We start from the raw sequence: 72089 nt of genomic DNA, 5'->3' as shown, positions 1-72089 counted from the left end.
AACCGATTACACACAATTGGTAATCGATTACCAGAAGCTACTTAACATCCTGTCTCCATTTTTAAACCCTGTAATCGATTACCCACGAATGGTAATCGATTACCAGAGGCAAATTTGCAGATAACACCCAAAATAAATAGCTGGCCAGCCGCCACACAAGCCCCCTTGCTTCGTGGACTTTGTTCTTTTATTGGTTGACTGCCAGGAGCTCGCCTGTTTAGGTACGTCACAGGTTCTCACTGACTGACTATGCCTAGGTTGGGTCGGGATTAGCCAAGCTTGGTTTAGGGCAATAGCACCCCTCCCGATGTCCCCAAGGTCTCCTGATCCCCGCAACATATCTCCAGGTACCATTATGTGGTCAACAAACAAAAGTTGGAAGACTAACTCTTCCACACTTTCTCACATCAAGCTTATTGGATTATGGGGCACCCGTCATATGTGGTACTAGGTGGAGATCGGGCGATGGTGCAAATCAACTCTCCCATTTCCACAAGTCAGGCATAAGCACACCATCCCCAGTTGCCCACCTTTGAATTGAGCTTACGCACTCCTACGTAGCCCTTATCCTCGTTCCTTTCAGTACCGGGTCCCCATCAACCCCTCCAAGATTTCACAATATCCAAACAATTCAATTCCATTTGTCATGAAACTACCCTAAACCAAGAAAAATATAGTGGAGGCAGAAAACTCTGCACAAAACTCATTCAAATTCCACAGTTTTTCCTACTCACATACCTCAGTAACATTCTCTTCGTTCCGATTCGTTCGCCATTGGATCGCCTTGAAATTTTAACTGAGGGTTCCTAATACAGAAATCTAAGTTTTGACCGTTGTAATCTGCTAGAAAATATCTAGAACACAAGATGTACTACCATTCCCGTGACTAGCACTGCACAACCATTTTTCTGCATAATTGGCAAAATTTGCTGCACAATTTGACAGCTTTTTCTGCATAATTTGGCAGATTTCGAATTCTCGCTTGCTTATATCCAATTTCACTCAAATTGGATCCTACAAGTCCTAAACCATGTATAAATCATGTTCCAACCAAAAACAAACTTCAAACCAAGGTAAAGCAAAATATAGGTATCCAAAACCCACCAATTTAGTGCATTCTCAAGGTTTGAAAGGTGAAAATGAAAATTTGGTAATTTTGGGATAAACTCTCATCTTCATCAAGTCTATAACATTGATTTAGACTTGCTCAAACTGGTTTTAAGGTGAAATCTCCACCTATTCAAAATTTGACCTCTCAACACCCAATTTACCCTAGAAATGGCTCTTTTCTTTCACATTTGTCACTCATTTTTCTCATTTGCTCTGACCAAGCTTTCCTACAAGTCGTAATTGACATTCTAAACTAGAATCAACTCACTTTAGACTCCAATTTCCACTAACCCCAAATTTGGCTTTTCTAACCCTCAAAATCTCACACTTTTCCACCTACAACACTACCATTTTCACATTTAACTCTAAGTTAACTCTCCCCATCCTCTCTACCAGTTTTCTATCAGCATTTTAAGCATACATATATCACAAAGCATCATCATTAAACCCTAAATCAACATGGGTAGTTTTGCTCACAATAAACATGTCAAGTTTAGCATAATTTCAACAAATTCCTTCACAAATAACTACCCTAAGGCAATAACCTAGTAGAACTACCCATTATAGCTCCCAAAAACCCAACACCCACAGATTTCAAGTGAGAAGAAGTCCACCCTTACCTGAAATTTAAAGCCCCACGAAGTAGAGGTAGGCTCCAAGACTTTGAAAATAGCTTTTCCTTGCAATTTGGGGTAGAAATGAAGAGGAATTTGGAGCTTCAAGGGAGGCAACAATGGTGGAGAAGAAGAGGGAGGAAAAGCAACGTGGAGGGAGGAAAGAGAGCTGCTGAAATTTTTTGAAGAAAGAGAGAAGATTTGGGCTTTTTATAAAAAAAATGATTTTCTTTTCTTTTTTCATTTTCTTTTCTAAAAGCAATTGCCACATGTCCTATTTAAATTGGAGCCAAAGGGCCCACCTTTTTCCTGTGATTTGACCTCATACTCAGCCACAAAGCAGAAAAAAAATTGGACCTTTTTGGATGCTGAAATCCTGCCTCGATTTGCATGCTGTCTCTCTGGTTCCAGTTCCTCACGTTTCTCTGCACCCGTCGGGGCCCATTTTCGAAAGTAGACAATATATATATATATATATATATATATATATATATATATATATATATATATATATATATATATATATATATATATATATCAAAACGCTTAGAATGAGACCCTGACCGTGGTTCAGATATTGGTTTTGTTAAATTTTAAGTTGCACGCAAAACGATAATTTTTAGACTAAGTAATTGAGAATTAATCTATAATTGTCCAGTTATGGAGTACTCTTCGTTAATTAGTCTAACCCGCGTATTTCTCCCCCAATGTACATACTTTTACCAAGAATATTTATATATACAATGAATAATATATATATATATATATATATATATATATATATATATATATATATATATATAATTATTTAAATGTAACACTTACAAAATTCCGCGTAGAAATTCTAGGATGTCACAAGTTGCACACTTATTCTATGCATTTTTTTCTTCTCTCTCTCTTCTTCTATTCGTTGTTCTAAAAGTGAGAACACAATGTCGCTATTTATAGAGAAAAACAATTATAACCACCTGTAATCGATTAAATATTCAATGTAATCAATTATTTTGAAGTAGTAATTGATTATATTATCATATCAATCGACTAAAGTGTTATTCCCAATATCTGGAAAACTTTGAATAACAATGTAATCAATTAGATTCTTGATGTAATTGATTAAAGTGTTCTTGATCACTTATGGGAACACTTTTAAAAGTGAAGTAATCGATTATGAATAGTTGATAATTGATTAAAGTAGAGACTCATGAAAAACCAAACATGGTATCAACTAAACTGTGTAATCCATTATGGTTAACTAGCAATCGATTTAACCGAAACAAGAATCCTTCTGCAGGCTACAAACACTTGTGTAATCGATTATGATTTTCCTTGTAATCGATTAAAATGAAGAGTTTTATTCACTAATGAAGTTTCTAACTTTAGAAACAATCTTATTTCCTCTATATGATAATGCATGATGTACATATAAAAATATAGAGACTAAGATGCAACAATCAATACAAATGCCACTCAAAGAGTTGAGCATGTAAAAAGACAAAACATCTTCAAGCTCCAAAGCTTCTTCATATTGCTCCCCTTATCTCTAATAGCAGGATCTCCCATTTGCCCATGGGCTATCCTAAATTCTGCATTTACTTCTTCTTCTCCATCCTTGCAGCCCAAAGAAAACCAACCTTTGCAAAATCTCTCCTTTAGGAAAGCTCCGAAAAACTCATGTGTTTTTCCTGTTATCTAGCTTCCTAAGAGCTGATTGAAAGGAGATGCAATTTCCATAAAAATTTCAAAGGATGAATATCAACTATGATTACAAAGTTGTAAAAATAGCTTACATGGTTGTATCAGTTTATCCAAAGGATCTAACCCTATCAAAGCTGAAGAGTTATGCCAAAAGCTTGCAAAGTTGGGGAAGCCCCTTAGCTAGTGGAAGATGGTACGGTACCTTTGGGATGAGGTGATTTTGAGTTTATTTGTGCATCCTTTGAGGATGTTCACAATGTTTGGATGGTGGAAACATAGAGCTTGCATCGACTACATCACATGTAATCTTTAACAACATTTTTTGCCTTGCACTAATTAAAAATGTTGCTAAAATCGTTTGGCAAGATTTAAAAAATGTTTTCAAATAGAAATAAATGTTACTAATATGTTTTTCCAATATTTTATCAAGTGTTGTGTATAGCCCATGTTGCTAAATATTCACAAGGGTGCTAGCGACATGGGCTACACACATTATTTGATAAAATGTTGTGAAAATATTATATAAACATTTATTCATATTTGGAAACATGTTTTAAATGTTTCCAAAAGCTTTTAGCAACACTTTTAATAAATGTTAAGCAAAAAAATGTTGCTAAAGGTCACATGTGTAGTAGTGATCCTTGTATGCTCAAACTGTCCAAATGGAGTGTTGACTTCAATACTAATAGTGTAAAGTACACACACGCTCAATGTTGGATTCTTATTCGAAGGCTCACCCAAGAATACTGGAGACCAAGAATTCTTATTGAGATTGCTACAACAGTGAGTACCTTGATAGCTCTGGATGAGTCCACTAGGTCAAGGAACTTTGGCCATTTTGCTAGATTGTTGGTTGACATCGACCTCTCGGGTAATTTGCCAAATGAAATATTAGTTGAAAGATATTCTTACACCTTTTTGTGTTGGCATAGACTATGAGAAATTACCTTTATTATGTTATTTTTGCAACAATATTGGTCATGTAGTGACCAACTATACTCATTAGATGATAAGATAAAGAAAGATAAACAATCAGTAGGCAAAAAACCTTTTGTCTCTAAGTATGTTGTAAATAATTATGATAAGCAGAGATAAGAGGATCGATTAGGGATATATTGTGCACAATAGCTCATGATTTAGATTTTGTCATCTTATTGTGCAAACAAGTTGTTTGTCCAAATGCCTAATCAAAATGTCCTACAATCAGTGCTTGTTAGGCCTACAGTGCCCAAACAAAGAGTTTTATGCACTGAAGAAGTGCCAAGCATTGTTAGTTGTTGCTCCATTTTTGGAGGTTGGTCTTTCAATAGATGTTTCTTTACAAGACTAAGATAGATATAACTGACAGTGAATAAAAAATGATATATCAAACTCAAATAAAACAAAGGAAGAGAGTGGCAATTCCAAACATTCCCCTTTAGTTGCCTCCAAGTCCTAAAAATAGAAACTTGAAAAAACAAGGAAGAGGGATGCCAGTGAATCGTACTTTCCAAAAGTTGTTCAAAAGGATATTTAGATCCTTGAAAACTTTTAGGGGCAAATGGAGAATGATGAAAGAAATATGACAACAAACATGAACAGCTCGACAACCATGCACAACAAACAACTTTTAAGTGCTTATTTTCCTTTGCATAAGATATTCTTTATTTGCAACAATTTATAGAATAATGACCAATAACTTGAATTCGGTGGCATTAGCGTACAACTTCATATCACCGATAAAAATACAATCCAATTTGAGGCCTAGGATTTTGGCAAGACTCACCCTATTAAACCTTAAAACCAAAATGATTACCATATTTATCTCTTTTATGTGGAAATAAGACTTTAGAAATGTCACCATATTTGGCGAAAACATTTCGCATATCCTTTGCTCTAAGTTCATTAGGAAAATGAGTGAAAAAAAGGAAGTTTATCCATCTCCCATGTATATGGCATAAGAACTCTCTTTCCAACCACATATACCTTTTTCTCACCATTGTGACTAACCCTAGAACCCCGACTCCTTGCCCTTTATTTGACTTCTCTCTCCTCCTCTCCCATACTTCCTCTATTCCACACTTATCATACTTAATTACTCCACTATATATAAAGGTATAATTAAAAGAAAATGCACAATTACATATTGGAGTTCCAAAACAAAGAAGGTTTCATAACAAAAATAACATGCTAAACAACTAAAGATTTAGGAATGGAGGACTAACAAAAGAATACAAGGAAATTTAGGCTTTGTTTACTTGTTATTTTTAAAAACAATTTTTTGTTTTCTAGTATTTGTTTGTACTCCAAGTACATTTGAAAGTGATTATCTTATGAGTAATGAGCAAATTTCTAAAAAAAATAGTTTCCTATAAAAACTTGGTAAATAGAGCACTTGAAAAAAAAGATGAGAAAAACATTTTTCAACTATTTTTTCATTATCTTATTATAGAATCAATTTTCATAGCTTTAATATTTTTTTGATCCGTAAAGCTTAATAAAATTTAGTTTTGATGAGAAATTGATTATTGAGTAATGTAAAATTATTTCCTTAAACAATCTATATAAAACAAGTCATGTCCCATTTTTTTAACTATTTATAGAATCTATCACCACCTCCAAACTACCATAAACATAAAAACTAGGGTTACCTTTTGTGAGTAGAGAGGTGTGTCTATTGTATAAAACAATTTAATTCAAACAGTTCAAAGTTATTATCAGAGTCAACCAAAGAAAATTTTCTATGACTCTTATCTAAACTATCATCAAATACAAGAAAAGATGTTTTACGTTATGACATTTTTCATAATTAAAAGATTAAAAGTTGTCACCACATATATATAGTGACAAACTTTGGATTGATCACTTATCATCACTAATATGCAAGTCACTGTTGTATTAGTGATGATATTTTTAGATGTCATAAAAATATATATTGTGATGGAAATGTTGTCACTCATATTTCTATATAATAATGACAAAATCATGTAATCACAAATATTCAAGACAATTGTGATAATTTAATCGTCACAATTTAGAGTTTATAACAACAATGGTTATCGATATTATTGTAAAAAAAATTAGTCATAATTTATTACTATTTTTAATTACTAATATTTTTATCAGTGGATTACTTTTTAATTGGCATAATAATGCACACATAATCTTTTCTAAATGTTAAAATGAACACCAATTAAATAAATACATGTTAATTCAAATATTAAAATATAAAATTAAAATATAAATAATTCATTACATGTTCAATAACAAACTTAAACACAATAATAATATCCAACAATGCTCTAAATCCAAAACATTATACATTAAATCAAGCTATAAAGCTTCTAGCATTTCATAATTCTTAAATTAAACGAAAACTATCCTAAAGTGATGGTAAAATCAATAGCTACCTCTCTTGAAATCCTGCAAATAAATACAAGAAAAATATTAATAAAAATAAAGTAATTAATCTTTCGTGGTATTGTAATCATATAATAAATCATAATAAAAACATTAAGAAACAAGACTTTAAATAATAATAAAAAGAAGCTTACATTATTATCCAGGACTAGACTTATATGTTTCAAACTTTTCAAATTTTGCTTCCTACACAATTGCTCATATTCATCATGAGATTGAGGGGAAAAAATAGGGAATTGAAATACTATGATGATGATTTGCTTTCTTTGATTTATCCACAACAATAATCTCACACAGTGTTTCCAATTGATAACTAGCATATGCTCTAAATGTATCACAAGATATCATCAATATCTGGTAGATTTAAAAGAAAAAAGCACAGAAGACAACCATGAAATTTTATATCATAACACATGAAGCAAAAATATGTTACAAAAGGTTATGTGATACAACTATAGAAATAAATCTCAAATGCTAAAGACTGCAACCATAGATATATTAAAGGTAACTTTTGTAGCACTTTAGCTTATTCATTTACTCCAAAGATAATAAATTTATCGTAAAACACAAAGGGAGAAAAAAACATATGTTGTCTCAATTATTTATTTTACTACTGACTTCAACATTCACTACTAAAAAGAATGGTTTTTACGAGTGCAATCGAGGTCGGTTCTATGAAACCCGTTGTAGTAAGGTAACCAGTGGCATTTTTGTAAATATATGCCATTTTAACGGGGCATGTGCACGGCACGTGACGTCTACAATGACGTTTTTTGGCAGCACCATCTTTGTTGGTTATGCCAAACCTTATCAAAGACGGTGTATTTATAAACATTGTTGTAGAGGATCTTGACTGTCAAAGATGGGTTTAGAAATACACTGTCGTTAACATGGTTTCATATATATATGTCCCCCTTGTGCGCTAATTGAACACTCATCATCCTCAGTGTCTAAAAATTATTGTGCTATTAGTCGGCGTCTCCTGTTGAGGTCAATCTCCGCCACACCACCGTCAGCTCCGCAAAAGGAAGGGTACATTGTCATGGCCCCATTAACTTCGCGTTGAGTGTTGTTCACGGCACCACCGCAACCTAGGGTACATTGTCGCGGCACCACCGCAACCTTGGGTCATCGTGCCCTTTTGACTGTTGACGCCCCGTGCAATGTACTATTCTTCAAGGTAAGCTTGCATGTCCATGTTTTTGTTTTGTTGTTTCGTTTTCAAGAAGTTAGTATTAAGGGTTTAATGTTCTTGGAATGTTATAATTTTTTGTGGAAATGTATGTTGAGTTGCCCTCAGAAAGTCATGTTTGACTGTAAGCATAAAGTAATTGAAGAAAAATAACTTTAAATCATAAGGGTTTGGAGTTTGATTGTTAGCATTTTAATTGCCTGTGCTTCTATATATATTTGTGCTAAACTTGGATTGAACATGAAAATGTATATATAATACCATTAGGTTGTTAGTAGCTACTCTCGATAATGAAGTTTGGTAATGAAGTTTGAAGTCCCTATTCAAGTAGCACAGTTAGGGTTCCTGTTGCGAATGGTTTCTCGTTTAATGTCGATCACTTATAATGAAACATGTATATATAATAGCATTAGCTTGGTAGCATGTACTCTGTAGTTATGTTGGGAAGAGATTTTTTTATGACAAAATACACTAAAAGTTCTTGTATTCATCTAAACTGTGTTTGGCTTAAATGTCGCACTATCAGTGTTGGCATTACAAGGTTGCCTCCATGTCTTAGATTTATCTCTAGATTGATAATTTTAAACTTTGAGATTGACTTTGAAAATGTAAAGTATGTTTCTCTATTTTTTTTAGCATGAGGGATCTAACATCCAATGTTTTCTTCCTTTGCCTCCTTGTGTCTTGTTGGTCATGGGTAATTTGAAGAAAAAATATTAAATAAGTATTATGTTAGTCTTTTATGTGTTTTTAAATCTGGTATAATTGAATTAAAATAATTGAATGTAATTTGGGATGGGTGTTAAATTAATGTCAATCACAAAGGTTACGTTGGTGTAAGTGGTGCCTGCTCAAAGGTTACGTACATTGGTATAAGTGGTGCCATCATTGCACAACTCTACCATGCCTTCTACGTTGATGATAACCCTCAAGCTCTTATTTTACTCATTATGTGGCTTGCTGCTGCTGTTTCCTTTCTTTTCCTTTGAACAATAACTTGTATTATTTAACACAGTTCACCACCCAAATGAGAACAAAGTTTTCTACCACCTTCTATATATCTCACTAGTCCTTGTCGGGTTTCTCATGGTTCTTATCATCATGCAAAACAACCTCAGGTTTACAAGGTCTGAATACATAGCCGATGAGGTTGTGGTTTTCTTCTTTCTCCTTCTCCCACTTGTTGTGGTGTTTAGAGAAGAAATAAACCAATTGAAAGCCAATATGCAAGGTCATTCAAAGACACACATAAATTTACTTATGTTTGTTGTTTGACCATATGTAGAGAAGAAACTTCGCTCCCAACAAGGAAGAAAAAGACAGTCAGTCCAAGAAATATTTTACATGAATTTAACTCTTCCAAAATTGTCAAGTTCTTCTTTGGATAGCCTCGTTTTCAGTATTTATTTATTTTGAGCTTGTTGTGGGTATTAAATATAGCTTATCACTTATCAGGAAGCAAAAATATAGCTTACAAGACCTGTTGTATGTGTTATTAAATTATGGAGTAAGATGTTTTAGAATAAATTGAAAAAAGCCATCTCAAAAGTGTTTGTTTAAACTTCAAAGATCACTTAGAAAATAGGTATAAGTAATTACAGTAGCTCATTTTGCACTAGGCTTGTATTTACTACCAGTTAATATATTTCCTTTTTCTTTGTTGCCCTTAAGTCGGAGATTTTGACATATCCAATTTTCATATACTGTTCCAGAAGCTTATATTAAATACACATTATAATAGAACCTCTCATTATACATAAGTGTAGGTTAGTTAATTGTCATAAGCTTGGAAAACATTGAATCATATAAAAGTGATGTAGTTTTAAGCCTCTTCCATTACTTCCATTGGTATTTGATGACATAAAGAAGGCATTGCTGAACATTGAGTTGGTATTTTTGGTATTTCAGACCCAATGAATGCAGGGTATATAGTAATTAACCTAGTGAAAGCCAATGTCACAAATGAAAGGGACACCAAGCTTTGCCATATAAGCTTTGATCCTATCATCCAACCCAATGAATGAGGGTATACCTCTGAAGGCACTTATCCTGCATTCTGTCCAATGCCACAACCAAAGGGTAACTAATTGTAAACCCTAGCTCCAGCCATTGCAACATTTTACTAGCTCAACCAATCAATACACGAATAGAGGGCAATTTCACACATTAATACAAAAGAGTATATATATATCACCAAGAAGGATATGGATGTGAGTGATTATTGTGTCTTGTTTGTTAAGGAATAATATTTATGGTGATGGCTCCACCCAAGCTTCTTTTAAATTAGTATAGGAGCACTTCAAAGTCATAGCCCACTTGCACTCCATGCTTTTAGTAATTCAATCATAGAGCACCAATTTTTAAGCTGTTGGGTGAAGAAGGAAAAGACATTGCTTCCTCCTATTTTGTTTTGTTTTCATTTTTTTCCCCATGTCTTTTTCCCCCTCTTTTATTCCATTCTATTTACTATTCAATGAATTTTTTTTCACTTGCAATATGCAGCCTTTTCAATTGTAAAGCTTGTTCTGCTTCCTAAGATTCAATCAATAACACCAATAATATAGCAACAGGTATGTTCTCTTCTTGCTTCACTCCTAGAAACATTTCCAAATCCTTTCTTAATTTGGTTTTTCATGTAGTTTTTTATTCTGTTAGTGTAGAGTATGTAGAGTATAGAGAGAAAATATATATGCGATGGGTATAAGTTATTAAGTTAAAGCATTAGGTTTTGACTTATCACTCCTTAACCAATAAAAAGCTTAAAGTTGCTTTTTCATTTTGTTTAAAAGATGATCAATACTTTTGCCATAATGTAATAAGAATTTATGAAAAAGGAACATACTATAGGTTCTGCTTAAAAACTTCCAAAAGAAAAAGGAGAAAAATAAATGATAAAAACCTTATTGTGGGGGTGACAGAGGGTAACTGGCAGAGAATTTATCAATTCCAGAAGAATAGAATGTCCATGTAATTGGCTAAACACCTAATTGAATGCCATCAAAGATTATAAAAATATATTACATTGATTCAGAATAAAGTTAGCTGATATTAACCATACACTTTTCTGAATTTTAGTGTTCATGGAATTGGGATATGTGAGAATTGCCTATATGAAAAAGGTGCCTTGGCTAGGCTTCGAATGCAATCTTATTTGGAAGAAAAACATGAATGGTTTATCATTCCTCTGTCTAGCTGAAAGCAATAAGTGCCATGCCATGTTACAAAAACTGGTCTTTTACTTTTTGCTTTATCACCATTTGGCTGAAATCGCTTGCTCTGTCTTGTAACAATAAGTTCACAACAAGCCTGTAATATATAACAACTATCATATTGCCAGGTCTTACAAGTCAGACATGTGTGATTGATCTTTTAGTTTTTAGTTTTTAACTCTTCATTTTTTATATAGTTTCTATCAAAATTGTTGTATATATAGTATCAGTGTCAAGAGCTTATAATTCATACACAGACTCGCGTTCCACACGGCAAATTTTGTTGCGCATGATCAATTTCAACAATATGGGACCCATATATTTTTGTTTCTAAAGCCATTAACATCATCCATTTCTTACATTCCATACTTTTTATACTTTTCGTGTTAGAACTTCCGAAAAGCAGAGTATCTTCAAATCTATTGAGCAAAACAATTCATAAAAGTATGGGGTGGTTTTTGTTTCTTGTCCTGAGTTTCTTGCTTTCTCATTTTCCTTCCCAAACGTCTTTATTGATGGCATTTTGCAACCATGATGATGCCTCCGCCTTGCTTAGCTTCAAGAGCTCATTTAGTCTCAATATCTCTTCTCAATCTTCTCTTGGGTATGAGTCTCCTTATCCAAAGATAGAATCATGGGAAAATGGTAGGAATTGCTGCTTGTGGGAAGGGATGAGTTGTGACACCAAGTCAAGTCACGTAATTGGCATAGACCTTAGCTGCAGTTTCCTTCAAGGTGAATTTCATCCAAACACCACTCTCTTCAAACGCATTCATCTTCAAAAACTCAACCTTGCCTTCAATGATTTTTTCAATTCTCCAATGCCTAACGGTTTTGGTGATCATGTGGCTCTTACTCATCTAAATCTATCTACCTCTGAATTTAGTGGTGTTATTCCTTCTAAAATCTCTCACCTCTCAAAATTTGTCTCGCTTGATCTCTCATTTCTTGAAATGAGAATTGAAGCAGCAACCCTGGATAATGTCATTGTAAATGTAATTGATATATGGGAGCTCACTCTTGATGGCCTAGATATGTCCTCCATTAAACGAGCTCTCTATCTTTGTTAGTGAATTTTTCATCCTCTTTGGTCTCTCTTAGTCTTCCATGTACAGGATTGCAAGGGAAGTTAGCAAATAACATAATCTGTTTACCCAATCTTCAAAAGCTTGATCTGTCTCATAATTATTATCTTGAAGGTGAACTTCTAGAGTTCAATCAGAGCACTCCTCTTAGATACTTGGATCTCTCTGTCACTGGTTTTTCAGGAAAACTTCCCAATAACATTAACCATTTGGAGTCTCTTAACTATTTGGATTTTGAATTTTGTGACTTCGAAGGACCTATTTCTCTATTTTTATCTAATCTCACGCAAGTAAAACACTTGGACCTTGGTTTCAACAATTTCAGCAGTGAGATTCAATCATCACTTTCAAATCTTCAACATCTCACTTTCATTGATCTTTCTGATAATAGTTTCACTGGACCCATTGCTAAATGTTTTGGGAACATCACTCAACTAAATCACCTGAACCTTTGTTGGAACAATTTTAGTGGTGAGATTCCATCATCACTTTCAAATCTTCAATGTCTCACTTACATCAATCTTTTTGATAATAGTTTCACAGGACCCATTCCTCAATGTTTTGGAAACATCACACAAGTAAGTCATCTGACCCTCCATGGGAATAAATTTAGGGGTGAGATCATGCCATCATTTAACAAAGGAAAAGATACTTATCTTCTAAAAAAACTACCACTCGATGCACATCATCAGTTAATATATGTGTGTTGTATCTTCTAAAAAAATATCTATCTTAGACGCCTCATTATTCTGTTGTAACTACTTGCTACATGATGTGTTTGAATCCAATATTCACAATCCAATTTTTATACTATAAAAGTCTTTTAAATTCTCAATCCAATATATCCCTTTAAGATAGAGGCCAATTTTGATTTGTAAGGTGTAGGGAGGAATTGTAATTTTTTCAGGAAACTTTTTTTGGGGGCAAACAACACCTTGAACAACATATACTATTAGTACTTAAAAACTGCGTGTTATACCATGGATTGAACATTTGCAAGGAAGCTCCTACTATGTCTCATTTACCTTTGCAAATAATAGCTTTCTTTTCTTTAGAGCATAGGAAAGAGAAGCAAAAGCAATAATAAGAATTTTGGATGAGTATGATATAGTATATGTCCAAATACTAAATTTGCAGAAGTGACAATTGAAGTAACGTATAGTATAAATGTGGAGGTTAGTTTAAGAAGTTTGATTACGTCTACTCTTGGTGTGAGGGAAGGTATAGGAGGAGAGAAATACTAGGGATTTGGAAGAAAAGAAGTCTATCTTTAACTTGGGATGAATAATTTGGTCATAGTGGTCCACTACGAGTATGAGGATGGGAAATAATTGCAGGATAGTTTAATTATATCCAAAATTATAGCTACTACATGACTTCCCAAACTTGTTCAGGTGCATTCCCTTGTTCCCAAACTTCCATCTTAGAAAATTAATGTGAAGCTTTAAGAATGATAAGTTATGAAGGAAAGTTTTTGATTTAGGGATGACACTCCCATCCTCATACTCGTAGTGGATCACTATGACCAAATCTATTCCAATGTACTATTTGAGGATTTTTTAAATTCCACAATTTCTTGAGGATGATTTAGATAAAATGATGAATTTATAATTGTGGGATCAAACATGAGAGATGCAAAAGAGGTTCATTGTCTTTTTCTTTTTATTTCTTTTTTCTTTTTCACAATTTTCTATTTTTTTTTTCTTTTTCATTGTTTTTCTGGTTTCTCGCTACTCCTTCTCTCTCATTAAATTTAATGTCATCTTCAATGTCATGACGACCCGAAGATGCTGTCAACAAAAGCACCTCCACTGCTTCCAGCCATAGTACATTCTCGGTCCCTACCACCTTCCACAAACCATTGACAGCCACATGATCTTGAAAGGAGAGTAACAAATTAATTAAAAACTGATGTTCACAAAGCGGTTCAGCAGTTATTCCTCTTTCTTTTAATAGTATCTTAATCCTGAATATTTTGAAGTGAAACACCTTATCTGCGTATGTGCGGGTCAGCTGTAAACGACAAGTCATGTTGTCACCTGCAACACCTACTGAGGCGTTAAATCTTATTCCTCTTTCTTTTAATAGTATCTTATTCCTGTTTCTTTTTGTTTGTAGGTAGTAGCTTTTTTCTTGTCCCACCTACTGAGGCGTTGAATCTACACTGTTGTGTTTGCTTTCTCATTACTGTGATCCCAGTCGTACTTGTTATTTACCATATTTTTGAGGTATGTATGTCTTCGACTCACAACAATGATAATTTAATTCTTCTTTATATATGTCGTGATGTATTATATAACTAAATTATGAGCATTGTAAGTGAACCTTAGTTTACCGTTTGAGATTCTATACATCGATTAATACGGATAGTTTGTATTAATCGGTGTATTGAATCTTGAATTGTCCGTTTGGACAGTTTGGGAAGAATAATTTTTTATAGTAGATTATTACGTATATGTTAATTTTGTTTTCTTAAATTTGTCAACATTTCGGTATACTTCATTTCCCTTTGTTCTCCGAGTGCATACTTGAATGTGGTGGATAACAATACATCACTGCTTTCATCTCGTGTACTTGGAGACTTAGGAGAAATGCTGCCGAAATTTTGAAAAATTTAGAAAAGACAATTAACTTGTACTATTGTATCTACTATAAAAAAAATACTTCCTGAATGGGATAGGGCCACACCTTTACTTACAAAAGTGAGGTTTAGATGCATGTTACATAACTTCATAAAGTTGTGCAGCAAACAGAAAACATTGATTGAAGTTGGATGAGAGCATCATGCATCACTGATGAGTATGGGACTGGGGTGGAACAGTTTCTCCAATTTACCAAAATGCATGCCCCCTCCTTAGGCTGCAAATATTTTTGTCCATGTGTGAAATGTGCAAATGGTATACACCATTCGCTAAATGAAATAAGATCGCATCTAATATGTCATGGGATGATTCCAAATTACACAAAGTGGATATGACATAGGGAATTGCCAGACAATCCAACAATCTCTCACACTGAGGCAATCGATGCAGATACAGGTTTTCGTATAGAAGAAATGATTTGTGACCTAGGGCAGGATGGTTTTTGGCAAGCACATGGTCCTTTGTATGAAAAAATAGAGAATGATTCAAAGATTACTTTGTATTTTGGGTGCACAACATTCACAAGGTTGTCTACGGTGTTAGCTTTGGTCAACTTGAAGGCACAATTTGGGTGGAGCGACAACAGCTTTACTGAATTGCTAATGTTATTGAAAAAATTGCTTCCTGAAGACAACACGTTGCCAAAGAGTCAATACGAGGCGAAGAAGATCTTATGTCCAGTGGGAATGGAGTACCAGAAAATCCATGCATGTCCAAATGATTGTATACTATATAGAAATAAGTATGCAGAAATGCGCACATGCCCAACATGTGGTGTATCCCACTACAAGGTCAACAACCATAAAGACAGTTATGTTGCAACCACATAGAACAGTCGTCCAGCAAAGGTTTGTTGGTATCTTCCAATAATACCAAGGTTTAAGCGATTGTTTGCTAATGGACATGATGCAAAACAATTGATGTCGCATGTTGAAGGCAGAAAAATTGATGGATTGTTACGACATCCGGCTGATAGTCCACAATGGAAGGCATTTGATTCTTTGTATACTGATTTTGGGAATGAGGCCAGAAATCTAAGGCTTGGTGTTGCCTCGGATGGAATGAACCCTTTTTGGTAACTTAAGCAGCAGTCACAGTTCATAGCCAATTTTGTTGATGATTTACAACCTTCTTCCTTGGTTATGCATGAAGCAGAAGTAGAAAATGCTTTGCATGATGATTGCGAGACCAGGACAGCCTGGTAATGATATTGACGTGTATCAAAGTCCGTTGATTGAAGACCAGAGAACAATGTGGAAACATGGGGTAGATGTTTGGGATACGAATTTGCAGGAGACCTTTAGGTTGTGTGCAATGGTTTTTTGTACCATAAATGAGTTTCCAGCATATGGAAATTTAAGTGGTTACAGTGTGAAAGGCCATTGTCACAACCTACCCTTCGGCGGGAGGGCGACGCAAGGCTCACGGGTGGGTCTTCCATGGGAGGAAAATGCACGGAGTCGCCACTAACATTTATTCAAGGAAAACGTCAGAAAAATCAGAATGTGTGGTTAATGAACTTTAATCGTGAAAGGTTCGAGAGATGTTTTTACACACGGGGAAGGTATTAGCACCCCATGCGTCCGTTAGAAGGGACGACAACCTCTAATCAAGTGTGCAAGACATGACTTCAAAAATATGTATTTTCCCCCTTTTTTATATTTTTTAGCTTTTTATGGGCCTTTTTGTATTTTTTATCTTTTTGTGGTCAACAAGGGTGTTTTCCTCGCTCCTACGTATCCTCAATTGCGATGAGGAAATCAGACCTACGTAGTTCTTTCAGAATAAAAAGTTGGTTAAGTTGTTTTTATCTTTTTTCGCATGATAGATTTTAATTGAAAAAAGGTCATTTAAGGCGTTGGACCATTAAACGATCTTTTGATTTTGAAAGGAGAGAAACGTTAAAGCGTTGGACCATTCACAACTCTGGTTGTGCTCGCATAGTTGCCTTCCTCTAAGATCAGGGGAGTGTCCTAGGAATTGATAAAAGGAAACCACTGGCCCCTCACCCAGAAGCGCAATCCTCGGTTAAGCATTAAAGGTAGAGGACCTTGAGTTCGCTGAAGGCGAGGACATGTAGCCTTTTGAAGGCGAGGACGTACAACTCTCTAAAGGCGAGGACGTGTAGCCCTCTGAAGGTGAGGAGGTACAACCCTCTGAAGGTGAGGACATGAAGCCCTCGAAAGGAGAGGACGTGAAGCCCTCGAAAGGCGAGGACGTATAGCCGTCTGAAGGCGAGGATGTGAAGCCCTCTGAAGGCGAGGACATGAAGCCCTCTGAAGGTGAGGACGTACAACCCTCTGAAGGCGAGGACGTGTAGCCCTCTGAAAGCAAGGACCTATAGCCCTCTGAAGGTGAGGGCATGTAGCCCTTAGAAGGCGAGGACGTACAACCCTCTGACGGCGAGGACGAGTAGCCCTCTGAAGGCGAGGACGTGCAGCCCTCTGAAGGCGAGGACGTGCAGCCCTCCGAAGGCAAGGACGTGAATCCCTCTGAAGGCGAGTGCATGTAGCCCTCTGAAGGCGAGGACGGAAGCCCTCTGAAGGCGAGGGCGTGCAGTCCTCTGAAGGCGAGGGCGCGAAGCCCTCAAAAGGAGAAGTCAAGCATCCCTCTGAAGGGGAGGACGCACAACCCTCTGAAGGCGAGGGCGTGCAGCCCTTTGATGGCAAGGACGTGCAGCCCTCTGAAGGCGAGGATGTGCAGCCCTCTGAAGGGGTGGGAGTGCAGCCCTCTGAAGGCGAGGACGTGCAGCCCTCTGAAGGTGAGGACGTGCAACCCTCTGAAGGTGAGGGCATGTAGCCCTCTAAAGGCGAGGACGTGTAGCCCTCTAAAGGCGAGAACATGCAGCCCTCTGAAGGTGAGGACCTACGGCCCTCTAAAGACGAAGGCATGCAGCCCTTTAAAGGTGAGGAAGTGCAGCCCTCTGAAGGTGAGGGTGTGAATCCCTCTGAAGGCGAGGGCATGTAGCCCTCTAAAGATGAGGACGCACAACCCTCTGAAGGCGAGGGCTTATAGCCCTCTTTAGGCATGGACATGCAGCCCTCTTAAGGCGAGGACTTGTAGCCCTCTAAAGGCGAGGACCTACAGTCCTCTGAAGGCGAGGACGTATAGCCCTCTAAAGTCAAGGACGTGTAGTCCTCTAAAGGCAATAGGTACTAGTACCCAAGGGTCCAACCTTATGAGAAAGCAAGAGATTAACTCATCGAGAGGGCTGATCATCCCAAATTCAAAAGATTGGACATTAGATGTAGGAAATCTATGCAGTTAACATGATTTTTAGGGATGCAGATGCATGCAACCTTTGTCTTGAAATGCTGTAAATGCGGACTTCGTATGCAACAATGCAATGAAATAGAAAGTTGTACAATGTTCATGACATTTTTTCCCTATTTTGTGATTTTGATTTGATTTTTGCAAGAGGTGATAATTCATGCAACCTCATCCTATCTTTTGCAAATCTCTTCGAGAACTCCCTCAGAGTGTATGCCTTGTTTGATTTACTCACTTGACAATTTTGGAGTGATGGTGATGGAGTCATTTAATCATTCCATTGAAATCCCAGGGTTTGTCACTTTCTTTTTCTGTTTAAAAACATCAACGGGTGAAAAATTTTGACCTACCCCTAGGTTCGCATGAGGCTCATGCACGGTGCCCTTCATTGCCCTAGTGTAGGGCTTTGAGGTATCAATCGTTGTCTTTCATTATGACCTTGTAGCAGGGAACCTATTAGGTGAGAACTTCTGATCTGCCCCTAGGTTTGCATGAGGTTTATGCATGATTCCTTTCATTGCCCCAGTGTAGGGCTCTGAGGTATCCATCATTGTTTTGTTTTCACCACCTTGTAGCAAGGAATAATGAAAGAAGCGGTTGATTCATTCAAAAATAATTTTTCAAGGATGAGAAATAGTTGAAGGATTTTTCAGTTGACGGATTAAGCAAATGACTCCTATTCTTGATAACTTACTTCTCTCTCAAAGAGACAAACTTTCAGGAATGATAAAATGAGGTCACCTGAATGTCTATATTTTTAAATGAAAACACAATCAATCAAATGTTTTTTTCTTTTTCTTTTTGAACTTTTTTGCTTTACTCGTTGTTTACGACACCCTCACCAAATGTGTAGCACGAGTAATTTCTGATTAAACGGTCTTGGAAGTGCAAACTCAGGAGCGCAGGTCGCTTGAGCAAACAAACCAATGGCTTACACTCACATTCCAGTGGAAGCAAAGATGTAATTACCAGAGGATGAGGGACAAAGATGTCAAATTTATACATTTTATTAGAATTGTAACTATGGTTTACAATAATGGCATAAACTTGAAAATCCTAATGAGTCATTAGAGACATCTAACAACAGCTTTCAAAATTGCCCCATGTGTGGTGTCGCTTGTCAATGTTAGGATTCACAAGCGATTCTCCTCAAATTTCAACCAGCCTGAATCAATTAGACTTTGCACTTTACACTTCAAGGTCATACAATGCTTAATGGAATGTCCCAGAACTCCTCCATGTTGTGTTCGATTCGTATCCTCGGAAAAATGGAGGTTGAGGAACCTTGGCAGGGGTTATGGCTACCATTGCATTATCAAGTAGATATGGGAGCAAGTTAGCATATGACACCGGAATTTGGGGTGAATCCTGCAGGCTTTTTGCTGCAAAATTCCTTTTTGGTTTGCGCTATAGGTGGTGTTTGGGCATTGGTCGTGTGGTGAGAAGGCAGGCCTTGTGGCTGATTTGGGGATGGCTTTTGTGGATGATTGGGTGAGAGGGACTGTTATTGGCTGAGTAATGACATTGTTGGGCTGATGGGAAATTTGACCGTGTAGGAATGCCAGTCATAGCAAAGGTTTCTCCCTCATTCTCATCCTCTTCATTTGCCCCAGTTTTTGCATTCATCAAAGGGATGATTAAATTTGCCTCTTTCCAGACCCATTTTGATCCTTTCGCTGGCAAAGACCAATTCCACAAAGCTTGAAGGTTTGTAACCCACCATTTTTCCATAGAAGGGTTTTGCAGGGGTATACCACCAACTGCTTGCCCTTCAGTGGCATATCCGAGGCAAGGCTCAAAGTCGGCTAGATTGTGGTGGGTAAATTCATGTGTCTTCCCCATGGGTTGAGAGACATGTGCATAATCGGATTGAGGTTGTTGGCTCTCAATGAGTATGGGAGTGGAGTTATTGACATTCTCACTGGGAGTGTACGCCACATTGGGTGGTGTATAGTTGGAAGGCAAGCCATATCGCGGGAAGGCATGCTTGTTTTGAATTTGCACATAATGGGGGCTGCCCGTAGTTCCCTAATCTTTGCCTACCATATCTGAGGTTGGATGATTCATTTGGTTGAGGCCAGATGGGCGCGTCAGGTTCACCTTAGCAACAGCGCTGGTAGCGGCAACTACAACCGCATTGGCTTCCATTATCTTCTTCATGCTCATCATGGCCTCCATCATTGTGGCCATTTGCTCTTTCATGGCCTCTATGTCGGCCTTCATTTGCTCTTGCACCTCCTCTACTTCACCCATTACTCTAGCTCTAGCACGGGTTCAGTAAGGGCACCGTAAAGCGCATTCTTTCATTTGATTACAATGATCACAGTTCAGTTTTCAAGGAAAGAATGCAACGAGTAATGCAACCAATGAAAAGCATGGATGTATGCGAATGATGGACTATTGAAGTATTGTAAATTTTTACGCAGGACATGGGGTTGAATCAATTTAGATTTTAAACATGATGGACTATTGAGGAAATCAGACCTACGTAGTTCTTTCAGGACTAAAAGTTGGTTAAGTTGTTTTTATCTTTTTTCGCAAGATAGATTTCAATTGAACAAAGGTCATTTAAGGCGTTGGACCATTAAACGATCTTTTGATTTTGAAAGGAGAGAAATGTTAAGGCGTTGGAACATTAACGATCTCTTGTTTTTTTTTAAGGAGAGAAACGTTAAGGCATTGAACCATTAACGATGTCTTGGTTGTGAACGAAGAGAAATGTTAAGGCATTGGACCATTAACGATCTCTTGGTTTGTTTGAAAAGGGGTGGTCGGCAAAAGTGGGGCTTTTGCTCCTACGTATCCTCGATTTGTGGTGAGGAACTCAGACCTATGTAGTTCTTTCCATAAAGCAGCAAAGTTTTGTGTTGATTTAATGCTTTTGAACGGTCCATGTTAATCGATAAAATCAATCGAATGGTCCATGTTGATTTTAGTCAATTCATTCAAGGAAACTTTCAAAGAAAAACATTCAATTGATTTTTTTTATTATTTTATTCAAAGATATTTTGATTATTTTATTATATTTTTTCAAAGATATTTTGATTATTATATTTTATTTTTGCCTTTTTTGATTTAACTGAAGTTACAATGTGAACGATCGGTTGGATTTTATTTTAATAGTGATTAAACGAGATTACAACACAAATGATCGGTTGAAATTTTTATCAATTATTAGGGGAGATAATAGCTTAAATAAACAGTAAAAAACTCGTCAAAATTGGAAGAAAAGAAAATCGAAAGTGAACTAGATGAAGATGAAAGCAAACAAAACAAGAAATGAATTGAAAGTCTCAAATTCAAACACTTACTGGTTGAAGACCAAAGAACAAACGATGAACGAATGAAGAACGGTGAAGAACGGCAGAATATCTTCACGGATTTGCTCACGGAAACATCTCAGAAGCATTACGGAAGCACCTCATCTTGGATTTTCTTCACGAAAACACGTTTTTTCACCCAAAACAGCTGAAATGCATAGCATAGGGGTCATGGATCCTTGAAAATCAGCCTCTTCCCCCTATTTAATGGGGAGGTGCTTGCCGCCGAGAGGCTTCTTGAGGAAGATTTCTGAGCGCACCCCAATTATTAAGTTCACCCCCCTTTTTGTACTTTACAAAAAACTTATGGAAGCCTTACGAGAGCGTTTCGGAGGTCGCATGCCGACAAACAATGGTCCCCGGACGAAATTAGGGTATGACAGCCATCACACATGTCCTATATGTGAGAACAATACAAGTTTCGTCTAACTAAAACATGGAAAGAAAACAATATACACAAGGCATCGAAGATTTCTAAACCAGTTCCATCCATATCGGCGATTGAAGAAAGCTTTCAATGAATCTCATAAATATGAAACTTCGCCCAAACCATTACATGGCAAAGAAGTTTATCATCGTGTGAAGGACATCATAACTATCTTTGGGAAGACGCAAAAAAAAAAAAAAAAAAAAAAAAAAACCCCGTGAGAAAAACATCTGGAAGAAAAGGTCCATTTTCTTCGATCTTCCTTATTGGTCTGATCTTGATGTAAGACACTGTATAGACTTCATGCATGTGGAGAAAAACGTTTGTGATAGTTTAATTGGCACCCTTCTTAACATTAAAGGCAAGAAAATGGATGGTTTGACGTGTCGTCAAGACTTGGTTGGCATGGGTATACGAGACCAGTTGCATCCAATAGCAAAAGGGTCGCGAATGTATCTACCCCCGGCATGTCACACAATGTCAGCTAAGGAAAAGAGGAGTTTTTGTCATTGTCAGCAGAACATGAAAGTCCCACAAGGATACTGTCATACCCTAATTTCGTCCGGGGACCTTTGCTTGATGACATGCGACCTTTGTTTGGTCCTTGTAAGGTGCTTGACACCCATCATTAGGCAATTTGTGAAATTCCGGAACATGCCGAAAAACAAAAGAAAATATTGATGCACAATCCGTAAAGGTTCCGTGACACACCGGAAATCAAATGGAAGCATCGTTGCATAATTAGTGAGGTTCCGTAACATTCCGTAAGTCAAAAAGGGGGTGATTATGTAATCCGCAAGGTTCCGTAACATTACGGAAAGAAAACAAGTATCATTACGAAATTCGTAAGTTTCCGTAACTTTACGAAAAAAGAATCACCAAAAAAAAGGCAGAGGGGGTGTACTTAGTAAAAATGGGGGTGCAAATAGCAACCAGGCCCACTTGGGCCCTCCAGAAGATTCCTCCAGAAGGTTGTTGCTTCTGGAGGAAGCAACCCTGCTCGCCTGGGCGAGCTGGGCGGCAAACATCTCCCCTAGTTTGCTATAAATAGGGGAGGAAGTGAGAAGGAAAAGGGTTCATCCCCTTAGGCACTTCTCTCTCTTTCGAATTTGCTTGGAAAAATTGTTTCCGTGAAGAAAATCTAAGCCGAGGCGCTTTCGAAACGTTTCCGTAAGGAATTTCGCGAAGGTTTCGACCGTTCTTCGACGTTCTTCATTCGTTCTTCGATCTTCAACGGGTAAGTACCTCGAACCAAGCTTTTCGATTCATTCTATGTACCCGTGGTGGTCCACATTGTGTTTTGTGTATTTCTATTGTCGTTTCATTTACTTTTTATACCCCCTCTTGACGTGCTTAAGCCATTTTATTTAAGTCATTTCTCGCTTAACCTAAAAATAAAATAAATTTCCACCGATCGTTTGAATTGTATTATCCGTTAACTTCGGTTAAAATGAATTCCGACCGTTCGGTCGTGCCGTAACCACGTTGGAAATCAAAAAAGGGGAGGTAAAAAATAATATAATAATAAAAAAAACGTCTTTTAGTAAAATAAAGCGGAAAATCAATCGGACGTTTTCTCTTTAGGATTTCTCATTCTTAAATGAATTGACTAATAACTAAAGTGAAACTAAGGCTAAAATCAACTCGCCTAGTCAAGCTCGTCCATAAAAATAGGTTTTTGAAGTTTGTCATTTCAATTTCTTACTAAATAAAATGGATCATTCTCAAGCTCCAACGCCTTAAAATGATCACCTTTTAAGTAAAAAAGAATCACTTGATAAAAAAGAACTACGTAGGTCTGATTTCCTCATCGCAATTGAGGAATACGTAGGAGCAAAGGGAAACACCCTTGTCGACCACAAAAAAAGAAAAAATATGAAAAGGGCATAAAAGATATAAGAACATAAAAGGGAACGTAAAAATCAAAGTCATGTTTACACATTCGATTAAAGGCTGCCGTCCCTTGTGACGGACGTGTGGGGTGCTAATACCTTCCCCGCGCGTAAATGCAACTCCCGAGCCTTTCACTTAAAAGTTCATAGATCGCGTCTTTTCCGGTTTTTCCAACGTTTTCCTCAAATAAACGTTGGTGGCGACTCCGCGCGTATTCCTTTCGTGGAACACACATCCCGCGAGTCACGCGTCGCCCTCCCGCCGAAGGGTAGGTTGCGACAGTTGGCGACTCCACTGGGGACTGTTTTTAGAGAGTTAGGCCATTTAATCTTGTGCAATGTTTTACCGTGACTTACCCCTCTGTTGGTTTCCCTTCATTATGTTCTTGTGTATATAAACTCTTTATTGCTTTCAGTGTGTTTTAAAATGTGTGCATGAAGTAAATATTTATTCATTTGATGCACACAAACACCAACACTATTTGCACACACTGTGAGTGAAAAAGGGCCCTATACCCGGGTTCATGGGAACATAAGGAGTGGAGGCGAATCTGTGATCATGCTGGGTCTCCGACTTGCTTGATTACAGTGAACCCTCATCTAGAGCTTTTCTCTTTGAAAACTTATTGTTTCTAGTAGTCCCTACTGCTGCAATATGTTCTTCGAAGAGGATGATACCTCTAGAAACCATCAAGAGAGATATGACTATCTTGGGAGTTATTACTAAATGCCTAGTTAGTTCTCTCCCTTATAGGTCCCTTAAATAGGGGCACGGAGCAAATACGCTGCGTGCCATTTTTCACACTGCCATGCATAATACCTTCCCCGCGCGTAAATGCAACTCCCGAGCCTTTCACTTAAAAGTTCGTAGATCGGGTCTTTTTCGGTTTTTCCGACGTTTTTCTCAAATAAACGTTGGTGGCGACTCCGCGCGTATTCCTTTCGTGGAACACGCATCCGGCGAGTCACGCGTCGCCCTCCCGCCGAAGGGTAGGTTGCGACAGATACTCTTCAAATATCAAGAGCCTTGTATCCATTAATGATATGAAATTGGTTGGCTTGAAATCTCATGATTGTCATGTATTAATGCAACAACTACTGCCTGTAGCGATTCGAGGAATTTTGCCTGACAAAGTTTGGGATGCCATAACTCGTCTATGCTTTGTTTTTAATGCTATATGTAGCAAAGTCATTGACCCTAGAAGATTGGATGAATTAGAGAATGAGGCTGTCATTATCCTTTGTCAAATGGAGATGTACTTTCCTCCATCATTTTTTGACATAATGGTTCACTTAATTGTTCATCTAGTCAGGGAGATCCGATTGTGTGGTCTTGTATATTTACGGTGGATGTATCCAGTGGAGTGGTACATGAAGGTGTTAAAGGGGTATACAAAGAATCAACACCGACCAGAAGCTTCGATTGTTGAAAGGTATGTTGCTGAAGAATGTATCGAGTTTTGCTCGCAGTACATTGAAGCCGATAAATCTATCGGGGTTCCTGAAACTTGTAATGCGCGAACACCACCGGGGGCTAAGGGTACACGAGGATTCAATGTCGTGACAATGACTCGTGACGAGCTCGAACAAGCGCATCTAAATATATTGAATAATACGGCCGAAGTCATTCCATACATAGAAGCTGATGGAAGCTTGCTTGTGGGGCTTCTATGGAGGCTGAATCTTTGAGCTTCAATGAGGTCTTTTAATGGTGATTTTCCACCATGGAGATGCAGCGGAAGACAAAGGAGAAGAGGTGAGAGGAGGCGCCATCCACTAGGGAATAAGCCATGGAAGAAGGAGCTTCACCACCAAGATGAGCCTTGGATAAGAAGCTTGGAGAGGATGCTTCAATGGAGGAAAAGAAAGAGGGAGAGAAAGAGAGAGGGGGGAGCACGAAATTGAAGGAATAAAAGAGGTAGAGAAGTGGAACTTTGAAGTATGTCTCACAAGACTCTCATTCATCAAAGTTACAACAAGTGTTACACATGCTTCTATTTATAGACTAGGTAGCTTCCTTGAGAAGCTTTCTTGAGAAAACTTCCTTGAGAAGCTTCTTTGAGAAAACTTCCTTGAGAAGCTAGAGCTTAGTTACATACACCCCTCTAATAACTAAGCTCACCTCCTTGAGAAGCTTCCATGAGAAGATTCCTAAAGAAGCTAGAGCTTAGCTACACACACCCCCTATAATAGCTAAGCTCACCCCCATGACAAAATACATGAAAATATAAAAAAAGGTCCCTATTACAAAGACTACTCAAAATGCCCTGAAATACAAGGCTAAAATCCTATACTACTAGAATGACCAAAATACAAGGCCCAAAAGATGGGAAAACCAATTCTAACATTTACAAAGAAGAATGGATCCAACCTTGACCCATGGGCTCAAAAATCTACCCTAAGGTTCATGAGAACCCTAGGGCCTTCTTTAGTAGCTCTATCCCAAGCCTCTTGGAGTCTTCTATCCAATACCCTTGGGGGGTAGGATTGCATCAGAAGCTCACAAAAAAAAAACTCATCGCAATGAACCCAAAAATGAACATGATAAGGGTTTTGCAAGAGCATAATAGAACTTTCATTAAGTGGTTTAGAGAAACAATTCTTGTTGATGAGGGTGCTTCCAAAACATTACGATTATTAGCTATTGGGCCAAATCTAAATGTATCGACTTCGAAAGGGTATGACATCAACAATTATTCCTTCTACACCAATTCCCAAGATGACAAAAGCTTGATGCAAAACAGTGGTGTGATTGTTGATGCCAATTCATATCACTTTTGCAGTGCATCAGACAACAATCCCATTCGAGCATCCATGCATTACTTCGGTGTCATTCAACAAATCTGGGATGTTGATTATACTAAATTTAGAGTGCTTGTGTTTAAGTGTAAGTGGGTCAATGCCAATACCGGTGTCCGACAAGATGAAATGGGATTTACCTTAGTAGACCTTAACAAGGTGGGTTACATGGACAAACCTTTCATTATGGTACAACATGCAAGACAGGTCTTTTACGTTGAAGATCCTTGCGATTAAAGATATTTAGTGGTTTTACAGGGAAGACCAAGTGGTTTAAATGACGCGCATGATCCAACCATGCTTGACATTATGGAGACTGTTAGTGCTTAGCGCTACTGAGTTTTAAAAGATTGGCTAAGATTTTGTTAAAACATAAGCACTTAGACAATGAAGGAAAGCTGGAGTTGCTGCACATGATGTCCAACGCTATGTCAAGGAATAAGATCGGGCTGCACAATGCACAAGGCAAGATAAAATGTCAAATGAAGAATTGAAGCTGCAGGATCCACGATGTCGGATACAATGTCCTGGACATCCTGCCCGAAAACACTGGAGGTGCTGCACAATGCACAAGGCAAATTAAAAGTCAAATGAAGCTGCAGGATTCACGATGTCGGACACGATGTCCTGACATCTGGCCCGATAATACTGGACATATAAATCTGTTATATCTTTAACAGATTATTGTGCAGTTAGCAAGAGATAAGAAGATCTATCTCTTGGAACGAATTAAAAGATAATTAAAGTTCAAATTTCAAACTAGAAGAGTTCGTTCAGGGATTAAAGATCAAAGATAAAAACTAAAAGATCAAACTGTATCTTTTAGATCTTTAAGTGCAGATTTTCAGGAAAGTGATAGATCTCATCCAGCATCAAGTAGTTGCAGCCCAGAAACGCACATTGCTATATAAACACGAGGGCTGCACGAGTTCTGTACCAAGTCCGGGATTGAAGAGTTATTTTGTGAGTTTGCGACTTGAGTGTTTTGTGAGCCACCTTGATGCTACCCTAACATCAAGTGTTGGACCTGAGTGTGTAGAGTTGATCTCTAGTGTGTAGGGTTGATCCCTTTTGTGTAGAGTTGATCTCTAGTGTGTGGAGTTGATCTCTATTGTTCAGAGAGCAATCTCTGGTGTGTCTTTGATTTAATTGTAAACACGGGAGAGTGTTTGAGAGGGAGTGAGCGGGGTTTCTCATATCTAAGAGTGGCTCTTAGGTAGAGATCGCACGGGTAGTGGTTAGGTGAGAAGGTTGTAAACAGTGGCTGTTAGACCTTGAACTAACACTATTTTAGTGGATTTCCTCCCTGGCTTGGTAGCCCCCAGATGTAGGTGAGGTTGCACCGAACTGGGTTAACAATTCTCTTGTGTTATTTACTTGTTTAATCTGTTCATACAGTCAAACACAATCTGCAACGTGATGTCGTGACATCCTGTACGACATCTGTCCCCAGTATCAGAATTTCAATTGGTATCAGAGCGGGCACTCGAAATCACTGAGTGAGATCTAGGGAGATAAATTCTGATGAACATGGAGAAAGAAGGAGGACCAGTGAACAGACCACCAATCCTAGATGGAACCAACTATGAATACTGGAAAGCAAGGATGGTGGCCTTCCTCAAATCACTGGATAGCAGAACCTGGAAAGCTGTCATCAAAGGCTGGGAACATCCCAAGATGCTGGACACAGAAGGAAAGCCCACTGATGAATTGAAGCCAGAAGAAGACTGGACTAAAGAAGAAGACGAATTGGCACTTGGAAACTCCAAAGCTTTGAATGCTCTATTCAATGGAGTTGACAAGAATATCTTCAGACTGATCAACACATGCACAGTGGCCAAAGATGCATGGGAGATCCTGAAAACCACTCATGAAGGAACCTCCAAAGTGAAGATGTCCAGATTGCAACTATTGGCTACAAAATTCGAAAATCTGAAGATGAAGGAGGAAGAGTGTATTCATGACTTCCACATGAACATTCTTGAAATTGCCAATGCTTGCACTGCCTTGGGAGAAAGAATGACAGATGAAAAGCTGGTGAGAAAGATCCTCAGATCCTTGCCTAAGAGATTTGACATGAAAGTCACTGCAATAGAGGAGGCCCAAGACATTTGCAACATGAGAGTGGATGAACTCATTGGTTCCCTTCAAACCTTTGAGCTAGGACTCTCGGATAGGGCTGAAAAGAAGAGCAAGAACTTGGCGTTCGTGTCCAATGATGAAGGAGAAGAAGATGAGTATGACCTGGATACTGATGAAGGTCTGACTAAGGCAGTTGTGCTCCTTGGAAAGCAGTTCAACAAAGTGCTGAACAGAATGGACAGGAGACAGAAACCACATGTCCAGAACATCCCTTTCGACATCAGGAAAGGTAGCAAATACCAGAAAAGGTCAGATGAAAAGCCCAGTCACAGCAAAGGAATTCAATGCCATGGGTGTGAAGGCTATGGACACATCATAGCTGAATGTCCCACTCATCTCAAGAAGCAGAGGAAAGGACTTTCTGTATGTCGATCTGATGATACAGAGAGTGAACAAGAAAGTGATTCTGACAGAGATGTAAATGCACTCACTGGGAGATTTGAATCTGCTGAAGATTCAAGTGATACAGATAGTGAAATCACTTTTGATGAGCTTGCTATATCCTATAGAAAACTATGCATCAAAAGTGAGAAGATCCTTCAGCAAGAAGCACAACTGAAGAAGGTCATTGCAGATCTAGAGGCTGAGAAGGAGGCACATGAAGAAGAGATCTCTGAGCTTAAAGGAGAAGTTGGTTTTCTGAACTCTAAGCTGGAAAACATGACAAAATCAGTAAAGATGCTGAATAAAGGCTCAGATATGCTTGATGAGGTGCTACAGCTTGGGAAGAATGTTGGAAACCAGAGAGGACTTGGATTTAATCATAAGTCTGCTGGCAGAACAACCATGACAGAATTTGTTCCTGCCAAAAACAGCACTGGAGCCACGATGTCACAACATCGGTCTCGACATCATGGAACGCAGCAGAAAAAGAGTAAAAGAAAGAAGTGGAGGTGTCACTACTGTGGCAAGTATGGTCACATAAAGCCCTTTTGCTATCATCTACATGGCCATCCACATCATGGAACTCAAAGCGGCAGCAGCGGAAGGAAGATGATGTGGGTTCCAAAACACAAGATTGTTAGTCTTGTTGTTCATACTTCACTTAGAGCATCAGCCAAGGAAGATTGGTACCTAGATAGCGGCTGTTCCAGACACATGACAAGAGTTAAAGAATTCCTGGTGAACATTGAGCCCTGCTCCACCAGCTATGTGACATTTGGAGATGGCTCTAAAGGAAAGATCATTGGAATGGGAAAGCTAGTTCATGATGGACTTCCTAGTCTGAACAAAGTACTGCTGGTGAAGGGACTGACTGCAAACCTGATCAGCATCAGTCAGTTGTGTGATGAAGGATTCAATGTAAACTTCACAAAGTCAGAATGCTTGGTGACAAATGAGAAGAGTGAAGTTCTAATGAAGGGCAGCAGATCAAAGGACAACTGTTACCTATGGACACCTCAAGAAACCAGCTACTCCTCCACATGTCTATCCTCCAAAGAAGATGAAGTCAGAATATGGCATCAAAGATTTGGACATCTGCACTTAAGAGGCATGAAGAAAATCATTGACAAAGGTGCTGTTAGAGGCATTCCCAATCTGAAAATAGAAGAAGGCAGAATCTGTGGTGAATGTCAGATTGGAAAGCAAGTCAAGATGTCCCACCAGAAGCTTCAACATCAGACCACTTCCAGGGTGCTGGAACTACTTCACATGGATTTGATGGGGCCTATGCAGGTTGAAAGCCTTGGAGGAAAGAGGTATGCCTATGTTGTTGTGGATGATTTCTCCAGATTTACCTGGGTCAACTTTATCAGAGAGAAATCAGAAACCTTTGAAGTATTCAAAGAGTTGAGTCTAAGACTTCAAAGAGAAAAAGACTGTGTCATCAAGAGAATCAGGAGTGACCATGGCAGAGAGTTTGAAAACAGCAGGTTCACTGAATTCTGCACATCTGAAGGCATCACTCATGAGTTCTCTGCAGCCATTACACCACAACAGAATGGCACAGTTGAAAGGAAAAACAGGACTTTGCAAGAGGCTGCTAGGGTCATGCTTCATGCCAAAGAACTTCCCTATAATCTCTGGGCTGAAGCCATGAACACAGCATGCTACATCCACAACAGAGTCACACTTAGAAGAGGGACTCCAACCACACTGTATGAAATCTGGAAAGGGAGGAAGCCAACTGTCAAGCACTTCCACATCTTTGGAAGTCCATGTTACATTTTGGCAGATAGAGAGCAAAGGAGAAAGATGGATCCCAAGAGTGATGCAGGAATATTCCTGGGATACTCTACAAACAGCAGAGCATATAGAGTATTCAATTCCAGAACCAGAACTGTGATGGAATCCATCAATGTGGTTGTTGATGATCTAACTCCAGCAAGAAAGAAGGATGTCGAAGAAGATGTCAGAACATCGGGAGACAATGTAGCAGATGCAGCTAAAAGTGGAGAAAATGCAGAAAACTCTGATTCTGCTACAGATGAATCAAACATCAACCAACCTGACAAGAGACCCTCCATTAGAATCCAGAAGATGCACCCCAAGGAGCTGATTATAGGAGATCCAAACAGAGGAGTCACTACAAGATCAAGGGAGATTGAGATTGTCTCCAACTCATGTTTTGTCTCCAAAATTGAGCCCAAGAATGTGAAAGAGGCACTGACTGATGAGTTCTGGATCAATGCTATGCAAGAAGAATTGGAGCAATTCAAAAGGAATGAAGTCTGGGAGCTAGTTCCGAGACCCGAGGGAACTAATGTGATTGGCACCAAGTGGATCTTCAAGAACAAAACCAATGAAGAAGGTGTTATAACCAGAAACAAGGCCAGACTTGTTGCTCAAGGCTACACTCAGATTGAAGGTGTAGACTTTGATGAAACTTTCGCTCCAGTTGCTAGACTTGAGTCCATCAGATTGTTACTTGGTGTAGCTTGCATCCTCAAATTCAAGCTGTTCCAGATGGATGTGAAGAGCGCGTTTCTGAATGCATACCTGAATGAAGAAGCCTATGTGGAGCAGCCAAAGGGATTTGTAGATCCAACTCATGTATACAGGCTCAAGAAGGCTCTCTATGGATTGAAGCAAGCTCCAAGAGCTTGGTATGAAAGGCTAACAGAGTTCCTTACTCAGCAAGGGTATAGGAAGGGAGGAATTGACAAGACTCTCTTTGTCAAACAAGATGCTGAAAACTTGATGATAGCACAGATATATGTTGATGACATTGTGTTTGGAGGGATGTCGAATGAGATGCTTCGACATTTTGTCCAACAGATGCAATCTGAATTTGAAATGAGTCTTGTTGGAGAGCTGACTTATTTTCTGGGACTTCAAGTGAAGCAGATGGAAGACTCCATATTCCTCTCACAAAGCAAGTATGCAAAGAACATTGTCAAGAAGTTTGGGATGGAGAATGCCAGCCATAAAAGAACACCTGCACCTACTCACTTGAAGCTGTCAAAAGATGAAGCTGACACCAGTGTTGATCAAAGTGTGTACAGAAGCATGATTGGGAGCTTACTATATTTAACAGCTAGCAGACCTGACATCACCTATGCAGTAGGTGTTTGTGCAAGATATCAAGCCAATCCCAAGATAAGTCACTTGAATCAAGTAAAGAGAATTCTGAAATATGTAAATGGCACCAGTGACTATGGGATTATGTACTGTCATTGTTCAGATTCAATGCTGGTTGGGTATTGTGATGCTGATTGGGCTGGAAGTGCAGATGACAGAAAAAGCACTTCTGGTGGATGCTTCTATCTGGGCAACAATCTTATTTCATGGTTCAGCAAGAAGCAGAACTGTGTGTCCCTATCTACTGCAGAAGCAGAGTATATTGCAGCAGGAAGCAGCTGTTCACAACTAGTTTGGATGAAGCAGATGCTGAAGGAGTACAATGTCGAACAAGATGTCATGACATTATACTGTGACAACATGAGTGCTATTAATATTTCTAAAAATCCTGTTCAACACAGCAGAACCAAGCACATTGACATTAGACATCACTATATCAGAGATCTTGTTGATGATAAAGTGATCACACTGAAGCATGTTGACACTGAGGAACAAATAACAGATATTTTCACAAAGGCTTTGGATGCAAATCAGTTTGAAAAACTGAGGGGCAAGCTGGGCATTTGTCTGCTAGAAGACTTATAGCAATTACTTCTATTTGAATGTGCTCAAACGTTAATAGCACATTCATTACTGGGCCAAAACAGATTTGACCGTTGCTTCACACGCCCCTCTACATTCTTCATTCAAATTTATATTTGCGTGGCATTCGTGTTTTCACCAGCATTTCCCAATAGTTCTCAGAATTTCACGAAACCATTTCAAAAGCTCTGCTTCTCCATGGCTACCTCACCAAAAGAAACTTCAGCTCCTGGTTCACCCGCTGTACCATCATCTCCGCACCAGGAACAACCTGAATTCAACATCCAACCCATACAAATAATTCCTGGTCAAGCCTCTGCTCCTGAGAAACTGGCTCCTAGAAGACAACAGGGAGTGAAGATTGCTGAAAACCCTAGCCTTGCAACAAGTCCTAGGGAAGTAGACACGGAGATGGACAAGAAAATCCGCAGTATTGTGAGTAGCATTCTGAAAGATGCGTCTGTGCCTGATGCTGATGAAGATGTTCCAACATCCTCCACCCCGAATGGTTCTGTGCCTGATGTTGATAAAGATGTTCCAACATCTTCCGCTCCAAATGCTGAAGCCCTCCCTTCACCCAGTGAAGAGGAGTCAACAGAAGAAGAGGATCAAGCCTCAGAGGAGACCCCTGCACCAAGGGCACCAGAACCTGCTCCAGGTGACCTCATTGACCTAGAAGAAGTCGAATCTGATGAGGAACCCATTGCCAACAGGTTGGCACCTGGCATTGCAGAAAGGTTACAAAGCCGAAAGGGAAAAACCCCCATTAAGAGGTCTGAACGAATCAAAACTATGGCACAGAAGAAGAGCACTCCAATCACTCATACCACATCCAGACGGAGCAAAGTTGCAATCCCCTCCAAAAAGAGGAAAGAAATTTCCTCATCTGATTCTGATGATGATGTCGAACTAGATGTCTCGACATCAAAGAGGGCCAAGAAATCTGGGAGAAAGGTACCTGGAAATGTTCCTGATGCACCATTGGACAACATCTCTTTCCACTCCATTGGCAATGTTGAAAAGTGGAAATATGTGTATCAACGCAGACTTGCGGTTGAAAGAGAACTGGGAAGAGATGCCTTGGATTGCAAGGAGACCATGGACCTCATTAAGGCTGCTGGACTACTGAAGACAGTCACCAAATTGGGAGACTGTTATGAAGGCCTAGTCAGGGAATTCATTGTCAACATTCCCTCTGACATAACAAACAGAAAGAGTGATGAGTATCAAAAAGTATTTGTCAGAGGAAAGTGTGTTAGATTCTCCCCTGCTGTGATCAACAAATATCTGGGCAGACCTACTGATGGAGTGATAGATATTGCTGTTTCTGAGCATCAAATTGCCAAGGAAATCACTTCCAAACAAGTCCAGCATTGGCCAAAGAAAGGGAAGCTTTCTGCAGGGAAGCTGAGTGTGAAGTATGCAATTCTGCATAGGATTGGCGCTGCAAACTGGGTACCCACCAATCATACTTCCACTGTTGCCACAGGTTTGGGTAAATTTCTGTATGCTGTTGGAACCAAGTCCAAATTTAATTTTGGAAACTATATATTTGATCAAACTGTTAAGCATTCAGAATCTTTTGCTGTCAAATTACCCATTGCCTTCCCTACTGTATTGTGTGGCATTATGTTGAGTCAACATCCAAACATTTTAAACTACACTGACTCTGTGATGAAGAGAGAATCTCCTCTATCCCTGCATTACAAACTGTTTGAGGGGACACATGTCCCAGACATTGTCTCGACATCAGGGAAAGCTGCTGCTTCAGGTGCTGTGTCCAAGGATGCTCTGATTGCTGAACTCAAGGACACATGCAAGGTGCTGGAAGCAACCATCAAAGCCACCACAGAGAAGAAAATGGAGCTGGAACGGCTGATCGAAAGACTCACAGACAGTGGCATTGATGATGGTGAAGCAGCTGAGGAAGAAGAAGATCCAGCTGAGCAAGAAGAGGCAGCTGAGGAAGAGGAAGATGCAGCAGAAGAGACAGAATCAGATGATGATGATTCTGAAGCCACCCCATGACCATCAGACCTTTATTTTTGCTTTTACTAGTTATAGGGGCATGTCCCTTTGAACAATTGTTTACTATGGGTCTGTAATATTTGCACCTTAAGTTCATGCATTCTACTTTTGTCAAATTCTGTCTAAAAAGGGGGAGTAATAGTATTATAGTATTATGCTTGCTATTATGCATGATTTTGAGTAGTAGGATACTATGTATGCAATAGTAGTTTGATATGATGTATGGCAGTAGGATACGATGTATGCATGATTCATGATTTTGAGGGGGAGTTGCATGTATATGACTTTGAGGGGGAGACTGCTGCTGCTGATGACTGATGTAAGCTACTAGTAGCTGATAGAAGATGCTGCAGTAAGAGCATGAAGACAGGGGGAGCAAAAAGCTGATGTCACATGAGATGTCTCGACATCCTGGAAAAGACTAGTAGCTGATAGAAGATGCTGCAGTGAGCATGAAGACAGGGGGAGCAAAAAGCTGATGTCACATGAGATGTCTCGACATCCTGGAAAAGACTAGTAGCTGATAGAAGATGCTGCAGTGAGCATGAAGACAGGGGGAGCAGAAAGCTGATGTCACGTGAGATGTCTTGACATCCTGGAAACGACTTGCAACTTGTAGAATTTCCGCTGTGCTTGATTACTCTGATAATGAAAGTTGCTGATCCCACTTGCATAACTGCTCGTACCTGCTCAGGAAGTGTCTAAGTATGTTTTAGACAAAATTTGCCAAAGGGGGAGATTGTTAGTGCTTAGCGCTACTGAGTTTTAAAAGATTGGCTAAGATTTTGTTAAAACATAAGCACTTAGACAATGAAGGAAAGCTGGAGTTGCTGCACATGATGTCCAACGCTATGTCAAGGAATAAGATCGGGCTGCACAATGCACAAGGCAAGATAAAATGTCAAATGAAGAATTGAAGCTGCAGGATCCACGATGTCGGATACAATGTCCTGGACATCCTGCCCGAAAACACTGGAGGTGCTGCACAATGCACAAGGCAAATTAAAAGTCAAATGAAGCTGCAGGATTCACGATGTCGGACACGATGTCCTGACATCTGGCCCGATAATACTGGACATATAAATCTGTTATATCTTTAACAGATTATTGTGCAGTTAGCAAGAGATAAGAAGATCTATCTCTTGGAACGAATTAAAAGATAATTAAAGTTCAAATTTCAAACTAGAAGAGTTCGTTCAGGGATTAAAGATCAAAGATAAAAACTAAAAGATCAAACTGTATCTTTTAGATCTTTAAGTGCAGATTTTCAGGAAAGTGATAGATCTCATCCAGCATCAAGTAGTTGCAGCCCAGAAACGCACATTGCTATATAAACACGAGGGCTGCACGAGTTCTGTACCAAGTCCGGGATTGAAGAGTTATTTTGTGAGTTTGGGACTTGAGTGTTTTGTGAGCCACCTTGATGCTACCCTAACATCAAGTGTTGGACCTGAGTGTGTAGAGTTGATCTCTAGTGTGTAGGGTTGATCCCTTTTGTGTAGAGTTGATCTCTAGTGTGTGGAGTTGATCTCTATTGTTCAGAGAGCAATCTCTGGTGTGTCTTTGATTTAATTGTAAACACGGGAGAGTGTTTGAGAGGGAGTGAGCGGGGTTTCTCATATCTAAGAGTGGCTCTTAGGTAGAGATCGCACGGGTAGTGGTTAGGTGAGAAGGTTGTAAACAGTGGCTGTTAGACCTTGAACTAACACTATTTTAGTGGATTTCCTCCCTGGCTTGGTAGCCCCCAGATGTAGGTGAGGTTGCACCGAACTGGGTTAACAATTCTCTTGTGTTATTTACTTGTTTAATCTGTTCATACAGTCAAACACAATCTGCAGCGTGATGTCGTGACATCCTGTACGACATCTGTCCCCAGTATCAGAATTTCAGAGACACCCCCTTTTTTGACAATAATGCCTAATATCAACGACTCACACGATGTTGACGGTGTACACACAAATCGTAATGATCACGATGAAGGACTATGGGAGAACATTGCTACATAACTTTTTCCTACGAATGACATGTAAATAGCTTATGCCTTTTGTGTTTTGTGATTGATTAATGTATGTATTTCCATTTAAGTTAGTTCATAAAATTAGTATGTTGTTCTTTATAACATATTTGTTTTTTGTTTGACATGGTCATGGGAACACCACCGACATCCCCTCCGTAGTCAAATCTCCAGTCAGAGGCAACGTCTAGGAATACAAGGAAATCAACACGCCTACTGAGGTTGACTGTACGAGCATTGGATCAGCCACGACCAACTGTACAGGTGGATGCCGCAACTGGTCGAGGATTAGGCCCACACAAAGATAAATTCCACAGTTATCTTGGGGTCGTGGCAAGAGAGAAAATTCCCATTGTACATAACAGCTGGAAAGATGTACCAAACACGCTAAAGGAGATGGTATGAAGTGGAATTTTGGTAAGTGGCATTCGCTTTCCCTATTATTTTTTTGACTTGCAGTGTGAAATTTATTCCTACGCCATTTGTCTAACATTTTTCAAAACCCCTTGTAATGTAGGCAAAATTTGATATCCTAGAAGCACTGATTTTTAGTGTATTTCATGTGTTTCTTTGCATCTCATTTTGATGGTCTAAGATGATCAAGGGTACCAAAAAATGATTCTTTGCAACTTAATATGTTGAAATTTATTATTTAGCCATCTTAATTGATTTGTTTAATGTGTGGTACTATGTTAAACGTAGTAAGATAGTACTATACCAAAAAATTCCATATGTACCATCAGTTATTTAATTATGTTTTCTTATTAAAAACATAAAATCTATAACAAAATAGATTGTTTGAAAGAGCAGAATCAGGATTATAAAGAGATTATAATACATGATGTATATTAGAAATGATACGATCGAAAGAAAGTTTGAAAGGGCAGAGTCAACATCATAAAAACAATGTAATAGATGGTGCAGATAACTGAACTACTTAGGATCTTAATACAATAGTTCGAAATAATGGTAATAGAATGCTACGAAATTTAATAGACATTTAAAAAGATTTAACTTAATATTGTATCTGTTTTGTTTTGGATAGGGTATAATCACACAGGATATGCATAGTTGTTTTTTCCTACATGCATGAATTAAATGTTATTCTAGATGGCATGCTACCTAGGGTTCATTGACAGTGACAATATAGTAGCATCATTCAAAATTATTGAATAATTTTCTGGATTCGTTACCAATGAACAAAAGTAAATTAATATATAAATTTCTGACTATGTATTTAATAATAGAACATCAGAATGAGTGGAACAGGTTTTTGAATTAGTATCAACAAAATGTCCAATTTCAACATGGATTGCGATAAAAGCACAACATGAATGCAAAAAGTGTGAGGGAAAAAAATAACATTTAAACGTTACTAATATCTAAAGGGTAAGATAGATGATAACGTAGTATGCAAGAAACCTAACACAATGGGCACAAATAAATGAAGCAGAAGCAGGGAAAATTGAATTAGGGCTTTGCCACAGGAAAGAAAGTTGAGTGAGACAATGATGGATTCAAAAGCAAAATTTTTCAATATGTCTGTCCTAAATTGGAATTCGAAAACTCAAGAAAACATAGATGGCAGGATGCTGAATTTTGGTTCGGGATATGGATGAAAAATGTAACCAAATGCAAGAGAAAAATCAGGAAATGAATGAACATGCAGTCAGGTTTGGGTTTAGGCTTACCTTGCTTAAAGCGGTGGATGAAGCGGTAGACATGGTGGTAGTCGCTTTGAGAGAAAAATTTCATTAGAGTTGAAATGAAGGTGGGAGAGAAATGAACCATGGTCTGATAATGTAAAGTAGTGGGTGATGGAAGGGTCATTGCTTTTCGGGGGGGTGTAAGTGACGGCAAGTTAAGTGGTTTGGGAACCGTGGAGCATTAAATGCTGGGTTGAAAGATTGGACGTGAATTGGCAGAATGATAAGTATGAAAGATTGTGGTGGTGGAGGCAGGTGAAGAGGTATTTTTATTGCTGAATATAACAAAGAGTAAGTTAATTTTTTGTATTGTTATAAATACAATTTGCATCATCAGATGAATGACCTGTCTAATGCTAAAGTCGATAATGATTTGGCATAGATAATATTTTGCAAGGCCAATTGATTATCTAAGAAAAGATAAATGGTTCTACTAAAAGAATAATAATAAGTGTACCAGGTTAGGAAAACAGGTAGAGTAACATATAGAATTCATTTGCTGAATGGTAGCATTTAAATTGAGATAAGCATTTTATTTTCTTTTGTGCAATTCATGAAAGAAATGGTTAATTTGGAGTTCATGAAAAGGGATGAAAATTTAAAATGTAGCGAATAAGAAAATGCAGTCCACAAAGGAAGACTGGTTTGTTAAAATTAATGAATTATAGATTGGCTCATTTGATGATGTTTTAACTGTATATCAGAGATCATATGAGTAAGAAGCAAATTCAGTTATGGTTAGAATTAAATTTGTAATCGGAAATAAATTGGATTTACCTTCTAATATTTGCAAAGACCTCTTTGAAAACCACATTCGTGGTTGAAGTCATTTTTTTTTTGTCCTGATCATGTATTAAAATTCGAAGTCCTTTCTTTGACTTGACTCTTGATAATGCAACATATAGTTGGCCATGTGAAAAAACTGGTTTTGGCAAGTAAAGTCCAACTGAAGATAGTGATTGTCCTTGGGATTTATTAATTGTCATAGCATAAGAAAGCATTATCGGAAATTGTCTCCTCAATAGCTTAAAAGGCCATGGTGACTGTGAAGGCAACATAGACATTCGTGGGATATAAACATGATCTCCAATATTTGTCCCAGAAATTATGTCGGCTGCAATAACATGCTTTGCTAGTCTTGTGATAATTAACCTAGTATCGTTACACAACCCTTGAGTTTGGTCTAAGTTCCTTAATAGCATTATTGGTGTTCCAATCTTGAGTTTGAGACAGTGATTGGGTAAGCCAGATGTTGTCAATGAATTCAGAAATTCAGTTGTCAGTGAGCCAAAATGACAACTTTCAATGGTTTCGGATTTGTCAATTGAATCAGAGCTTAGATATTCCATTTGTTTACCTATCTATATTTTAGACATAAAAAAGCAAATTCATCAACCAAAAATGTTAAATCTAGGAAAGTTGATTAAAAGATGAAAAACATAATAAGATAATTTACTATATGATTACCCGGTATCATTGTAAGCATATAATCATTAACTTGTTGCACTGTTTCATTTGTGGAAGCTAATATTGCTCTGGTTTCGAAGTATTCAGGATCATTGTCATGATGAGATAGATCTTGAAATGTAGAGCTAATTATACTATCAATAGGATCATTATATTCTGTGATTAATAGTTCCTGTGGAATTTCAATAGTAGCATAGCCATCATTTTCATCTCCAATAATACCATCACCAATATCTATAATCCACTGTGCAAAAGCTGCAGTTTCTTCTTGATCTGTTGCTTGCATGTTGTTTTGTAAAAGCATGTTTTTTGTTAGTCTCAAGATCTGATAGTGATCCCATAGATAAGAGGAATTAATTGTTGCGTTAACAATATCAGAGCGGCTGCCTCTTGGAATGATTGGCAGGATCTGCCGGAAATCTCCACCAAAGACCATGACTTTACCTCCAAAGATTGTATTGTCCTTTGAGTTGTGTTTGATGATATCTCTAAGACTGTGATCAAGTGCCTCAAAACAGAATTTGTGAGCCATGGGTGCTTCATCCCAAATGATTAGACTTGTCTGATTTAATAGCTCAGCTAATTGAGTTCCTTAATGGATATTGCAAGTTGAGTCTTCAAAAACTGGAACTGGAATTTTAAATTTTGAATGTGCAGTTCTACCTCCAAGCAATAGCAGAGAAGTTATGCCGCTAGAGGCCACCATTATTACAATTTTATTGTCTGCTCTTAGTGAACTTGCAAGTGTTTTCCAAATGTATGTTTTTCCTGTACCTCCATATCCATAGAGAAAAAACATACCACCTTCATCTTTATTAACAGCTTCAACAATCTGGTTGTAAATTGAAGCTTGTTCATTTGAAATCATCCATATGTGTTGTTAGATTTAAAGATAAATGAATGAAGTTAAAATACTAATTTATAGATGAGAAAAGCTAAGAAGGAAATGCACATAATAATTTTTAGAGGGGTAAATTGCTTTGTACTTAATGTACCTGTCATGTGAGAAAATAGATGTTCAAACTCTGATCTAAGTTCTTCATTGTTGTAGTTTAGTTCAGTTCAAGTAATATAAGGCTATTGTCTAGATAAGCTGGACAATTCTCATCCTCTGGATATGGCATTGAAGGATAGTCTCTTAGCGATCTTTGATTTGCTTGCAGCAGTTGTTCAATTTCAAGCAAGACCAAATTTTGAAGAGTTCTATCATCAAGCTGCAATGCTAATACACAAAAGAGAAAAAAGTTAAATTATGTGTCGTATCAATATTGATTTGTCTGATGGGAAATTAGCACAAACCTGGACTTGTTGATGATTTTTTATAATTATAGACAATGTCATCAGCCATCCAATGCCAAGTTTGGTCCCAAACTTGTTTAGGTTTGCTCATTGTTGCAGTTAAAAGTAACAACACAAATAGCTTTCTTATATAATGTGCTGAACCCCAGTCTTTTGCTTCTTTGATTGCCTCAATAAATTCTTTATCATCTTGTAAAAATCCCATAGCAAAACATGCTTCTTTATATTTAGAATACTGAACATTATCAACTGTTCTTAAATCCTCAAATGAGGTAGCTCTTTTACAAACGGTAAGCATCATTCTCAAATAAAATAATTCCCCTGTAATTGGTGGAACCCATAGTAATCTGCCAATGGTATAGCCTTTCTTCCTAAGCTGCCAACATCTTTTCTTCTGATTGTATACAAACTTAGAAACAAATCCTGCATAAGTAAGATTTCTCCCTTCAACAGAATTTTGGTTGGTGTTCATCCACGAAATAAACTTTGAATCAGAGATACATGGCTTAGACAATACATCATCAATATCATCATGGTCCTCATAGAGAACACTATGTTGGCCAGGAAGATGGAAGTGTAATCTTTCAACAACAGGTTTTCTGCCATGTATTGGAAATCCAAAGATTCTCCAAGTAGATTCACAAGGAGATATGTATCTGTTAGGAAGATAGAATTAGTTATTATAACAATGATGATCAGATAAATTAGAGATCAAGTTTTAACAATACCTGCAATCTAGATATTCTTTGATCTCATCATTATGGGTGCCACCATTCTCAGTTTGATCGTTATCTTCATCAATCAAAATAGTAGTCACCCTATCATATCCCTTGTTGATGTACTTAAATAAATATTTGATAGAAGTGCTTTGGTTACACCATTCAATATTGATATGCACTTGGTATTTTCTGAGCAATCTTGCATTGTAAGGTACAATATACTTGTTATCAACTATAACACCATTTTTCTCAATTGCATTACCGTTGTTTCTTCTACGATAGACTGGAAAACCATCAGCATCTAAAACAGTATGCGGCTGGAACTTTTTAGGATAGAAACGACTACACTTGCCTTTTTTCATGCATGGATATCTAGGATTCAGACTTCCACATGGACCATGAACCAAATGGTTTTTTACTAATGAATACAGTTCTGGATCATCTTGTTGTGAAAGTATCTTTACTGATATAATTTGATCAATTTCATCTGTGATCGAGGCCATACCCGAATCAAATAAACATGAAAATGCAGTAACTAGGAAGTGATCCTAGGTCGTTTCCCAACAAGCAGTGATAAGCCAAATGTTCATAATATACTTGCAGTAACAGTAACGATGGGGGGGTTTGGTTGTTTGGTAATCAAAGAGCAGAACAAATAAAATGGAATACGAAACTACTAATTTTAAAAACGGGTTGTTTCCTCTGATTCAGAAGCCACTCTCTTATCCTGGGTTATGGAGAATTCGTCCCTAACAGTCAACCACTTAATCCAACCCTATTTCAATTTACTAGGCGAAAATCAACTTAGGGTTTTCAATACGTGATTAGGCACCACATACACCAGTTAGCCCTTCGTCCATTAAGCATGAACGCAAGTTAGGCTCAGAGGCAATTAATCGAACACGAAGCGTGCACTGATTAATATTCACGAAATTGGGATAACTGGTGAAGGGAAAACTCCCAGGAAACCACATTACAAACGAAACCTCAAAGAGAGTTGGGCTTCGTCCTCAAAAGGAAACAACACCAGAAAATCTAGCCTTCCATGGATTCAAACAGAAAACGCAAATGAAACATGAAGCAGAAACGTAAATGAACAAGAACGTAAATGAACAGAAACGCAAATGAACAGAAACGTAAATGAAAGTAGAAGAAGAAGCAAGAATGAACTCGTAATTATAAGCAGAAAACGGAAATTTGCATTAAGAACGAAAACTGTAACAAGGGAACAGAAAAACGTGAAAACCTAAAACCAAAGCTCTGAATAATGAAAATAACATAGCAGAATAGAATGCACTGCACGAATCCCAAGGCAGCTATTTAAAAAGAGTCACTCAAAGTCACTGGGCCCTATTACAATACTCTGGCCCAAAACGAAATAAACACTGAACAACATAAAATAAAATTGCGAAATTTCCTAATTAGAAATTAGCTAAGGTAAGCGCTGCTTTATTTGCCCTCTTCAAGTCCACAACCAAAATCCGGATTAAGCCCAATGTTTCATTAATTCCTGAAATTAGATTAAAAACATCAAATTAGCTAAATGAGCCCAAATAATAAAACTGCCTAATTAATTGACAATTAAGACCAATCAATAATTAAAATGGTGCAAAAAGGGTTTAGAAAATAGAAGAAAATGATGGCACATCAAAACCCCCCATACTTAGCCTTTTGCACTCCTGGGCAAAATGAAACAAAGAACAAAATCCAAGGATATGAAAGGGAGACAAACAAAAACATTCACATATTTCTTAATGAACATCAAGGAATGAAAGGAATGGGTAACATCTAACATAAGGAGATCCAAAAAGTCAAGACATTCATGAAAATCATCCAAGCAACCCAATCATGGCAAAATAGTTAATCAGCTCAAGAATGAAAAGTGATAAAGCCTCACAAGATATACACTCTATCTCTCAAGTGTCTAGGCTACTATTTACCCTCAAAGCACCCATGAAAGCAAACACCACATAAACTTGGCAAGATTCTAAAATTGATAATCAACCCATAAACACAAGCACATGAGGATCAAAAGGTCTTTTAAGGTTGTAATGGGGCCAAGGACAAGGTATGGAGAAATATGGAATAAGTGGCTAAATCCCAAAGGAATAGAGGAGCAAAGGGGAATAAGTGCATATTAAGAAAAAAATAAGAAAATAAAAAGAAGATAAAATTAAACATGAAGAGTAGAACCAAGAGTTTCATCATTCTTGTGCCATTTAAGATCTTATTCACTCAACTTTATTGCTTTTCTTTTTCTTTTTTCGATTTTTTTTTTTACTCTTTAGCCTTTGAGAAACAACATTTCATTCAGCATGTCCAACATTTAACCAATATACAATGTACATCAAGTATGGCCCAAAATACATCATGAAGCATAGCCAACAAAACAAAAACCCCCCACACTTATTCCCAAAACAATTCCAAAGCTCCAAAATTCCTTAAGGATATGGTAATATCATGGTTTTTCACTTAAGGCTTGTAGTGAGCTTCAAAACAAGGAAAGGGAAACAAGGCTCAAAAGGGCTATCAAAGGAATTAATTCAAGGTAAGTCCATTTGGCTAGAAGCTTATAAGAACAAAATTGCCTTAATCATTTCCAAATATGCATGTGAATTAGGACGCATCAACAAGAATCAAGCCAAGGCTATTGTGCAAGCAATCAATGGGGCAAAACACACCAAATGATTATAATGATGGATGGCTCAAATTCTCACAAAGGTAAAATCATCACTTTCAAATTGAGCTTTCAAAACTATCATGACATGTAGAGAAGAATCAAGGATTTCAAGTCACAAAATGTCAAGAACTTTTATTTTCAAAACAATTACCCATTTCTTGAACATATCCTATAATTCAAAGAAAAACATGCAAAGTCGTACGTGCACATGAAATTGACCCAAAATATTAAACTGAAAATCCGACGAAACTAACAACATTAACAAATTAACACAACTAACAAATTAACAAAACCAACAAAACTAGCAAAACCAAAGAACACTCCCCCCCCCCCATACTTAAACAACACATTGTCCTCAATGTAGCACAATTAAAAGATTAAAAACAATTAAATCATCAAAGAGAATCGGACAAGTGTAATAAAAGCAAAGAAGGAGATAGGAAAAGAAAAACTCCCTAAGTCATGGTGGAGGAAGAGTAGGGTGGAGTAAGGACGTCTCTTCCACCACTACGTCCACTAAAGAAGGGTTCGTGAGGAATGGCTTAAGTCGATGTCCGTTGACCTTGAAGCTCTTGTTTGTGGAGTCGCTTTTGATCTCAACTATACCATAAGGAAAAACATTAGTAACAACAAAAGGACCAATCCACTTAGACCTCAACTTACCACTCATGAGTCCAAGCCTAGAATTATACAATAACACTTTTTGCCTAACCACGAAGTCTTTTTTAACTATCATGCTATCATGGAACTTCTTGGTCTTTTCTTTGTAGAACTTGGCATTCTCGTAGGCTTCTAGGCGGATTTCATCTAACTCACTCAGTTGCAACTTTCTTTCCTCACCAGCTTGATCCATAGAGAAGTTGCAAGTCTTCACTGCCCAGTAAGCTTTGTGCTCAATTTCCACTGGAAGATGACATGCCTTTCCAAAGACAACCCGATAAGGAGACATTCCTATGGGTGCTTTGTAGGCAGTCCGATGTGCCCAGAGAGCATCATCAAGCCTGGTACTCCAATCTTTCCTGCTTGGCTGCACAATCTTCTCTAAAATTTGCTTGATTTCTCGGTTAGAAATTTCTGCCTGTCCATTGGTCTGGGGGTGGTATGGTGTGGATACCCTGTGTACCACCCCGTACTTTTTAAGCAGGGCATGCATTGTCTTGTTGCAAAAATGGGTTCCTTGATCACTAACAATTGCTTTAGGTACTCCAAACCTGCAAAACAGATTAGACCTGACAAAGTCTGTGACAACTTTAGCATCATTAGTTCTGGTGGGCTTGGCTTCCACCCATTTTGAAACATAGTCAACTGCAAGGAGAATGTAAACATAACCAAAAGAGACAGGAAAAGGACCCATGAAATCTATACCCCAGACATCAAACACCTCACAGAATAGCATAGGTTGCTGAGGCATTTGTTGTCGCCATGTAAGTATATTTCCTGCTCTCTGACACTGCTCACAAGTGCTGCAGATCTTCCACGCATCTTTAAAGATGGTGGGCCAATAAAAACCACAATCAAGCACTTTGCGAGTTGTCCTTTGAACACCCAGATGACCTCCCGGTGCGGAATAATGACAGAACTGCCGGACTGAGTCAGTCTCATGATCTAGAATGCACCGTCTAATGACTTGATCACTGCACAATTTCCACAAGTAGGGGTCATCCCAAATAAAATGCTTAGCATCACTTTTAATTTTATCTTTTTGGGCCTTAGATGCTAAGGGAGGAAAAACAGAGGCAACTAAATAATTGACAATGTTAGCAAACCAGGGAGTAGAAAGAGAGTCAGAAATACTATACAATATATACAAATGATCATCCGGGAAATCATCCCGAATAGGTGAATCTGCATCAGAGACACGTTCGATCCGACTCAAATGATCAGCAACTAGATTTTGTGCTCCGCTCCTATCACGGATCTCCAAGTCAAACTCTTGGAGCCAGAGCATCCATCGGATCAACCTAGGCTTAGAATCAGCCTTCTTCAACAAGTACTTTAGAGCTGCATGGTCAGTATAAACAATAATGCGAGTACCAAGCAAATAAGATCGAAATTTTTCAAGAGCAAAAACTATGGCTAGAAGCTCTTTCTCAGTAGTAGTATAATTTGCTTGGGCAGCATCTAAAGTCCTAGAAGCATAATATATCACCCTGGGCAATTTATCAATTTTCTGAGCAAGGACAGCCCCCAATGCATAATTTGATGCATCACACATAAGCTCAAAAGGGGCTGTCCAATCGGGTGCCTGGATGATGGGGGTGGTAGTCAACGCTCTTTTGAGGCAATCAAAAGCCTCTTTGCATCTATCATTAAAGTCAAACTCCACCTCCTTTTGCAACAAGTTGGACAGTGGAAGGGCTACTTTGCTAAAATCCCTTATAAAGCGCTTGTAGAATCCTGCATGACCAAGAAAAGATCGCACCTCTCGCACACAAGAGGGGTAAGGCAATTGTGAAATAACAGAAATTTTTGTAGAATCTACTTCAATACCCTTATTGGAAATAATGTGGCCTAAAACTATACCTTGCTCAACCATAAAATGACATTTTTCAAAATTTAGAACAAGGTTAGTTTCAATGCATCTATTCAAAACTTTTTCCAAACTATTCAAACAACCATCAAAAGAGGATCCATATACAGTGAAATCATCCATGAACACCTCTATGCAATTTTCTAAAAAATCACTGAAAATACTAATCATGCACCGTTGGAAGGTACCAGGGGCATTGCACAGGCCGAAAGGCATCCTCCTATAGGCAAAAGTGCCGAAGGGGCAGGTGAATGTGGTCTTTTCCTGATCCTCAGGAGCAATAGTAATTTGCATATAACCAGAAAAACCATCAAGGAAACAGTAGTGGGATTTACCTGCCAGGCGTTCAAGCATCTGGTCAATGAATGGCAGGGGAAAATGGTCCTTTTTGGTAACCTGGTTCAGCCTCCTATAATCAATGCAGACTCTCCAACTGTTCTGCACCCGAGTAGGAATTAGCTCCTCCTTCTCGTTTTTTATCACTGTGAGGCCAGTCTTTTTCGGGACTACCTGGACGGGACTCACCCATTGGCTGTCGGAGATAGGATAAATGATTCCAGCTTGCAAAAGCTTGGTTATCTCCTTCTTCACTACATCAAGAATCACCGGGTTGAGTCTTCTCTGTGGCTGTCTTACTGGTTTAGCTCCATCCTCTAAATTTATTCAATGTATACATGTGGATGGGCTAATACCAGGAATGTCCGCCAGGGTCCAGCCTATAGCCTTCTTATGCTTCTTGAGAACTGACAACAACTTCTCCTCTTGCTCATCAGCAAGGGAGGCAGATATAATCACTGGAAAACTCTTGCTATCATCCAAGTAAGCGTATTTTAAATTTGATGGCAGAGGCTTCAATTCTGGTGTGGTCGGCTGGACAGTGGTAGAAGGAGATGGTTTCTCAGCCTTTACCTCATAATGAAAGTCAGAGGTATGTGTACTTCCTAAAACATGGTTAGTCCTATCTGACTCTATAAAATCAATCTCAAGAGGTAAAGCACCACCACCAGGCATGCAATCAATATCACTCTCAGATTCACTCTCAGCATCAAATTCAGACATATGATCAAGTACAATTTCAGACTCAATGCATGAAGCGTGAGAGGCATGCAGATTAGAATAAAGATCAGTCATGTATTCATCAACAACATGGTCAATTATTTCAGCACGAAATACAGAAAGATCTTCAGATGGGTATTTCATAGCATCCAGAATATTAAAATGAACAGTTATATCACCAAACTCCATGGACAGTGTGCCTGCATAAACATCTATCTTAGTTCTAGCAGTTCACCAACTCTAACTAAGACATCCTCTATGAAACCAGCAGGATATGCAACACTTCTATTAGCTAAATGAATTACCACATCAGTTGACTACAAGAGACCAAGAGATAGAGAATTAAAAATAGACAGAGGCATAACACTAACAGAAGCTCCTAAATCTAGCATGGCATTGTCAAACTTACTATTCCCTATGATACAAGGTATGCTGAATGTACCTGGATATTTGCATTTTTCAGGAATTTGAGGAACAGATTTACCAATCAATGCGGAGACATTTCTGCCCATGCTAATCCGTTCACTTCCTTTAAGCTTCCGCTTATTAGTGCACAGCTCCTTCAAGAATTTGGCATATCTTGGAATTTGCTTTATCGCATCCAACAGAGGTATGTTTACCTCTACTTTTCTAAACGTTTCCAAGATCTCTTTCTCTGCCTCTTCCATTTTTTTGTTGGAAACTGCTCTTGGAGGGAATGGAAGAGGGGAAATGTGCTGCTTCTGCAAATTAGAATTACCTGTGGAAGAAGATTCACCTGCACAGAAATTGTTAGGTAAATTTTTGTCATCACCTTTTTCTGGAGTAGAGTGAAGTTTGGCAGGTTCATTTGCAGATGAGGAAGGTGCTACGGGTTGAGGTCCTTGACACTGCTTTCCCGACCTCAATCAAATGGCACTGACATTTTTGGGATTTTGGACAGCTTGAGAAGGCAGCTTGTCAGAATTCTGGGACTGGTGTTGATTCAATTGGGTAGCTAATTGTCCCATCTGATTGGTTAAGCTCTGAATGGAGGCTCTAGTCTCTTGCTGAAACTGCATGTTCTGCATAGTCATTTGCCTCACAAGTTCTTCGAGGGAAGGTTGTGGAGGGGCCTCAACTGTTGGCTGTTTCTGGGGTTGTTGCTGTTGTTGGATTGGTGGAGGAATGTATGGTCTGCTTGGGCCAGCAGCATTTTGGAAGGAAGGAGCAGACTGCTGTTGTTGTTGCTGAGGGCTGGACCATCTGAGGTTAGGGTGATTCCTCCATCCAGGGTTGTATCTGTTGCTGGAAAGGTCATAATTGCTCTGCTGTGGTTGATTTTGCTGTTGAGGTTGAGGATGTCTATTGTAAATATTTGCAGCATAAGCTTCAGGCTGCTCAATTGCTCCAGGTTGCTGCATGGAAGGGCAAAGGTCTGTATGGTGGTCAGTAGAGGAGCACAAACCACAAACCCTTGCGACAAGTACAAATTTCTGATTCAAGGCCAGCTGGGTTACCAAGTTGACCAACGCATCCAGTTTGCCTTCAAGCTTCTTAGTTTCAGATGATGCAGATGGGTTTGTAGCTACCTCATGCACTCCTCTAATGACTATGGCATCATTTCTGGCACTAAACTGCTGGGAGTTGGAGGCCATCTTCTCAATTAAATTTCTGGCTTCAGCAGGAGTCATGTCTCCAAGGGCTCCACCACTGGCAGCATCTATCATACTTCTCTCCATATTATTGAGTCCTTCATAAAAATATTGGAGAAGAAGCTGTTCTGAAATCTGATGGTGGGGGCAACTGGCACATAGTTTCTTAAATCTCTCTCAGTACTCATACAGGCTCTCTCCACTGAGTTGTCTAATACCTGAGATATCCTTCCTGATGGTTGTGGTCTTGGAAGCAGGGAAATTTTTTTCTAAGAATACTCTCTTAAGGTCATCCCAGCTCGTGATGGACCTTGGAGCAAGGTAATACAGCCAGTCCTTTGCCACTCCCTCTAATGAATGAGGAAAAGCCTTCAGAAATATGTGATCCTCTTGGACATCTGGGGTTTCATGGTGGAGCAGACAATGTGAAATTCTTTCAAATGTTTGTGCGGGTCTTCACCTGCAAGGCCATGAAACTTTGGAAGCAAATGAATCAGTCCAGTTTTAAGAACATATGGGACATCCTCATCAGGGTATTGGATGCACAAGCTTTCATAGGTGAAATCAGGTGCAGCCATTTCCCTTAGAGTCCTCTCACGAGGTGGAGGTTGTGCCATGTTTTCAGAATGTGCAAAATCAGAATTCTCAGAATCAGAATGCTCAAAATTATAATGCTCAAGATCAGGATGTTCAAAATCACCAATAACAGAATGCACAGATTCACCAGTTATGGAATGCTCAGAATGATCAAAAGGTATAAAATGATGCCTAACTAATCTATGAAATGTCCTATCTATCTCAGGATCAAAGGGTTGTAAGTCAGATGGATTGCCTCTAGTCATACACTACATTCAGCATGCACACAACTAGTTGCCTTGTCATGTAAATAAGGGTGTAGGTTTGAACTACAGCTACCCTCAAATGATATCCAAATGACTTGAAATTTTGTGAGCAACCTTATAAAATGATGAGAAGATAGCACAAAAAATTTCAGACAAAAATTCAAAGTCTAACTATCAAAGCTAAAATTGGTAGGTTAAGAAAAATAAGTGAATAAAACTTGAAAAATAAAAAACTTTTGACAGAATCACTTTTTTTGGACGATGGAGCCACGGCGTAGGAAATTTTTTTCTACCCCAAATGCATATATAATAATTGCGATTCTGATAACCGGAGCAAAAGTTATGGCTGTTTGAAGTTTTGACAAACACAAAATTTGCTAGTTTTTTGGAACTTTCAAATCTGACCAAACTAAAGGCTCTAGCTATTTTTCTAACAAAATATGGATTAAAAGAAGTTACCACAAAAAAATTCAGCCAAAAATAACAACCCTAGCTACTAAAACAAAAAATCTCAAATAATTCAGCATGGGTGGTCGCTAAAATCCGTCTCTAATTGATTTCTACTACTACTCTGTTTTTGCCGCAAGCACAATCTTTACAGCGAAACACCCAAGACTGAAACAGGGGAAACGCTTAATGGGAAAACTGAAACAGAACACACATTAAACAAAATACCAGGACACTAAACAACACTAACACACATACTAACACAATACTAACAATTTAAACATAAAACACGAAAGGACACACAACACTAGCTAGCTATTATGAACCTTTGGACACTGCTCCCCGGCAACGGCGCCAAATTTGATCGAGGCCATACCCGAATCAAATAAACATGAAAATGCAGTAACTAGGAAGTGATCCTAGGTCGTTTCCCAACGAGTAGTGATAAGCCAAATGTTCATAATATAATTGCAGTAACAGTAACGATGGGGGGGGGGGGTTGGTTGTTTGGTAATTAAAGAGCAGAACAAATAAAATGGAATACGAAACTACTAATATTAAAAACGGGTTGTTTCCTCTGATTCAGAAGCCACTCTCTTATCCTGGGTTATGGAGAATTCGTCCCTAACAGTCAACCACTTGATCCAACCCTATTTCAATTTACTAGGCGGAAATCAACTTAGGGTTTTCAATACGTGATTAGGCACCACATACACCAGTTAGCCCTTCGTCCATTAAGCATGAATGCAAGTTAGGCTCAGAGACAATTAATCGAACATGAAGCGTGCACTGATTAATATTCACGAAATTGGGATAACTGGTGAAGGGAAAACTGCCAGGAAACCACATTACAAACGAAACCTCAAAGAGAGTTGGGCTTCGTCCTCAAAAGGAAACAACACCAGAAAATCTAGCCTTCCATGGATTCAAACAGAAAACGCAAATGAAACATGAAGCAGAAACGTAAATGAACAAGAACATAAATGAACAGAAACGCAAATGAGCAGAAACGTAAATGAAAGTAGAAGAAGAAGCAAGAATGAACTCGTAATTAGAAGCAGAAAACGGAAATTTGCATTAAGAACGAAAACTGTAACAAGGGAACAGAAAAACGTGAAAACCTAAAACCAAAGCTCCGAATAATGAAAATAACATAGCAGAATAGAATGCCCTGCACGAATCCCAAGGCAGCTATTTAAAAAGAGTCACTCAAAGTCACTGGGCCCTATTACAATACTCTGGCCCAAAACGAAATAAACACTGAACAACATAAAATAAAATTGCGAAATTTCCTAATTAGAAATTAACTAAGGTAAGCGCTGCTTTATTTGCCCTCTTCAAGTCCACAACCAAAATCCGGATTAAGCCCAATGTTTCATTAATTCCTGAAATTAGATTAAAAACATCAAATTAGCTAAATGAGCCCAAATAATAAAACTGCCTAATTAATTGACAATTAAGACCAATCAATAATTAAAATGGTGCAAAAAGGGTTTAGAAAATAGAAGAAAATGATGGCACATCAATATGAGGATGGGTATTTGTTATCAGGATGTAAAAAAAGCAACAAATGGACATGAGGTAGGCGTCGTTTTTTAAATTCTATTGTATACATATCTGCAATTTATTAGTAAGTCTATTAATAGAAAATAATTAAAGTTATTAGATATGATTGTGTGGTTAATATTGGCAGTGTAAAATAACAATGTCACACATAATATAAATTCAACAAACTTAGAATCAACTTACATGCAATAACTTTGCCTAGCATGTGATTCTTTGTCAGGTCCATAAGCATTTGTTCATACTTTAGTTTGAAGACTCTGGAGATTATGTCTGGCCTATCTGCTGCTTTCAGATTCAATGGATTCAGCAATCTATGGATTTCAGGCCAGTTTGGATTGCAGGTTAAAGTAATAAACAGTTTTGGGAAGCCCACATGGCTACATATGGCCATACCATCAAAATAAAGTTGATCCATATAGCCCGGACAGCCAACAAAAGTTGAAGGCAAAATGACTCTTTTACCTTTATTTAGGCCTCTCTTACTTCCATCATCCAATGACTGTTGTAAGCTACAAAACTTGTCAACTCAAAGTTTTTTTTGGTTGTTTCTGATGTAAGAAAGCCTTTCTGACTCAACCATAGTATAGCCATAAACAACAAATTGTTGGAATAGTCTCCTAGAATTCAACAAAGTCATAGATTCATTTGATCTGTATTGTAGCCTATAAGAAAACCACTCCCTCATTGTAAGACGATTTCTTTTCCTTTTCTTACCATCTGATCGACTGCTATGTAGAATATCAGGTCTATATCCATCTTCCCCGTAAGGAAATAAGAGAGGGTATTGTAGAGCTAGATAGCTAGAATGTAATTCATGGATCCTTTGTAGTTGTCCATGCTGAGTTTCAATAATAATATCTATTTTTGAATTTGCATCAAAATCGCCTACTATTAGTGTTGCAACTTCAGGAACAGTAGGTACATTATATGTACGACCATCTTTCTCACGATTAGCAATCAATTTCAACTTGATATTATTCACTTGAACATCTTGTAATCTATCTCTAGTCATCCTGAAAGTTTTTGCATGCATGTTGTATTCATCTAGCATCTCACTAAGTTGTGAAACAATGTGTTCTTGAATTTGATTATGTGGACTGCTGGCCAAAATAAACAATTATATATACGATGATTGGAAGATTAGTAATAAAGAATAAACAATTGAATTCTGTTTAAATGTAAGACTGTTGATCAATGTTGTGCATTTATAATAATAATAATGAAAGACTAACTACCTTATTGCATTAATCCTATTCTGCACTTCATTTTCTGTGTCAACGATATACAATTGTGCAAATTTTGGTTCTTTCCCAGGCATCGATAACATACTACCTATTCTATGACATGGTTAACCTTGAATTCTTATTGTAAGAGGTCCTCTTGAATGATTAATTGATTTGTCAAACTTAATACCAGCAGAAGTAAAGGCAAACATCATGTTATATGTCCTTATGTTCTGTTGGTAATTTTTACTATCAGATGTACCATGATCATACAAAGTTGGTAGAGATATTTAGGTGGATTCTGTAACAATGGAAGTTCAACCTTGCCATTTCCACAACATAAACTGAATCTTGGATTTGTAGTTCTTTTATCTTTTGAGACTCTTTCATCATACCACATATTTGCATTACAGTGACTACACTGCATGAGTTGATCACCAAGATCAGAATATCCTGAAATAATTTAATGATATATGGCAAAGTGAAGTTGGTCATTGAGAATGTTTTAGGAAAACATGTAAATTGAAACACGATAAACAAAAGCAGTTTTGTAGAGTGAAAGATATTCGACAATGAGCTAATAACATAGTGTTTATCAATATTAATCGTTACCTTCTCTATTAATTGCGGGCTCATTAGCTGAGGACATATAATTTTGGTTCTCAGGTGAAGAAACTGAAACACAGCCCATGAAAATTGCATTTAGATTAGATTATAGCATTATAATGTTGAAAATTAATTTGATAAAGTCTATTTTAATTGGTACCTTGTGTTGATTCAAAACTCTCATCCTCTGATGAATCACGAATATTGACTAAAAAAGTGAATAGAATCTAAGTTTAGTGGAATTTATTTAATGTGGAATGGATTCACATAATATTGAATGTACCTTACAGTTTGCTTGTCCTTGTGTGAAAAAAATTATGGATATTGTATTACTAAATCAACAAACTAATTAAAATTATTAACTGTAATTTGGAACATAATATTTTGAATTGCTTACAATCAATATTCTGAGCCTGATCATTAACTTTGTGCTGCCTGATACCTTTATTCTTTATCCTGGCTTGCGCCGTATCACGATGATTTGCATGCTCATGGTTATCCATTTTCTTGATGGTTGTTGTTAATCTTGACTGAGTTATAAAATTTTCACTGACTTCTTGTTTTAATATATTACAATACATGCAAAATTAAAATTGCAGAAGTCCATGGACATGCAGAAAAGGAATGCTATTCCACTAGAACCAAGACATAACTTGACTTGTTGACTAAAATTATCAATGTTGACACCTGTTAAATGGATCATACTTTGATAAAAATGATTAGACATGCATGTATAGCCATGATTATAGTCATGGTTTTGACGGCCACATTAAAACTTGAAAAGTAAGTAATCAAAAGTAAGCATGAGGAAAAACACTAAAATTATGAATGCTGACAGCTAATTAAATGCACTAAATTGATTAGACTTGCATTTATAACCATTATTATACCTATGCTTTGGCGCCATCGATAAGAAATATGATATCGAAAATGTTATGCATGGCAGAATTAGGATGTCAAGCTATACAAAAATTGTTTTTTGTTTACTTGTTATATTAATTGTACATCATATTGAGACATATGATGAAAGATGGAGTAAATTTATCAAATATCCGATTCTGCATTTGCGAAAGAAAAATCAAGCAAAAAATGCTATCTAAATTGAAAAATCATGCTAAACGATGATTGATAATAAAGAAACACTTAATTACATATCATTGATGATCCAAGATCATGTTTCTCAAGACTCCAAAGCTGATACTTTTGTCTTGGTGTGTATATTCTGCTGTTAGAAAATTAATCAGATATGAATGCTGATTTAGTTGTGCTAGTGATCAATATTTCCTGATCATCATTTCGAACATTTTAATTTGTTTCCCGTGAATACTTTATGCTCAGACAATTAAGGATGCACAACATAAAATCAGATGAATTAATCAGATATTAATGGTGATTTAATTGTGCTACTGATCAATATTTCGTGGTCATTATTTCTAATATTTTAATTTGTTTCCCATGAATACTTTCTGCTCAGATAATTAAAGATGCACACCTTAAAATCAGATGGTTTAATGGTCGGTTAAAACTTTAATTGAATTTTAACTTATCATCATTGTGAAGAACATGTTTTCTGAACTTTCTGTCTGGCAATCTCTAATTTTTATTTTAAAATCTTACTTGTTCTATCTCTCACGATATATTCCAATTCACAACATTTGTATAACTTAAGTTCTTTAAAGATGGCTTTATAACCATTAATATAAGCATGGTCTATCGATAGTTATTTTAACAATTGAACAAATAAGGATTTTGAAATATAGTGCAATAGTTAAGGTGACATCGGATAAGCCACAGAAATAAAATGCCAGGATACTCGCATACGAAATAAGATTAAAATTTAAACAAAAGTTCTGATCAGAGTTCAAAAGCAACACCACCACAACAAAAATAAGGTAGAAGCCAATGTACAATATACAAATACTAAGGGGGAAAAATTGTTCAACACAACTTGGAAACAACCAAATGCACTAAATTCAGGCATGTTTTTTTAATTTGTTGGATGAAAGCTGTGCAAGTGAAATTTGAGAGATCCCTGGTTCATCATCGCAATCCTGAAATGCCTGCCGCTTTGTAGGCGTCAAGGGGAGTCCAAGCAAGGGATCATGTTCTACTGTCACAGAGAGGGATTGCTAGATAAAACAAATGGCAATCAATAAGTTGAATGCTAAGTTGAAAGTCATGAAGTGTCAAAATGCAAGAATTGCAAGAAAGATCATATTTAAAAATGAGAGCAGTCATTAAAACTCACAGATTCATGTTGAGCAGAATGATTCGAATCAGAAACTGGGATATCCATTTTTGAAGATGTCTGAATAAGACATACATTGAAGATAACACAACCCATGGAAAACATATAAATATGAATAGAATACATACTTTTTACAATACTTAATGTCAAATAACTTGCATTGAACATTACCTCAGCATCAACTAGCATATCCATCACAGCATTTATCAAGCTCGAGTCAGTTGAACACTTCAAAACAGCAGAATTCCTAAACTTGGGTTGCACCTTTATCTTGAAAGCAAGTTCATGACCCAGCATCTTATCAAGTGCTTGGGGTGAAGCATTCAAATCAACATCACCATCCTTGTTCAAAGAGAATAATTGTATTACACAAACAAAAAATAACATATCAAACATGATCCAAAAACACACTTCAATTTTAAGCTTATTAACTGCATCAACTGATTGGCCAATTAATTCACTGCATTCACGGTCCCAAAGCAGGAATTTTGTGCTTTCATTTCCCTTGTTGATCATTACCTCAAGCCTATACCTGCCACCATATGCACCAATAGTCAAAAAATGATGAAGGCATAAAAAATACACAACATTTTAAAAGATCACAATCACCTAAGCACAACTTCCTTATTGTATTTCCCGCATGCACATGTAAAGGGCGCCATCTCTGCATCACTTTTTTTATGGCACTGAATGCAAGATATATAACACCATGAATGATTGTCCAGAAAAATCATAGTAATTGTGCCAACAGTGACACAAATAATTTCCTACATGAAACAACATAGGCATCAAATAAAAAACTTCAGATAATGCACGACAAAGAATTAAAATCTATAAAAGATCATTACTTTAGAGATGGTGTTAATCTCAGCAATAGTCTTTGCCTTAGCCTTGCCAAAGAATGATTCTTTTGATGATAATGGATAGAACCTGAAAGTTGTGTACTCCCTTCACCATGGGATTTAAAACCTAACCGGGCCTCAATGCCCAACTCTGCAAGCCTACAAATATACAATGAACAACAAAAATAAGACAAAAAATAATCAACATATATTACATAACACATACAAAAAATATCGTTCATTGAATTCTTGAATCTCCATCACGGGCTGGTTAATAATTAACTTTGAAGCCTTGAGAGAATTGTTGATCGATGCGGGATAAGATCCTGAATCATTTAAAAAACAGAACCATAACATGCAATAGCATAAACAGAGAAATCAATAAATTCAAGATGAGGATATACCCTGCGCTTCCTTGATCCTACAATGGCTTAATAGAACTGTAATTGGACCATCACCTTCATAATCATCTAAGAAGTTCACAAACTGCAAGCAATAATCATCCCACAAAGTGCAAGATAGCAATTGTTGGCTATCAAAAACAAATAGTTATGAAACAATCAGCTATTAATAATAATATAATCATAGCCACAACTTGACAAAGCATATCACATAAATTGTCACCAAGAATCGAACTTCACCTCAAGTCCTTTAATTTGAAAACTACCCTTCTACCTTTTCCTGAAACTTGCCGAAAGACAACCTCCTCCACAACACCAATAACATCTAAAGCAAGTAGGAAAATCAGGGAATGTTATTTAATTCCAAAAACAATAGAACTTTCAAAATAAACTCAATTGCAAAAATATTACTTAACATACCAACCAATAGTCCACGTTCAAACTGGCCAGCCACAACATCTACAAATCCAGGAAACCTGTATTTTCTAAAAGGGATGTCCCCTACAACACACTCCCTCACAACAATAACCCCAATAAACACCAATTTAAATTGATGATCACACACTCTGTACTGACCATTGTTTTTTAGCACTTTAAAATTGTGCATGACATAAGTACAATTTTCTTTCAAGTCCATTTTGTTTACTTCAATTGGTCTTGTTTACAAACAGCCTGGATCTCATCACCCTGGATTGCATTAAGATTACAACACAATGAACTGAACAATGAGTAATAAGTAATAAAACTACAAAAAAAAAAACACAGAATTGAAGCATACATCGGAGTCCACAAACACCATTTCAGCTTGCTCAAATTTGTTAGGCGTGCCAATAAACCATAGATCACTGATCCTCACACTGAGTTTAAGACTTTCTTTTGAGCCATCGATGCTCTTTATCTTGTCTGGAGAACGTGTCATAACACTGCAAAAAAATACAACAAAGCCACCATCAAAACAGTAACACGATAAGCTAAGCAAAAATCCAAAAGCTCATTCAACACACAAAAATGAGAAGCTAACATGCATGTAAGAAAACACACATGAAAACAACACCAGAACAGAACAGCAGAAGTACCACCAACCCTAAACCAAACATGTAAACCAAACATTGTCCAACACAACAAAATTAAAAAATAACATGCATGCAACAAAACAAACATAAAAACACCACAGAAACAAAAGCCAAAAACCCAAAAGGTAATATGCATGTAAGAAAAGAAAAGCCAGAAAACCATAAGCTAACATCGAATGTAACAAAACATACATCAAAATAGCATCAAATAGAACCCAAATTAAACTGGTCTGCATCTGCGAAAATGAAAACCAAGAACGCGCAAACTGAAGAATGAAGATTGAAATACAAGAAATCACGTAAAGAAGCAAAGGCCAGCACATGCACAACATGAAAAATAAAACATGTGTAAATGCCACAATCAGAAAAATTAAACACCTGTAAGCATCAGAAGAGTGGTAAATTAAGGGCTAAAAGACCAAAAAACCAACAAAATGGACAGTTGTCACAATCTTAAGCAGGGGTATTTCAGTAATTTCTAGATGGTTCTCTTGTATAGATAGTATATAGATATAGATACTACTAATATGCTTTTTATTTTTTCTTAATATGCCACTCATCACTCTTTCCAAGTCTTGACATAGATGCATAGTGTTCACATCAGGTTTATTTTTTCTGTGATTAAATAACTATCTAAAATTTTATACACTACTAATATTTTTCTCATACATTAATCATTATCTTCTGGCATCCTTTAATTTCTACCTTGGTTTTGACTACTCATCAGGCACCCCTATTTTTTATGCACTCATCATCATTCATTTTGGGGGTTGCATTTGCCACGTACTTCTCTTAGAGGTTGGCATTAGTAGCATTTCCAACGCTGCTTTTGCTCATAATCCATGGCATGATATATGGGAAATACCTAATCTATTTGTCAAAGTCCACACTGAAAGAATATGGCAAAGCAAACAGCATAGTAGAACAGGCACTTAGCTCCATAAAAGTCGTTTGGTTATGTACATTTTCCTTGATCTCATTCAACTGTAAGTAATTACTTTTCCTTGATCTCATTCAACTTTTATTTTGAATCCTAATTAATGGTTTTTTTTATCATTTGCGGTATTTTTTTAATTATCAAATGAGAACACCTTTTAAATTAATTCTAGTTCAAGGGAAAAGGGTAAGTCGTAAAAATAATTATGATTTTATAAGCAAAAGTCATAAATCTTTATACAATTTTAATTAACAAAGTCGTAACTACTACTTTTACGTCTTATCCTAAACAAGAATTAATTTAAAAAGTGTCCCCATTTCATAATTTAAAAAAAATTGTCCTGTTAAGAAAAATCCTACTTAACTTTGTTAATCCATTAAATTATATGCAATATGTTAGTTGAGTGTCTGACTTCATAAAAATTAAAGTGAATGTCGATTATATATTTTATTGATGATCGAAATAAAGTGAATTATACATTTTATATATACAATTAGAAATTAAACTATAAAAAATTATAAAGTAAAATATTAAGATGATACATACTTATAATTTCAGATACTAATTAAATTCAACTTTTGTTTTTTGTTAAGCAAATAAAATGTATTACTTAAATAAAAGAGCTTAATTAAGTGTTAAATCTTAGCAAAAGATAAGTATAGAAGATTTAATACACTAATCCACCAAGATCAGCATAAAAGTTATATATAATACTAATACATGAATCCACAGCCAGTAACAAAAATCATCAAGGTTTATTCATCTCCAATCTTATATATCTTTGAATCAGTCATGAAATTTAATTTAGTGTAATTTTGTGGCTGATGCAATGTATATAGTATAGTAGCAGATCAATGGATCTTGATAACCAATTAAAAAAATTGGGACACAAGGAAGCCCAATTAATATAAAGTTAAGACTACATTCTAAATCTTACATTTAGTAGACAACTTGTCATAGCCGCCCATTGTCATGTTCTCTTTAGGTGGGAAGGGAATTAAAAATAATTTTAATTCCATTTAACTAACTTTAAATTTATGATAAGATTGGAATCAAATCGCTTCAGAAAAGTCATGGTGTCATCATCCAGTTGTACCAATGGACTTCTTTGGCTTACAAGGTAAAGAACACCAAGCAACTACCATTTAACATGTAATTCATACTGTTATGGCATTCGAAAATTTGTTATTTTAGAGAACTATTTCCTTAATTTGTAATGTTCCAAGCCCAGAGTCTGTTGTCCATGAGTAAACAAACAACTTATCTTTCTAAAGGTGTAGCATGATAATTGATAATGATAGGTACTGGAAACTCAAGAAAGAAAGCACGAAGGTTCTTCCAACGACCTCCTTCCTTCAACGTCTTACCACTTAATTCTCTTATAATGTAAACCTTAGTAATAAGAGGATATTTATCAATAATTATAATAATTTACTAATTTTTATTTTGTGACCATAAGTTTTATTGATGATATTAAAAATCTATTTTTTTTGTTTAAATTTCTTTATACCCCTAACTTTTATGTTTTTTTTTTCTTGCTCAACCCCATAAGTTTTATGTGTTGCTCTGCACCTTTGAGTCATAGTGGAGGAGCCTTTGATGTGCCATTATTTTCTCCTATTTCTTAACCCTTTTTGCACCATTTTAATTACTGATTAGTCTTAATTGTCAAATTAATTAGGCAGTTTTATTAGTTGGGCTCATTAAGCTAATTTGATGTTTTTAATCTAATTTCAGGAATTAATGAAGCATTGGGCTTAATCTGGATTTTGGTCGTGGACTTAAAGAGGGAAAATAAATCAACGTTTACCTTAGTTAATTTTTAATTAGGAGATTGCAATTTTATTTTATGTTGTTCAGTGTTTATTTCGTTTTGGGCCAGAATAATGTAATAGGGCCCAGTGACTCTGAGTGACCCTTATAAATAGTAGCCTTGGGATTCGTGTAAGGGGCTATTCTGTTAGGCTATTATTCAGAGCATAGGGTTTAGGGTTTTACGTTTTGGAGCTTATTGTTACTGTTCACATAATGCACTTTTCCATTCTCTGCTTCTAATTGCAATTTCGTTTTTATTTCTTCTTATGCCTTTAGTTTCATTTACGTTTCTACTTTAGTTTCATTCTCGTTTCTATTTCCAGTTTCATTTACGTGTCTGCCTTTAGCTTCAATTGTGTTTTCTGTTTTTGGTTGAAATTATGGAGGGCTAAATTTCTAGTGTTGTTTCCTTTTGAGGACGAAGCTTAACTCTCTTCGAGGTTTTGTTTGTAATGTAGTTTCCTGGCAGTTTTCCCTTCACCAATTAATCCACATGCGTTTTGTTAATCTATGCACGCTTCGTGTTCGATTAATTGCCTTTGTGCTTAAATTGCGTTTGTGCTTAATGAACAAGGGGTTAATTGGTGTATGTGTTGCTTAATCACATATTGACAGTCCTAAATTGATTTTCGCTTAGTAAATTAAAATAGGGTTGGATTAAGTGATGAACTGTTAGGGACGAATTCTTCATTACCTACGACAAGAGATTGGCTTCTGAATCAGAGGAAACAACACGTTTTTACTATTATTAATTTCGTATTCCAGTTCGCTTGTTCTTTAATTCACACAACAAACAACCCCCCCGTTGTTACTGTTACTGCAAGTATATTATGAACATTTGGTTTATCATTGCTCGTTCGGAAACGACCTAGGATCACTTCCTAGTTACTGAATTTTAATGTTTATTTGATTCGGGTACGGCTTTGATTAAGTTTGGCGCCGTTGCCGGGGAGCAGTGTCCAAAGGTTCATAATAGCTAGTGTTTCATGTTTTATGTTTAGTTGTTTTATGCTTTCGTGTTGTGTTAGTGTGTTTAGTGTGGTATGTTGTTTTAGTTTTTCTGTTCAGCACTTCCCCTGTTTCAGATTTTGTGTTTTGCTGTGAATAGTGCTTTGCGATGGATTTAGTGACCACTTTTGCTGAACTAGAAAATAGGGTAGTAGTGCAAATCCCTTAGCAACGGATTTAGAGACCACACTTGCTGAATTAATTGGGATTTTTTGTTTTGGTAGCTAGAGTTCTTATTTTTGGCTGAATTTTTTTGTAGTCACTTCTTTTTATCCATATTTTGTGGGAAAAATAGTTGGAACCCTTAGTTTGGTCAGATTTGAAAATTCTAAAAAAGTAGCAAATTTGATTTTTGTCAAAACTTCAAACGGCCATAACTTTTTCTCCGGTTATTAGAATCGCTATTGTTATATATGTATTTGGGGTAGAAAAAAATCCGGCTGAGGTCTCCTTCTTCCAAAAATTGTGATTCTGTCAAAAGTTTTTTTATTTTCCAAGTATTACTCTCTTATTTTTCTTAACATATCATTTTTAGCTTCTATAGTTAGACTTTGAATTTTTGTTTAAAATTTTTTTTGCTATCTTCACATCATTTTATAAGGTTGCTCACACAATTTCAAGTCATTTGGATATCATTTAATGGTAGTTGCAGTTCAAACCTACACTATTACTTGCATGAGAAAGCAACTAGTTGTGCATGCTAAATGTAGTGTATGACTAGAGGTAATCCATCTGATTACAACCCTTTGATTATGATATAGATAGGACATTTCATATATTAGTTAGGCATCATTTTATACCTTTTGAGCATCCTGAGCATTCTGTTACTGGTGAGTCTGTGCATCTTGTGATTGGTGATTTTGAACATCCTGATTTTGAGCCTCTGGAGACATGGAGAGAAGTATGATAGATACTACCATGGTGGAGCCTCTGGAGACATGACCCCTGCTGAAGCCAGGAATTTAATTGAGAAGATGGCTTCCAACTCCAAACAATTTAGCGCCAGAAATGATGCTATAGTCATTAGAGGAGTGCATGAGGTAGCCACAAACTCATCTACATCATCTGAAACTAAGAAGCTTGAAGGTAAGCTAGATGCCTTGGTTAACTTGGTAACCCAACTGGCCATGAATCAGAAATCTGCACCTATCACAAGACTCTGTGGTTTATGCTCCTCTACCGACCAACATACAGACCTTTTTCCTTCTGTGCAATAATCTGGAGCAATTGAACAGCCTGAAGCATATGCTGCAAACATCTACAATAGACCTCCTCAAGCTCAGCAGCAAAATTAGCCACAACAGAACAATTATGACCTCTCCAGCAACAGGTACAATCCCGGGTGGAGGAATCATCCCAACCTTAGATGGTCGAGTCCTCCACAACAGCAGCAGCAGCAACAACAACAACCTTATTTTCAGAATGCTGCTGGCCCAAGCAGACCATACGTTCCTCCACCAATCCAGCAGCAACAACAACAACAGCAACCGCAACAGCCCTAAAAATAGAAAACAGTTGAGGCCCCTCCGCAACCTTCCCTTGAAGAACTTGTGAGGCAAATGAGTATACAAAACATGCAGTTTCAACAAGAGACCAGAGCCTCCATTCAGAGCTTAACTAATCAGATGGGACAATTGGCTACACAGTTAAATCAACAATAGTCCCAGAATTCTGACAAGCTGCCTTCTCAATCTGTCCAGAATCCAAAAAATGTGAGTGTCATTTCATTGAGGTCGGGAAAGCAGTGTCAAGGACCTCAACCAGTAGCATCTTCCTCATCCGCAAATGAACCTGCCCAACTTCACTCTACTCCAGAAAAAGATGATGACAAAAATTTAAAGAGTAAGTTAACTAACAATTTTTTTGAGGTGAATCTTCCACTGGTAATTCTGATTTACAGAAGTAGCATATCCCTCTTCCATTCCCTCCAAGAGCAATTTCCAACAAAAAAAAATGGAAGAGGCAGAGAAGGAGATCTTGGAGACATTTAGAAAAGTAGAGGTAAACATACCTCTGCTAGATGCAATAAAGCAAATTCCAAGATATGCTAAATTCTTGAAGGAGTTGTGCACTAATAAGCGAAAGCTTAAAGGAAGTGAAAGAATTAGCATGGGCAGAAATGTCTCTGCATTGATTGGTAAATCTGGTTGCAATAAAGCAAATTCCAAGATATGCTAAATTCTTGAAGGAGTTGTGCACTAATAAGCGAAAGCTTAAAGGAAGTGAAAGAATTAGCATGGGCAGAAATGTCTCTGCATTGATTGGTAAATCTGTCCCCCAAATCCCTGAAAAATGTAAAGATCCAGGTACATTCAGCATACCTTGTATTATAGGGAATAGTAAGTTTGACAATGCCATGCTAGATTTAGGAGCTTTTATTAGTGTTATGCCTCTGTCAATTTTTAATTCTCTATCTCTTGGTCTCTTGCAGTCAACTGATGTGGTAATTCATTTAGCTAATAGAAGTGTTGCATATCCTGCTGGTTTCATAGAGGATGTCTTAGTTAGAGTTGGTGAACTGATTTTCCCTGTTGATTTTTATATTTTGAATATGGAGGAGGGATTTTCTCAAGGATCAGTTCCCATCATTCTAGGCAGACCTTTTATGAAAACTGCTAGAACTAAGATTGATGTATATGCAGGCACACTATCTATGGAGTTTGGTGATATAACTGTTCATTTTAATATTCTTGATGCTATAAAACACCCATCTGGAGATCTTTCTATATTTCGTGCTGAAATAATTGACCATGTTGTTGATGAATACATGACTGATCTTCATTCTAATATGCATGCTTGTCACTCTTCATGCATTGAATCTGAATTTGCACTTGATTATATGTCTGAATTTGATGCTGAGAGTGAATATGAATTTGAATCTAGTGATGTTTTACCTCTTAAGATTGATTTTATAGAGTCAGATAGAACTAACCATATTTCAGGAAGTACACATACCTCTAACTTTCTTTATGAGGTACAGGCTGAGGAACCATCTCTTTCTACCGCTATCCAGCCAGCCACACCATAATTGAAGCCTCTGCCATCAAATTTAAAATATGCTTACTTGGATGGTAGCAAAAGTTTTCCAGTAATTATATTTGCCTCCCTTGTTGAAGAGCAAGAGGAGAAGCTGTTATCTGTTCTCAAGAAGCATAAGAAGGCTATAGGCTGGACCCTGGCGGACATTCCTGGTATTAGCCCATCCACATGTATGCATCGAATAAATTTAGAGGATGGGGCTAAACCAGTAAGAAAACCACAGAGAAGACTCAACCCGGTGATTCTTGATGTAGTGAAGAAGGAGGTAACCAAGCTTTTGCAAGCTGGAATCATTTATCCTATCTCCGACAGCCAATGGGTAAGTCCCGTCCAGGTAGTCCCGAAGAAAACAGGCCTCACCGTGATAAAAAATGAGAAGGAGGAGCTGATTCCTACTCAGGTGCAGAACAGTTGGAGAGTCTGCATCAACTATAGGAGGCTGAACCAAGTTACCAAAAAAGACCATTTTCCCCTGCCATTCATTGACCATATGCTTGAATGCCTGGCAGGTAAATCTCACTACTGTTTCCTTGATGGTTTTTCTGGTTATATGCAAATCACTATTGCTCATGAGGATCAAGAAAAAACCATATTCACCTGCCCCTTCGGCACTTTTGCCTATAGGAGAGTGCCTTTCGGCCTGTGCAATGCCCCTGGTACCTTCTAGCGGTGCATGATCAGTATTTTCAGTGATTTTTTAGAAAATTGCATAGAGGTGTTTATGGATGATTTCACTGTATATGGATCCTCTTTTGATGTTTGTTTGGATAGTCTGGCCAAGGTTTTGAATAGATGCATTGAAACTAATCTTGTTCTAAATTTTGAAAAATGTCATTTTATGGTTGAGCAAGGTATAGTTTTAGGCCACATTATTTCCAATAAGGGCATTGAAGTAGATCCTGCCAAAATTTCTATTATTTCCCAATTGCCTTACCCCTCTTGCGTGCAAGAGGTGCGATCTTTTCTTGGTTATGCAGGATTCAACAGGCGCTTTATAAGAGATTTTAGCAAAGTAGCCCTTCCACTATCCAACTTGTTGCAAAAGGAGGTGGAGTTTGACTTTAATGATAAATGCAAAGAGACTTTTGATTGCCTCAAAAGAGCACTGACTACCACCCCCATCATCCAGGCACCCGACTGGACAACCCCTTTTGAGCTTATGTGTGATGCATCAAATTATGCATTGGGGGCTGTCCTTGCTCAGAGAATTAATAAAATGCCTAGGGTGATATATTATGCTTCTAGGACTTTAGATACTGTCCAAGCGAATTATACTACTACTGAGAAAGAGCTACTAGCCATAGTTTTTGCTCTTGAAAAATTTCGTTCTTATTTGCTTGGTACTCGCTTTATTGTTTTTACTGACCATGCAGCTTAAATGTACTTGTTAAAGAAGGCTGATTCAAAGCCTAGGTTGATCCGATGGATGCTCTGGCTCCAAGAGTTTGACTTGGAGATTCGTGATAGGTGCGGAGCACAAAATTTAGTTGCTGATCATTTGAGTCGGATTGAACATGTATCTGATGAGGACTCACCCATTCAGGATGATTTCCCAGATGATCATTTATATATATTGTATAGTATTTCTGATTCTGTTTCTACTCCCTGGTTTGCTAACATTGTCAATTATTTAGTTGCTTCTGTTTTTCCTCCCTTAGCATCTAAGGCCCAAAAAGATAAAATTAAAAGTGATGCTAAGCATTTTATTTTGGGATGACCCCTACTTGTGGAAATTGTGCAGTGATCAGGTCATTAGACGATGCATTCCAGATCATGAGACTGACTCAGTCCTGCAGTTCTATCATTCTTCCGCACCAGGAGGTCATCTGGGTGTTCAAAGGACAGCTCGCAAAGTGCTTGACTGTGGCTTTCATTGGCCCACCATCTTTAAAGATGCATGGAAGATTTGTAGCACTTGTGAGCAGTGTCAGAGAGCAGGAAGTGCACTTACGTGGCGGCAACAAATGCCTCAGCAACCCATGCTATTTTGTGAGGTGTTTGATGTCTGAGGCATAGATTTCATGGGCCCTTTTCATGTCACTTTTGGTTATGTTTACATTCTCCTTGCAGTTGATTATGTTTCAAAATGGGTGGAAGCCAAGCCCACTAGAACTAATGATGCTAAGGTTGTTGCAGATTTTGTCAGATCTAATCTGTTTTGTAGGTTTGGAGTACCTAAAGCAATTGTTAGTGATCAAGGTACCCATTTTTGCAACAAATCAATGCATGCCTTGCGTAAAAAGTACGGGGTTGTACACAGGGTATCCACACCATACCACCCCCAAACCAATGGACAGGCAGAAATTTCTAACAGGTAGATCAAGAGAATTTTGGAGAAGATTATGCAACCAAGCAGGAAAGATTGGAGTACCAGGCTTGATGATGCTCTTTGGGCACATCGGACTGCCTACAAAGCACCCATAGGAATGTATCATTATCAGGTTGTCTTTGGAAAGGCATGTCATCTTCCAGTGGAGATTGAGAACAAAACATACTGGGCAGTGAAGACCTATAACTTCTCTATGGATCAAGCTGGTGAGGAAAGAAAGTTGCAACTGAGTGAGTTAGATGAAATCCGCCTAGAAGTGTACGAGAATGCCAAGTTCTACAAAGAAAAGACCAAGAAGTTCCATGATAGCATGATAATTAAGAAGGACTTCATTGTTGGGAAAAAAGTGTTATTGTATAATTCTAGGCTTGGACTCACGAGTGGGAAGTTGAGGTCTAAGTGGATTGGTCCTCTTGTTGTTACTAATGTTTTTCCTTATGGTACAGTTGAGATCAAAAGCGACTCCACAAACAAGAGCTTCAAGGTCAATTGACACCGACTTAAGCCATTCCTCACAAACCCTTCTTTAGTGGACGTAGTGGTGGAAGAGACTTCCTTACTCCACCCTACTCTTCCTCCACCATGACTTAGGGAGTTCTTCTTTTCCTATCCCCTTCTTTGCTTTTATTACACTTGTCCAATTCTATTTGATGGTTTAATTGCTTTTAATCTTTTAATTGTGCTACATTGAGGACAATGTGTTGTTTAAGTATGGGGGGGAGTGTTCTTTGGTTTTGCTAGTTTTGTTGGTTTTGTTAAATTTGTTAATTTTGTTAGTTTTTTTGGTTTTCTAGTTTAATATTTTAGGTCAATTCTGTTTGTATGTACAACTTTGCATGTTTTTCTTTGAATTATAGGATATGTTTAAGAAATGGGTAATTGTTTTGAAAATAAAAGTCTCTTGACATTTTGTGATTTGCAATCCTTGTTTTTCCTCTACATGTCATGATAGTTTTGAAAGCTCAATTTGGAAGTGATAAGTTTACCACTGTGAGAATTTGAGTCATCCATCAACATAATCATTTGGTGTGTTTTGCCCCATTGATTGCTTGCACAATAGCCTTGGCTTGATTCTTGTTAATGCTTCCTAATTCACATGCATATTTCGAAATGATTTAGGCAATTTTGTTCTTATAAGCCTCTAGCCAAATGGACTTACCTTGAATTAATTCCTTTGATAGCCCTTTTGAGCCTTGTTTCCCTTTCCTTGTTTTGAAGCTCACTACAAGCCTTAAATGAAAAACCATGATATCACCTTACCCTTAAGGAATTTTGGAGCTTTGGAATTGTTTTGGGAATAAGTGTGGGGGGGGGGGGTGTTTGTTGGATAACATGTTTTGTTGGCTATGCGTCATGATGTATTTTTGGGCCATACTGATGTACATTGTATGTGGGTTAAATGTTGAACATGCTGCTGAATGATATGCTAGTTCTCAAATGCTACTACTTCTAAAAAAAAATTTCAAGTTGAATCAATTCGAAAAAAAGAAAAAAGAAAAGAAATAAAGATGAGTGAATAAGATCTTAAATAGAAAAGGAATGATGAGACTCTTGGTTCTACTCTTTATGTTTAAATTTTATCTTTAGGTCTTCTTATTTTTTTCTTAATATGCACTTATTCCCCATTGCTCTTCTATTCCTTTGGGATTTAGCTACTTATCTCTTCATGTTAGATGTTAGATGTTACCCATTCCTTTCATTCCTTGATGCTCATTGAGAAATATGTGAATGTTTTTTGTTTGTCTCTCTTTGATATCCTTGGATTTTGTTCTTTGTTTCATTTTTCTCAAGAGTGCAAAAGGCTAAGTATGGGGGGTTTTGATGTGCCATTATTTTCTCCTATTTCTTAACCCTTTTTGCACCATTTTAATTACTGATTAGTCTTAATTGTCAAATTAATTAGGCAGTTTTATTACTTGGGCTCATTCATTAATTAGACCGAAGAACGATGAAGAATGACCATAATTTGTCTCTGCATGTCACATGACCTCAGGGTCAGTATGACAGAGATTGTGGGGCGGTTGACAAAATCGAGGCTCTTGCTCCTACGTATCCTCAATGAGGAACTCAGACCTACGTAGTTCTGGATAACTGTGAGATAAGATAGTCTCGGTGTTCTCTGCACTAAAATGCGAACATGCTTTAGTAAAGAGACAAAACTTCCAACTGATTAGAGCAACATATGCTTTTTGGATGAAAAACAATGTGTCTACCGATATTGGATGTTAGCATTTCGTTTCTAAATGACCATTTAAAGGAAACATTGGGTTCAACAAAAATAGAAGAAAATCACTCAAAGTGTATCAATCTCACACGGGTAAGTTTTTCATCCTAATTCCGAACCATAGATATGTCATGACTTGATTTTGCAAACCATTTCCTATCAAATCAAAGATTACATGCGTGACCATGGATCAATAGGACTTTTCTTGGGAATGGTTTTTTTTGGTGGGAAATTTGGCTTTGAGTGTTTTTGTGTAGCGTGAGGCAAACAAGTCACCGACGCACAGGATTTTGGTTGGCAACCAAAGGGAGAGGACCACTTTAGGTTGTGGTTTCCTTTCCTTTTTTGTTTACTTGGTGATAATTCTGTATTGTTCAGATGTTGTCTAATCCAAAGACCTTTCTGCATATTTCTTCTATTTTCTTCCGATCCTTGATCGGGAATTTTCTTTCTTCTTCTTTTTTTTTTTTGCTTTCTCCCACTCTTTAATTGGGAATTTTCTCATTTTCTCCTTTTTTTCTTTTTTTGTTTTCTTCCAAGAGCAAGGTTTATGGTAAGTTGGGATTTTGGCTCAAGGCTTGTAGAACGGCTGGACAGGATATATGTCAGGGTTTGGCCAGCGGTTCGGGGATAAAGGGGATGCCCCACATTATTTCCATAATACACATGCAACAATGATGATTTAGAAATTTATGCAAAACTAGTCATGCATGCACCCATGTGGACACTCAAGTGTCAAGTTTTTATGGTCATGTGATGCTAGGGCTCATGATTCATTTCCTCTATTTAAGTCAACCCAATGTTTCCAAAATATGTTCTTTTATCAATTTGTGCATTCATCCGAGTCCATTTTGGGTGTTCGGGAAAATTTTCACAGCATTCACCCTTCAGGAGTATACACATTTTTTTTTCAAAAATTGATTATGATCATTGAAAATTTGCAAAGAAAAGCTGGAAATTATCTCCTTTCAAAAAGCATGTAGGGTTTTTAAGCTAGACAACTTATTATTCATTTTTCTTTTTTCTTTCTTTTTCTTTTTCTTCTTTCCCCTTTTTTTTCTTCTTTTTTAAGTTATTATCATTTTTTCATTTCCTCTCTCTCTTTTTTTCTTTTTCTCTCTGAAAAGGTCATGCGGACAAGGGCGCACACTACCTACTTGTTGGATCGAGTGGCCTCAGAATAATTAAGAAGGGGGGTTGAATTAATTATTCCTAAACCTTTACTAATTAAAAAATTACTCTTCTAAGGCTTTTACTAAATTGTTAAGAGAATGAGGAGTAGAAGAGAAACTTAACATAAAGTAAAAGCGGAAATTAAATGCGCAGTGGAAAGTAAAAGAGTAGGGAAGAAGGAAACAAACACACAAGAGTTTTTATAATGGTTCGGCAACAACCCGTGCCTACATCTAGTCCCCAAGCGACCTGCGGTCCTTGAGATTTCTTTCAACCTTGTAAAAAACCTTTTACAAGAAAAGAT

The 72089-nt window shown here is 37.5% G+C and overlaps 4 protein-coding genes and 1 non-coding gene across 5 annotated transcripts; 2 read left to right on the top strand and 3 right to left on the bottom strand.

The window, feature by feature from the left end:
- Positions 1-11734: 11734 nt before the first annotated feature.
- LOC114391505 (receptor-like protein 6) lies at positions 11735-19921 on the top strand. The gene is made up of 4 exons (XM_028352509.1): positions 11735-12284; positions 12419-12882; positions 19630-19707; positions 19874-19921. Exons 1-4 carry the CDS (start codon positions 11735-11737, stop codon positions 19919-19921), a joined length of 1140 nt encoding a protein of 379 aa, XP_028208310.1.
- A 20080-nt stretch (positions 19922-40001) lies between these two features.
- LOC114391504 lies at positions 40002-40647 on the bottom strand. Its single transcript, XM_028352508.1, has 2 exons — positions 40116-40647; positions 40002-40009 (listed from the first exon to the last, which is right to left on the bottom strand). The coding sequence occupies exons 1-2, from the start codon at positions 40645-40647 to the stop codon at positions 40002-40004; spliced, it is 540 nt and encodes a 179-aa protein (XP_028208309.1).
- Positions 40648-41167: 520 nt separating this feature from the next.
- Positions 41168-42636, bottom strand: LOC114391503. Its single transcript, XM_028352506.1, has 3 exons — positions 42143-42636; positions 41415-42070; positions 41168-41337 (listed from the first exon to the last, which is right to left on the bottom strand). Exons 1-3 carry the CDS (start codon positions 42634-42636, stop codon positions 41168-41170), a joined length of 1320 nt encoding a protein of 439 aa, XP_028208307.1.
- A 7509-nt stretch (positions 42637-50145) lies between these two features.
- On the top strand, positions 50146-50252 carry LOC114394351. The gene has a single exon (XR_003662751.1). It is a non-coding gene; the product is annotated as a small nucleolar RNA R71 (small nucleolar RNA).
- A 6417-nt stretch (positions 50253-56669) lies between these two features.
- On the bottom strand, positions 56670-58824 carry LOC114391502. Its single transcript, XM_028352505.1, has 9 exons — positions 58608-58824; positions 58428-58512; positions 58191-58318; positions 58013-58112; positions 57793-57945; positions 57377-57476; positions 57116-57286; positions 56945-57004; positions 56670-56825 (listed from the first exon to the last, which is right to left on the bottom strand). The coding sequence occupies exons 1-9, from the start codon at positions 58822-58824 to the stop codon at positions 56670-56672; spliced, it is 1170 nt and encodes a 389-aa protein (XP_028208306.1).
- Between the last annotated feature and the right edge of the window lie 13265 nt (positions 58825-72089).

Source organism: Glycine soja, chromosome 17 (genome assembly GCF_004193775.1).
Source record: "Glycine soja cultivar W05 chromosome 17, ASM419377v2, whole genome shotgun sequence".
Lineage (NCBI taxonomy): Eukaryota > Viridiplantae > Streptophyta > Magnoliopsida > Fabales > Fabaceae > Glycine > Glycine soja.
Note: the sequence above shows the minus strand (reverse complement) of the source record. Positions and strands in the feature narration are given on the sequence as shown.

Excerpts from the sequence above, each read along its gene's own strand:
- LOC114391505 (XM_028352509.1), top strand. The coding sequence starts at position 11,735 with ATGGCATTTTGCAACCATGATGATGCCTCCGCCTTGCTTAGCTTCAAG. Across the intron at positions 12,285-12,418 it reads TAAACGAGCTCTCTATCTTT|GTGAACTTCTAGAGTTCAAT; the intron begins GTTAGTGAATTT and ends ATTATCTTGAAG. Across the intron at positions 12,883-19,629 it reads GTTTTGGAAACATCACACAA|GTGGTGTTTGGGCATTGGTC; the intron begins GTAAGTCATCTG and ends TTTGCGCTATAG.
- LOC114391504 (XM_028352508.1), bottom strand. The coding sequence starts at position 40,647 with ATGGCTCACAAATTCTGTTTTGAGGCACTTGATCACAGTCTTAGAGAT.
- LOC114391503 (XM_028352506.1), bottom strand. The coding sequence starts at position 42,636 with ATGGCCTCGATCACAGATGAAATTGATCAAATTATATCAGTAAAGATA. Across the intron at positions 42,071-42,142 it reads AAAGAATATCTAGATTGCAG|ATACATATCTCCTTGTGAAT; the intron begins GTATTGTTAAAA and ends TCTTCCTAACAG. Across the intron at positions 41,338-41,414 it reads AAAATCATCAACAAGTCCAG|CATTGCAGCTTGATGATAGA; the intron begins GTTTGTGCTAAT and ends TTTGTGTATTAG.
- LOC114391502 (XM_028352505.1), bottom strand. The coding sequence starts at position 58,824 with ATGGACTTGAAAGAAAATTGTACTTATGTCATGCACAATTTTAAAGTG. Across the intron at positions 58,513-58,607 it reads TGAACGTGGACTATTGGTTG|ATGTTATTGGTGTTGTGGAG; the intron begins GTATGTTAAGTA and ends TACTTGCTTTAG. Across the intron at positions 57,287-57,376 it reads TTGGCCAATCAGTTGATGCA|GATGGTGATGTTGATTTGAA; the intron begins GTTAATAAGCTT and ends TCTTTGAACAAG.